This window comes from Callospermophilus lateralis, chromosome 4 (assembly GCF_048772815.1).
Source record: "Callospermophilus lateralis isolate mCalLat2 chromosome 4, mCalLat2.hap1, whole genome shotgun sequence".
NCBI classification, from domain to species: Eukaryota; Metazoa; Chordata; class Mammalia; order Rodentia; family Sciuridae; genus Callospermophilus; species Callospermophilus lateralis.
In genome coordinates this window covers 69,045,402-69,117,490 of record NC_135308.1, presented here as the reverse complement: position 1 = coordinate 69,117,490, position 72,089 = coordinate 69,045,402, and the positions used below count along the sequence as shown (strand labels likewise).

Sequence of the window (72,089 nt, the reverse complement as noted above, 5' to 3'; positions counted from 1 at the left end):
AGAAAAATGAATTTTTAGCGGCCATGTTCAAGAGGGCCAGTGGAAAAGCTTTAGCAACCACAGGATTATGGATTTAAAAAATAAATCATGGCTCTTCTTGGCCAAGATTAGGGTTTCTTAGGCAATATAGTCCCTTAAAATATAGTAGGCTTCCATCGTATTTCTTCTGGTCGGTTCTATAGCTCATGAAACATGGGTCTCCCGATTGAGGTCTTGTGCTCTACCCATCTCCCTGACCTAGTTTTAAGACCTCTGCCCCGAGGCAATCCAAATCATATTCTCAGGCAGGGAACCACCACCTCCAAGCCAGTGCTGGTCACAGCCTGTGCAGTGTCATGTAGAGACGCCTACAGGAAGGTGTTTGAGAGAGGCCTGGCCTCTAAGGTTTTCTTGGCCCGAATGTCTCCTGGAGATAAGATTCCTGCCCTCTTAGCTTTCAGTGGGGCATAAGCTTGTGTTTTTCTCTAATTCCTTTTGTATAAGACACACAGGCCACAAAAGCGTATCCCACACAACCCCAGCATCCTGAATAGTCACCATTTCCCCTAATGCTCTGCCTGGGTAGGTATGAACGGTCCCGGGGATCAGCTGAAAATGGCTGGATTCACAACCACATAACGCAGGGCCACCAGCTTCCAGTTGGAGCAGCAGGGGTCTTGACTCCCTGGCAGGCCGCCACGCCCCCTCAACTCACCCCATGCCTTATTTTAGGGCCCGGCACTGTGGCACTCTACTTCTTCATGCCGCATTCTGTTCAAATGTCCTCTCCAATTCCGAGGTTGACCTTGCACCATGAGGGAGCCCAAGTTTGAGGCCAAAGCCCGGCCTACCTGCTGGTCCCCTGACTTTGCCCTGGTGATCTACCAGCTGCGTCCTCAGGCCAGTGGGAAGATAGCTGTGGCATTTTCTGATGTCACATATGGACACAATAAGATCATTCATACGTTTTTCTTGGGAGCAAGAATTTTGCCAACGCCCCATAGCTTCTCTCAGTGCTTCACAGGGCAAAAAGTGGGCTCTGTGTCCCTTCCTAAAGCAATTACCAGCAAAGGCGGCACGATGGCCATGAGAGCGTTCAAAGTCTGGTTTGGGGCCCTCTGGAGTCTCTGACATTGTTTTCATAAAATGACTGCCGCTCCCCGCACCCCACCATTTCCTCAGAGTGAGTTTTACAGATACTACGTGATGGGTGATGACACAGTACACCGAATGAAGAAGCAGATGTGAACATCTAACAAGTCAGATATTAAAAAAGACTTGAAAAGTGTAAAATGATGCCATTCTAACTTACTAAGATTTTTTTTCTTTTTAGTTTTGGAAAATACAGTTATTTTTATAAAAAAACGTATTCACTGGTTAATACTTATTGGGCTTACTATATCTTTGTTAAATAGTTTTGACAGATGAATGGATAAAGAAATTGTGGTATACATACACAGTGGAATATTATTCAGCCATAAATAAGGATGAAACTATGGCATTTTCCAGCAAATGGATGAAACTGGAGACTATCATGCTAAGTGAAATAAGCCAATCTCAAAAAAACCAAAGGCCAAATGTTCTCTCTGATATGTGGATGCTAACACACAATAAAGGGTGAGGGAGGGAAGAATAGAAGTTCGTTGGATTAGACAAAGGGGAATGAAGGGAAGGCACGGGGGATAGAAATAAAAAAGACAGTGGAATGAACTGGACGTAACTTTCCTATGTTCATACATGAGTTCATGAGTAGTGTAACTCCACATCATGTTCAACCACAAGAATGGGGTCCTAATTAGAATAAGTTATACTCCATGTATGTGTAATATATGTTAATAATAATATACTCTATTGTCATGTATTATCTAAAAAGAACAAAAAATAGCTTAAAATGTTCTCAGTTTTACAGTCAAATGCAGAAAATATGATATAATCCACATAAACAAAATTGTTTTGAATTTCTCAATAAGTTTTAAGATTGGAAATGGGTCTGGAGACCAAAAGACCCTCACTCAGATCAATCAACACCCAGCCCCTGAGGCTGCAGCCAGCATCCCCTAGAGTTCTAAGGCTTCAAAGGAGGGTTAAATCAGGGTCCTAATGAAATTAGTAAGGGTGAAATAATTACTGAGCAGGAAACCAACGATGCTCACTATAGTACACAATAATTTTTAACTGAACTGAGAAATGAGGTGTTTTGCCCAAGGTCACACACAAGTACTGGTAAAATCAGAACCTAAAATCAGGTCTTCGGACTATTGTTCGAAATTTGTCACCCTTCTGACTGTCATACTTTCTGCAAAGCCACATTGCTTTCTTGCAAAAGGGCTGAAAGTTATTTATAATTTCTAGTAAAGTTGGAGTAAGCTGAGCATGCTCATAAAATGCTGGTCAAATTACAAATGTTACAGTCTTTCCAGAAAGCAATTTGGCAATATGCATCAGGCACTTTAAAAATGTTCGTATCCTTTAACCCAGTAATTCAATTTCTAGGAATCTACACAAAGGAAATAATCAGAAATGTGAATAGAATCTACGTATGAGGATACTCATCAAAATGTTATCTTCAATAATGAGAAATTGGAAACAACCTGAATGTCCGATAATGTGAGAATGGCTAAATGAATCCGATGAATTAAAAATTAGTCACCCTTCTGACTGGCTGTTTATAGTGGCTTGAGATGGGAGATGTGCTAAGTGTGAATGTTTTACAACAAACATATATCTTCAAAAAATAATGAAAATAAACATATAATTTTGACTTTGAAAGAACTTAATGACATGGGAAAATCTAATATGGCATTGAGTAAAAAACCATGGCACAGGGGCCTAGCACGTGCAAGGCCCTGGATTCCATCCCCAGGACCACACACACACACACACACACACACACACACACAGCCATGATAAAATACTAGGCATATAATAAAACATCACTAACATACCTGTGGGAAATCTTTCTGGAAGGAACTATTCCAAAATGTTATCATTTGCCCATTATCTTTAGGTAGGAGATTATTCGGGATTTTGCTTCCATTCCCTCCCAAATATTCCAAGGTTCTAGAACAAGCATTCTATGCCTTTGTAATTCTGGGAGGAAAGAAGGTTATTTAACGGAAAGATTGGTGAACAGGAGGGAAATGAGAATGTGGCAAAGCCCAACATTGCTGATTATCAGGCAGGGAGAGGGGAGCAGCAGCCGTGGCCCACCTGGGGCAGACACTGTTGGTTGCCTTGCTGGTGAAAGTCAGTTTTTCAAGCTCCAAGAAGTTCTAGCTCCACGAGAAACACTCCCTTAGGTTCCCTGTGCCAAGGAGACAAGAGCAGAATTTTACTCAGGGCTCTAGAAAGCAATCCCTGCCTTGTTTCCCTTTTATTCCTGACTTACAAAAGAATATGAAGGCGAGGACATGGCACACACCTGTAACCCCAGGGGGTGGGGGTGGGGGTGGGGAGGCTGAGACAGGAGGACCACAAGTTCAAAGCCAGCCTCAGCAAAAGTGAGGCGATAAGCAACTCAGAGAGATGCTGTCTCTAAATAAAATACAGAATAGGGCTGGGGATGTGGCTCAGTGGTCGAGTGCCCTGGGTTCAATCCTCAGTACCTTCACCCCCACTCCCACCACACCCGCCAAAAAAGGAATATGAAACCTGGCACAAGAGTAGCCATCTTTCAAACCTCAGGTAGAAGTCAAATAATCAGTGATGTAAACCCTGACATGACCTCATTGAGTTGATGAACCACCACCAACATTATGTGAGAAAACACCTCCCTCTGTGTTTGAGCCATTGTGGTTTGCTGCTAATTGCAACCAAATGCATTCCTGATACACCATCAAGCAGGAATGTGGAGAGGATTAAGAGAGACCATGCATATGAAAGTGGTTTGGAAATGGTAAAACATTATCACACAAGAGAGATAATGACATCCATCAAAAACAACTAGTGCAAAACAGAAAAAAATTTCTCAAGACAGTTGTTGGGAATCTGAATGAAGGGATAGATTATCTCCTTTGCGGAGGGGTAGGGGAGTTCAATCAGAGAATGAACCCAGGGTGCTTAACCACTGAGCAACATCCCCAGCACTTTTAAATAATTTATTTATTTTTAAATTTTGAGACAGGGTTTCACTAAGTTCCTTAGGGCCTCACTAAGTTGCTGAGGCTGGCCTTGAACTTGTGATCCTCCTGCCTCAACCTTCTAAGCCACTGGGATTGCAGTTGTGTGCCAGTGTACCAGGCAAATGATCTCCATTTTGTAACTGACTATTGGATATAGACATGCAGAGTCAGGGTGCACTTCTCTGAATTAAATCTACATATCTTAACCACATGGCTATAGACAAGAGACTTCTCTTTGGGCCTCAGTTTCTCCATCTGAGAATAGGATTGTTCCTCTTAGCCCTCAGATATTCCATTCCTGTTCTGGCACCCAGATTCCTGAACTGAAACAGCAGGGTAAAGGGACAGAGTTGCACCCCACAGGGACCACAGCTCGAGTTCTACATCTTCCCCAACAGTGCTATTCTCAAATAGTCTGTACCACTGTCCCAACGAGTGTGTTCATACAGTATAGATGATGTGTCTTGATGTTGTCTCAAATATTGCTGACAGAAAACACAGAAAATCTCTATAGAGAGACACTGTCTTGTGCATAACCAGAATATTGGATGTGCCCATGGTTCTATTTTAAAATGTTCCTATTGCCAGCCATGGTGGTACAGGCCTGTAATCCCAGCAACTCAGGAGGCTGAGGCAGGAGAATCAAGCTTGAGGCCAGTTTGGCAATTTAGCAAGACCCTGTCTCAACATTAAAAAAAAAAAAAAACCAGGGTTGGGGGCGATGTAGCTTAGTGGTAGAGCACTTTGGGTAAAATTCCTTGTACCACAAAAACAAAAATAAAAAATAAATAATTAAATAATTAAAATTAAAATGTTAAAAACAAAACCTTCCCCTGCTTCAGATTCTCTTTAGCATTCTGAGATGAAACTGACAGGAGGCGGGAAAAATCCTAAACATCGTGAAGCACCGCCAGGAAATGAACTCAGAAGCTGTCATGAAAATTAAGCTTGCAGAGCTCAGACTTTCGGTTCCACCTGAGCCCACTGGGCCCCGACCCTTCTCCACATCCTGCCTGAAATGGTCACACTGGGACCTCAAGAGCTGGGACTATTCGAAGTCCCCTTCCGGGGGCTCTGCCTCACAGCTAGTGTATGTCCCCATGGGCACAATGTCATCCTACAGTCCAACCTGCCACCTCCGTGGCCAAGTCCAAGAACAATCTGCTTCATCTTTCCACATGATATAAAAATGGTGAGGATTTTTAATTTTTTTTTTAATTGCAGGGGCACCAGGGATTGGACTCAGGGGTGCTTAACCATGGAGCCACATCCTCTAGGCCTTTTTATATTTTATTTTGAGACAGGACCTCGCTCAGTTGCTAAGACTGGCTTTGAACTTGCAATCCTCCAGCCTCAGGCTCCCAAAATGCTGGATTAATTTGAAGATTTTTTTTTTTTTTTAATCAAATGTGAAGAAGTGTTTTAGAACAGTCTGACTTAAAATATCATACATACTGGGGTGACTCTTTTCCTGTTACCTTAATATTCAGGGTACAAAAAGAGGGGCAGAAACCCTTACAATTGAAAGCAAATTTGGATGAGTCAGGGCCAAACACACTCAACCCCCACCACAGGCTTCAAAAAGGCAGCCAAAGCAGCCCCTCCACCAGATGCCGTGCCCTTCACCTCATCTCCCAGCAAAATGGAAGAATCAACTGGAAGAAAAGGGACCAGCCACTGGCCTTTCCTGGAAGGCAAGTTACCCAGGGAGAGGGGAGGAGGACCCAAAGGCCCTGAGGCTCAGGGAGAGCAGCTCATATCAGTGAGGTCAACCAGGAGGCCAAACCCCTTCCACTCCCAATTTCACTCCAGGCTTTTGCTGCAGAGTCCCAAGGCAGTGGAGATGGACACTACCAAGAGCCAGAGTGCTTGAGCCCTCTGGAGTCTCTAGGTCAAGGTCACTGAGCATTCTTGTTGGGGCCGAGGATTTGTTTCTAAAGTAAGCTCCTGAGGAGCTGAGCACAGAGCCACCATGGCCCTTCAGGGTCCCTAGGAAGGTACCATGTTGGGGAACAATGGGCAAGCAACCAAGCCCGAGCCTGCCAGTTTTTTTAGCATAGTCATGTTCTGGGAGAAGTGTTGAGAGTCAGGTGAAATTTGGTTTATGTTTAGGAATCATGCTATATTTTTCAAAAAGCAATTTATTAAAATGCCAGAAGGTGAACTAAGACTGATGGAGTCCTAAGAAAATTCTTATTTTCTACCTTTTCTGACTCCAGAGACAGTTATTTAACTTGTGGAGAAAAGTGGAGAACTTTATTCTGCTTACAAAATCAAGTGCCCTTTCCTGGAACACACATTAGGGGCCATAATAATGTGATGAATCAAAACACAAGCCTGAAGAATTATAGACAGGGTTTTATTCCACAAGGTTGTTCAAAAGAAAGATGGCAGAAAAGATCAGGTTGTCCAGGGGTCATTGTCTTAATTACTCTGATCATTAGCTCACCCACAAATGGCCAGTTCTCCTGGGCTCCATCACCAGCACTACCCTGATCTAGTTATCCTGGGAAGCGTCCTGTGCAAAACCCGACAGGCCTGAGCTTCAATCCCTGCTCTGCATTTACTAGCTGTGTTTGACCTCAAGTAGCTCCTCTTTCTCTCTGAACCTCGGTTAACAGTATGATTAGCAAAATCAAGAAATTGTGGGGGGCATGTGAGAAATGCTAATGACCTTATTTTTCATAGCATAACATATATTTGGTTTACATATATGTTTGCGTGTGTGCACCAATTATATATATGCAATGTTCTAACTCAACATTTTCATAATTTCATAATCTATTTTCTTTAAATGTGGATTTTATTGCAACAACGTCTCTTGTTGAAATACATTTAACGAAAGTTTACCAATTCCTTCAGTTCTATTTCCAGTCCTTTTTGATCTGTTGAATCCTAGTGAAATTTAATTAAGCATTTTTGTTTTTAAAATGTTATATGATCCCATTTAAATAAGAGTATTTTTATTAACTTGTCTACCTATTTTTCTGTCCATCAAGATATACACAGATACACCAGAATAATGTTCATTCAAGGGTAGGTATTTACAGGTAGTGAGTTGTTTATCTTTCTTTTGTGTTTTTCTTTCTTTCTTTCTACGTTGTTCTTTTCACCTTTTTCTTAAAATGTCAGTAAGCACAATTTTCACAAATAATGTTATTCAAGAAAGAAAGAGATCAGAAGGAAGTACACTAAGCTGTAATCAAAGAATTTTTATGTTCAGAGAGATCATGATTTTTTTTTTAATCCCTCTACTTTTATTTTTTAGAAGTTGTCCATTTTTCAGCTTAACCATTATTATTTCTTCCTGGTCCTTCACTGAACCCTCTGTATGGTACCCATTGCCTCACTTTCTCATGGGTCTGTATTCTACCTCTATGGTAGCATTTATTGTGACATGTGATGTTACTGATAGAGTTGTCTTTCTTCCCTGATATGTATTAACCACTTTGAGAGCAGAGGTCTTGCTCCCCCCAACTCCCTCCCTCCCCCCCACCCTTCCCTTTTTTTAATGCTAAAATACCACAAAGTAACTCTACCCAATATTTGTTAGGTCAACATACATGCTGAAGTTGTATCACAGAGCAAATACTACAGCTGCACAGCAAGTGCCTTTCTAAGTTGAATTATTATTTGAATTATTTTCTAAATTTCTAAGTTGAATCCCCTGACTTACCATACCCTTTGGACTCTAAGGTCTGTGAACAGTTTAAGGAGGAAATAATTTCTAAATTCAGAATGTAGTCCCTGGCTTTCACGTCTCTGCTTCAAGAAGACAGTCAGACATTGGCCCTATGCGTCCTTCCAAAATCCAAGTCCCATGATTTGAACGAATGAAATAACTGAGGGTTGGTAGTAATATTTCTCTAAAAATTTTCTTTTTTGTGATCTAACAAACCCAGCATTTTTCTTTTAAATTTGTTAACTAATTGGTTTGGAAAATCACCCTCTGTCTTTCTCCATCATTGTTTTCCTCACTTCAAAAGAATGCCCACATGGGGGTAGGAAGGACGGTGGAGTGAGATGGACATCATTACCCTAAGTACATGTATGAAGACACGAGTGGTGTGACTCTACTTTGTGTAAACCAGAGATATGAAAAATTGTGCTCTATATGTGGAATATGAATGGAAATGCATTCTGCTGTCATATATAACAAATTAGAATATTAAAAAAAGAATGCCCACAGTGTCTGGTTCCATTTTCTCCTTTTTCCATTTGTCTCCATTTATCCTCCACCCAATTCAGTCTCCAATCCTATTCCATTGAAGCACCTCTTTGCAAAATCATAAATGGAAGTTTGCAGATTCTTCGGTCCCATAGTCCAGATCTCCTCCCTAAAGCATTTGACATGGTTGATTGGGTCCTCTTTCTGGAATTCTTGCTTCCTACCCTCTCATTTTCCTTCCCCCCTTTATCATTGAGGATCCATTCTGATCTCTAGAGAGAGTCTAAGACTGCTCTTGGGACATGGAATCTGTGAAGGAATGGAGTCTCTTAGAGGAATGGAGTAAATAAAAAAATGGTTTCTTCCTCTGAGGGGTGTACACTAGGGTTCTGATACCAGCAGCTGGCGCTTTTTAGTAGGTAAAATAAATTATACGTGAAAACAGTTTATGGATTAAATCTTACCATGCCTTCTTCTTAGCCACCAAAATCCCTTTTAGGCATCACCTGGAGCTTGAGCAACTGCACAGGAGTGTCTAAGACAGTGGTCAACAACAAATGAAGAGGCCAGAAACCCAGAAATATATTTCATGTAGCATCCTCTCCCCAAAATGTTAAAAACCTTTAAGGCTAAAAGCAAAACCAAACCAGTCACTACTAATCTTAAGAAGATAAACTTTGTGAATGATGAAAAAGTTAATGGAATGAATGAAGCAATTGCAAATATACGAAAGTGACCTGCATGCATCTTAATAGTCCCTTCTCATGAACCTTTGCAGAAAGAGCTGGTTACTCAGCAGCATCCTGGAAGTCAACTACTTAATGTTGATGAAGATCTAAGGTCAACTGAACAGACACTTCTCAGAGGAGGACATACAATCAACAAGTACTTGAAAAAATGATCACCATCTCTAGCAGTAAGAGAAATGCAAATCAAAACCACCCTAAGATACCATCTCACTCCAGTAAGATTAGCAGCCATTATGAAGCACAACAAGTGCTAGCAAGGATGTGGGGAAAGGGGTACACTTGTACATTGCTGGTGGGACTGCAAATTGGTGCGGCCAATTTGGAAAGCAGTATGGAGATTCCTGGGAAAGCTGGGAATGGAACCACCATTTGACCCAGCTATTGCCCTTCTCGGACTATTCCCTGAAGACCTTAAAAGAGCGTACTATAGAGATACTGCTACATTGATGTTCATAGCAGCACAATTCACAATAGCTAGACTGTGGAACCAACTTAGATGCCCTTCAATAGATGAATGGATTAAAAAAATGTGGCATTTATACACAATGGAGTATTACTCAGCACTAAAAAAATGACAAAATCATGGCATTTGCAGGGAAATGGATGCCATTAGAGCAGATTATGCTAAGTGAAGCTAGCCAATCCCTAAAAGACAAATGCCAAATGTCTTCTTTGATATAAGGAGAGCAACTAAAAACAGAGCAGGGAGGAAGAGCATGAGAAAAAGATTAACATTAAACAGGGACGAGAGGTGGGAGGGAAAGGGAGAGAGAAGGGAAATTGCATGGAAATGGAAGGAGACCCTCATTGTTATACAAAATTACATACAAGAGGATGTGAGGGGAAAGGGAAAAAAAAACAAGGGAGAGAAATGAATTACAGTAGATGGGGTAGAGAGAGAAGATGGGAGGGGAGGGGAGGGGGGATAGTAGAGAATAGGAAAGGCAGCAGAATACAACAGTCACTAGTTTGGCAATATGTAAAAATGTGGATGTGTAACCGATGTGATTCTGCAATCTGTATACGGGGTAAAAATGGGAGTTCATAACCCACTTGAATCAAATGTATGAAATATGATATGTCAAGAGATCTGTAATGTTTTCAACAACCAATAATGAAAAACAGAAAAAAAGATCTAAGGTCAATACTTCAGTTGTAATACAGTGTGGATGTATCAAATTCCCCCACACCAAAGACCAATAGATTAAATGTTTTATTTTAAAAGCCCTTTTATTCCTTTCCTTCCCTCCTTGCCCAGGTAGAAGCCTACTGGGCATGAGAGTTAAATGGAGAAGGAGGTGGCTAGATGAGCTCTGCCCTTTATTTAAAAGTGTTTGTTCATCACCTCCTTTGGCAACTACGGAGGTAAGACCCCCAAGGGTCAAGACCAGGAGGAAGCATGAGGAAAGAGGCTGAGAGGAAGCTGCCCTATCAACATCCCAAGTCAATCATGGGCCTTTTGGACTCAGCACTGGCCAGGCCAGCTCACCAGTGAGTAAGCTCCAGCTCAAGGCAAAGACGGTGCAATTCCACGGGGCGTCTTCTCCACGTCTTCTCTTCTTTAGGAATCCACTATATGTAACCAAGGGAGTTAATCCAAGAGTCAGAAATCAGGTTTCTACATTTCTTGGTCTTCCTCTTCCTCCATCCTCTTCTGAAATACCAGTACTCCATATCCTGGGCCTTCCTTGTTAGTCCATTGCTCTCCCTGGATGATCCAACCTTAGGATTGCTTCAACTATCACCTTTATGCCAATAACTTCCACTTTTCTACTTGGAGGCCTGGTCTCTCTCCTGAAAGCCACACAATCGCCTATATCCTCCAAGCCCAACAAAACCAAACCCCTCATTTTTCTGACCAAATCTACTCCCTAATGTCTTCTAGGCTAGTGATGGTACCCATAGCTCCCGGAGGCACCCAGCTCAGTAACCAGGGCTCATCCTTCATTTCTTCCTGTGTTCCCTTCCCATATACTCACTCACTTCTGTGGGGTCCTTTCTGAAGATCTGTCTTAGCCCTGCATTTTTTCCTAGGTCAAATGTTCCTGCTGTACTCGACAGCCTGTTACCTTCTCTCCTTTAGAGTTTTTGAGAAAATGTTTAACTGATATCCCTGCACAGCTTTATTCCTTCTCAATTTCATTCCCAGCGTGACCACTCTGAAGTATAATCATATTAATTCCATGCTTGGAATTTCCAGGTGTCCCTATAGGCTGAAGGCTATAATTCAATTTCCTTCACATGCCATAGAAAACCACTTCAAATCCAATTCTGAACACCTTCCCCCGATTTGCCAATGCTGCTCTCCTCCTTTTATGCCTTGGCCATTTGGAAATTCTTACGGTTCTCCAAAGATGTCTTGTTCTTTGATGATTCTGTGCTTTCTACATGTCATCTCCTCTCTTGAATGCTCTCACCTGTATCACACCTTGGCTCTTACTCTGTGGTCCCCCTCTGTGAAGCCCAGCCTCACTTTCCTCGCTGGTCTAGAAGCTCTTCCTGCTGGGCTCCCAGAGTCTTTTTTTTTTTTTTTTTAATTCTAATTTGTTATATATGACAGCAGAGTGCATTTCAATTCATAGTACACGTATAGAGCACAGTTTTTCGTGTCTCTGGTTGGACATAGAGTCACACCATTCATGTCTTCATTCTTGCATGTACTTAGGGTAATGATGTCCATCTCATTCCACTGTCTTTCCTACCCCCATGCCCCCTCCCTTCCACTCCCTCCCCTCTGCCCTATCTAAAGTTCCTCCATTCCTCCCATGCTCCACCCCATCCCTCTTATTGATCAGTATCCATATCAGAGAAAACATTCCTCATTTGTTTTTTTGGGATTGGTTTACTTCACTTACCATGATATTCTCCAACTCCATCCATTTTGAGTACAGTCGCTCACAGTGGTTGTCTCCTCTGTAGGTGCTTCCTCCACCACACTTGAAGCTCTTCGAAGGCAAGAACAATGTCTTTCCACCCATGGACCCGTGAATGTATTACAGCGTCATATATGTCAGGCATTCAATGTGATAAACATTTACTTTGCCTCACCTTGAAAGACCTTTATGGGGTGGGAATGGAACTATGATATGAATGTGCACACATGTTTTTTTAGAGACTGTTGGATGCTCTAAGAAAATACAAGGAATGGCAGGAAATGTTGAGTAGGTATTATGAGCCAGATACTTTGCCTAAGAGATATTCTATCTTCATTTTATAGACATGTTTTCTAAGGTCTGAGAGACCAAGTATCTCGTCCAAGATGACAGCCAGTTCTATGGTTCAGATAAGTGTTCCCTAAAAGCCCATGGTTATAGGTTTGGTCCACAGCCTGGGGTGCTATCAGGAGATAGAAGAACTTTAAAAAGCAGGGCCTGGTGAGAGGTCTTCTAGTCACTGGAAGTGTGCCCCTGAAGGGGCTATTGGGACCCCAGCCCTTCTTCTTTCCCTCTGTTCTGCATCCTGGCTGAGAAGTAAACAATTTTACCATACACTGCCACCATGATATGCTGCCTCACCAGAGGCCCAAAAGTAATGGGGCCAGCCAACCATGGGCTAGAACCTTCAAAACTGTGAGACAAAGTAAACCTTCCTCTCTATGCATTGATTACCTCAAGTATTTGTTACAGTGATGGAAACCTGACCAGCACAGGGCAAGTAGATGAGTATGGGCAAAGAGAATTAACACATCAGACATGGAGCCAGAGCCCCCACACCATATGACCCATCAGAAGAACATTGGTCTATTCCACATCCTTCAGAATTCCCCAGCTGGAATGCACAGAAAAGCAGAGCACTGGACCCAGCTCATTGGCTACGAGACCCCCAGCCAGCCAGTAACCTGTTCCAGGTCTCCCTGCTCTGTGCATAAGTGAAGGTGAACGTACCAGTCTTGCCTCCTTACAGAGTGATGAAGTTCAAGAGTGTCTTTGAAAGACAGCAAGGGAGTGAAAGGTTCTCACCTGGTGCCAGGTGATGGTGAATGGATGAATTCCTCAAAAATATAGGGATACATCTAAAGAAAACATGTGTGCTACCAACACTCTGTTCAGGAAGCTGCATGGAGCCCTGAACACAGTAATGTGAACAGAGGTTGAACAGAACAGACCTGTTTCCTGGAGTGGGAAATGTGAAATGTGAAAGAATTGGACATAAAGAATAATCTGTCACTGGGCATTCTGACACACCTGTCACCTCAGCTCCTTGAGAGGCAGGGGCAGGAGGATTACTTGTTTGAGGCCAGCCTGAGCAACTTAGCAAGACTCTGTATCAAAATTAAAATTAAAAAAAAAAAAAAAAAGCCTGGGGATGTAGCTCAGTGGTCGAGGGCTCACCTAGCATGTGTACGATGCTGGGTTCCATCCCCAGTACCCAAAAACAGAAAAGAAAAAAAATTCATCTTGAACTGTACAGCTCCTGTTTCCATAGAAGTGTGACACCTATGCTCATTTGTCCTCATGAGCCTTCAAAGAAGACTGGGCAGAAGGGACTGTCCTTACTTGACAAACAGGCCAGTGCAGGACACTGAGAACACGAGTTCAAGTTTACTTGGCCATTCCACAACACCAGCCAAGTGGCACCGTTGGGATTTGAACCCAGGGCTTTGTTTTTGTTTTCTACATTTTTTATTGGAGCATCAAAATTGTACATAATTGTGGATTTGCTGTTACATCTTTGTGTATGCACACAATACAGCAGTATTTGGCCAACATCACTCCCCGGGCATGTCCCCCCTCCAACACCTCCTTCACCCCCACCCACACCGTCCCTTTCCTCTATTCTATTGATCTCCCTCTGGAGATCCCCACCCCCCACCTTTCTTTTCCATTTTCCTTTCTAGCTTCCACATGTGAGAGAAAAATATGACCCTTGACCTTCTGAGTTTGGCTTATTTCATTTAATATAATGGTTTCAAGTTCCATCCATTTTCCATATGCAAATTACATAATTTCACTTTTATCTATGATATTTTTGTTTTATTGCTGAGTTCAGTGTTCTTTCCATCAGATCAGACTAAGGGAAGAATTCATTCTTTCATTTACTGAATACTTTCTAGGCACCTAAAATGGATCAGGCATCAGAGATAACTCTGGAATAGCAATAACCTTGAAAGTCACTTGCAAGGAATTCATGATAGGAGGGTGAAGAAAAGAGACAACAGCAACAACAGTAATAATAATCTACTCTATACCAAGCAGCTCTATGTGACCTCTTCACATGAGATTAAGTATTCTACATGGCAGATTATTAAACTCTGCCCACAATCCAAGGAGGCTGGTACAATTTTATTATCTCCATTTTGCAGATAAGGAAACTGAGGCTCAGAGAGGTGATGTAACTTGACAAAGTTGGCCTGTGTGCTGTGAGGCACAGCTTGACCCACAGCCCACAAGGCTGTGTTAACTCTCAGGCTGCTAAAGAGAAAAGGTGCTCCCCAGGGGAAGGGCTGCGGTGGGCAGAGCACAGAGCACCGCTGGGTGCCAGGAGGCTGAGCTCTGTCTCCTGGTGGCCACCAGCTCTTCCCATGCGGCAGGAGCATCCTGTCTGTTCCCCACCCCCACATCTCAGCAACCCTGACCTCCAGCAGGCCGAGGGGGTGCCTGCCCCCGGAAGCCCCAACATCCTGCACTCTGCTGAACCCACACGTGTCAGGCCGCCCGTCCCAGCTGCAGCACACAGACGGCCTGAGCTGACAGGCTGGGGCTGAATTACCGGCCCCTCAGCTAGAAATAGCCCTCCGAGAAGTGTGTGGTGGCTACGTGTCCACAGAGAGGGGAGGAGGCAGGACAGGGGAGCCAAGGAGTCCCAGGATCCTGAGATAACATGAGTCCGGATGTGCAGCGTCCCAAACACCGTAGGCTAGCCCAGGTCAGGGCTCCGGGGAGGTGAGTGGGAACCAGGATGTGGACTGCGTGACAAGCCCCAGGCATCCTGAGAGGGTGGGCTGGGTCCTGCTGGGCAGCCTTGGAGCGCCAATCAGATTGGGCAGCCTGTGTGGGGACACACACACACACACACACACACACACACACACACACACGTGCGTGCACACAAGGTTCCTCTTAGTCCAGTTTCTATTGTTCCTTCCTTGGGCAGAATCTCAGCTTTGGAAGCATGACTGATCTCTCAGACAAAAGAACACAATGGGAGAAGAGGGGTAGGAGCAGTCCGCAGAGCCTGCAAGTACAGTAACTCAGGGCTCCGACCACTGCTCCTTCTTCCTCCACCTAAGGAAGACACATTCAGATCTCACCTGAGGAGCGCTGTTCCCAGGGCTGCGAATCCCCTGCCTCCCCCTATCATGGCCCTCTGCACAACAGGTGCCCAGCCTGGTGGCTTCAGCACTGAAGATACATTCTTGAAACAGGGACATTCACAGACCAGGTGTCCTTGATAGAGCTTGAATTCAGAGAAAGAAGACAAGGATCACACTAGGTGTGTGACCTTGGTCAAGTCACAAATTGCTCCTCAGTATCTTCATAGGAAAGATGAGGATCCTTAATATGTCGTGGGTTCTGGAGAAAAACCAAGAAGAGACTGCATCTGAGGATGTTTTACAAAGAGCATGCAGCTAGAAAGTTCTTTGTAAATGTGAGATGTGACGTAAAATGGAGATAATAAAATTGTACCAGCCTCCTTAGATTGAGACTCCACTAAGTCTCACCTACACCTTGGCTTTTCACTGAGTGGAACAAACATAACCCTGTTCTTATCACCCAAAGAGAAATTTTTGTGAAGTCATTCATGTGGCTGGGTCTCCCCTGTCTGGGGATACACATTGTTTCATCTCCCATAAGCTGCAGAGGCTGGAGAGGGATTTCAGTAAGGAGGAGGCTGTGAGCAGGAGAGGGGAGGAGGGGAGGAGCTGAGGGGAGGAAAGGAATTGAGGCTGCCGCTACTGATCAGTTGCAAGTGATCCTTCGCCCTTCACTCTCAAGCTCTTCTGTGATCTTGCTAGTGTCCCCAGTAGAAGGCATCTGAGGGTCCTCTTCTTGTCCAGGCAGAACAAACTTCTGGTTATGTAACCAAAGGCGAGTTAGCAATACCACAGATTCTGCAAAGTTACAGAACTCACTCGCATTTCATTGTGAAATGTCCGGTGGGAGTCTCTCTGTGTTTTTAGATTTACATTTGAGGAAATTTGTTGGGTTGAGACTGATATTATAGTGACTTAAAAAGTATGGAATATAATAATTATATTAAATATTAGATTAAAGAAATCTGCCTTCCTTCCATTTATCCCTCACCTGGGACAGACATTTTAAGCAAGACATGGGAGAGAAACAAGTCTCTTAGGAAATTTAAACTCTTCCAGTCACCAGCCGCATTTGATCATCAAGCAAAACAGGTGAGAAAGCAAATAATTGGAGGGGCTGCAAGACCAGCGAGCACTCTACATCCAGATAAAAGCCCCTGGAGGAACCTTAGAGATTCTCCCCTCTCCCCACCTCACACACAATTTCTCCTATTATTAACATCTTACACGAGCGTGGAGCATTTGTTATAACTGAAGAACACTATTGACACATTGTTATTAGAGCACCTCTACAGTTCAAATTAGGGCTCTACTCTCGTTTTGTACATTTCTTGGTGTTTGACTAATGCATAACATCATGGATCCAGAATAGTGTCGCTGCTCTAGAAAATCTTGTGTGCTGCAGTTGTATTTTGTGTGCCCTCTCTGCAATCAGTTCTCCTCATTGTGCAGCTAAGTCAGACACTGGACCAAGTGTATGTCACAAATGACAGCATGAAGGGATGTCAGGCACATACATCTAGCTCCAGCGTCTTGCAGAGTCATGTTCATTGTGAAAAGCATTTGCGGAGCTCTTGGCTGTATCGCTGGCATTGGCTGACTTCATGTACTCCTGGGTGATATCTGTCACCTGCATCTGCTGCTGATAAATCCTGCAAGCCCTTCAAGGCTTCTTTCTCCATTGGTATTTTCCTCCCAGTCATCCTCTTATCAGATCTCTCTTGCAAGGTTCTTTAGAATTCTTAATCTCAGCTGGGTACAGTGGTGCACATCTGTTATCCTAGCAGCTCAGGAGGCTGAGGCAGGAGGATTGCAAGTTCAAAGCCAGTCTCAGCAAGTTAGGGAGGCTCTGTCTCAAAAAAAAAAAAAAATTCTCATACTCACTCCAGCTGTTTTAAACGCTAAACCCTCAGCTATGCATGTTTAATTACACTTTCTCAAACATTTGTCATTCTTATAAAAATCTTTATGCTCTTAACTATATAGGTAGCAAAAATTTAATGTTATGCATTTGGAAAATTAAAGCTTATTTTCAAGTTAAGTACTTAGCACTCAGATGCCTGCCCATCAACTGTCAGTGTCAATATAAATTCACACATGAGGTCCCTAGAAATCACTGGAAGCTTGGGGATTCAATGGCAGGAAAGGGGGGAGTGAAAATCATTCACTGTGGAGGATCGTGGAGGAGCACCTTAACATTTTATGTGGTTTTGAACCTGTTTTGGGGCCCAATCTCCCACTTCACTTGAGTTCTTGGCTCCCTTGCCCAGATGTCTTAGAAGCAGACCTTCCTCTCTCGGGCCCTTATTTTGGAAAGGCTGCTATGATGAAAACAAACGGAAAAATTTGTCTTGGGGAGGAGAAGCTGGAACATACCAATAGGAAAGATAGAAGGGAAGTGAGGGAGATTGACTCCATGGGACATATTGGTTCTTGAGTAAGTGATGGTAAGTTCTTGAAGTAGTAGAGAACAGTGGTGACCCCAGCCAGGGCCAGGGCCACCCCTGCAGGGCCATTACTATGCATGTATTCAGGTATGTGTATACGTATATTTGAATATGTGGGTGCGTGTGTAGTCATGCATGTATCTTATAAAGTCCTGTGGCCTTGAGAATCACCCTCAAATCTCTGGGGCAGAGCTTGGAAGGGAGGAAATGAGGCTTTCAGAAGAGCTGACCCTCTTAACGAGATAGGGAGTAGAATGGAATTCTTAAGATGAATTCTAGATAGGGAAGAGGAATGGGAAGGAAAGAGAGGGGGCAGGGGATTAGCAAGAATGGTGGAATGTGATGGACATCATTATCCAAAGTACATGTATGAAGACTCGAATTGGTTATCAATATACTTTATATATAAGCAGAGATTTGAAAAATTGTAGTATATATGTGTAATAAGAATTGTGATGCAAAAAAACCCACAAAGTACATGAATAAAGGCATGAATTGGCATGAACATACTCTATATACAAAGATATGAAAATTGTGCTCTATATGTGTAATAAGAATTGTAACGCATTCTGCTGTCGTGTATTTAAAAAATAAAATCAATATAAATAAATAAATAAATTGTGTATATCATCCTGATTCAAAAAAAAAGAGGGAGAGACATACGTACTGACCTGGAAAGATGGTCAAATAGACTTTAGCATGGACAGAATGTGCTTATGCTAAATTGTATGCCCTCAATGTTGACTTTTTAAAAGAACATCTATCTATTACATGAATTAATATATGAATTATATGTGTGTGTATAATTATCCCCCAAGCTACAAATATTATTTTACCTTTGGTAACATCTTATCTCCACAGGGCAGAGCCTATATAGGAGATATTCACCTTCTATTTCATATATTCTTCATTGATTAATTTTTTAAATCAACAGACTGAAAATAATGTGTTTTTTTCCTTTTTTATTTTTCCTTTTTTATTTTTCCTTTCTTATTTTCCTTTAAATCCCGACAACACAGAATGTGTATATCAGGATCTAGGATTCTCTTGGGAAAGTCACCCCAAACACCTTCCAGCATATCTCACAGGGCTGTTTTGAGCACCAATGGACAACAGATGTTGTGAGCATCTATTGTAGGTATGAAGTGCTGGACAAATGCAAAATCCATTCTGTTCAGTAAACTGCAGGTTCCCTGAAGATCACGGCTGAATTTTTTCATTCTTATGCTTCCTTGAAGATTTTCTACAAGATATTACCATGTAATAGGCTTTGGCTAAATAGTGTTGTGTTCATTGAATAGGTAGTACATTAAAGCAAGAGAATCTGCTTGGATATAAATAAGTGTATTTTTGTTTTGTTTTTATTTGTTACCTTGCTGGAAAAGGAATCCAGGGCCTCACTGGCTCTATCACTATGCTACACCCACACCCCCAAAAGCATGTTTTAACTGACAGGATGACAAGACACATAGAATGACATTTTCTGGAAGGTTACAGCACCTCCCCAGAGAACTTCAGAAAACAAGGAACAACCGTTTGTTCTGGACTTAGATAACCATCTGTCTGCATGCAGAGGTCACCCCTATGACAGTGAGGTACCGGTGAACCCTTTCTAACCTGATGGAGATAGATCATGAGAAGGAGAGGCACAGGGCACAGAAGTCTGACAAGGTCTCTCATTGGTGACAAGACAGAGTCTCAAGAGAAGACTTTGAGCCACACTAGACTACCTCCCCTCCTACCTGTCTTCTTTCATCTTGATTCCTCAATATTTTTCACCATAGCTAATGATGGTCAAGCCAATGTTACTTTTTGTAAATTGTTGTCAAGTCTTTTCATTGAGAAAATATGATCTGGTAGAGATAATATTCCTCAATACCTTCTCAGAGTGGATTCTGAGAAAAAAGAAGACAAGAGATGAAGGAAATGGGTGAACTTGAAGGATTAGAGACCCCTACCATCCCCAATTCATCTTTAGAGCTGGGTCCTCTGAGTGGAAGTGCAGGGCCTGGACCAGAGGCCTCCACACAGGGGGATTCTCCTGAGGTCAGAGCAGGGGCTCCCAAGGCAGGCGGATAAGCACGTTTGCACACCTGCCCTGAGACCAGCCTTTCTGTTGCATCTGGCAGTCACTGGGAACTGAGGATGGGGACATCCCGAAGTGCAAATCAGCAGCCTCCTCCATGAGCTTCCTGTTCACATCTGCCATCTGTTTCACTTTGGGTTCCTAAGGTCGCAGTAGTTCCCAGATCCTGAACCGTGGCCAAGGTGGCCTCTAGATTCAGAGACAAGGAACCCACACACCGGTGTCTTTCCCCTCGTACTCTGGAGCTTCAGAAACCACACCACAGGCTCCAGTTAAAGGCTGTTTGTGGGCACAGAGCACTGACCAACCTGGCATGCACTACTCAGATTTCATAGAAAGGTCCATCTTAATCTGCACGCAGGCTGGAAACTCTGGAAGGGAATGGGACAGTGAGCAGCCCAGTGACGGGGCCTTGGTTTCTGTGTACTAATTCCAGTGTGTGGTTGAGACTCAGAGCCTGTTCACTGATAAGTACTTAAGTATCAGACACTCCCAGGTGGCTCTGCAAGGAAAGGCACAAATAGCTGTCCTTCACCCCTGTAGATTTAAGATTAGCCCTGGGATGTTTGGGGTTTTAAAGTTCCCCGGGTGATTCTAATGGGAAACCAGGTCTGGAGCCCTTTGGTAGGGAGTTTCAGCCAGGGAGGTGGAAGTTCTGCCTCTCTGCATGCAACTGGGTAACTCTCATCTTTGCTCTCAAATGTTCTATATTACAAATGCAAAGAATTATTCTGACAGTCTTGCATTTCCCTTTACTCTCTCCAAGTGGGAACTGTCTCATCACCACCCCTCCCTCCCCGGACCCCTTAGAAATAAACCTACTCCCAGGAAATAAACCCACTCCCCAGGCCACACTCTGCCTTCACAACCAGCTGCTGTGAATTCACGGCTTTTCCTTGGAGGAAATTCTTTGGAAATGTAGTGATGGCACAATTCTCTTTCCTAATAGCAGGAGTTCAACTGGTCAGGGACATGTCCCCCATCCACAGTCACCCCAGGAACTCCTTTCTGGACACCTGCACACCCTCCCCTCTGTGCCTTGGGTGCTGGTCAACACCCTGCCCCTTGTACAAAGCTGACTCTCTCCTTCCCCAAAGCACCTTGAGTCCAGCATTCACCCCCAAAATCTCTCCCTTGTGAATACCTGTGGCATTTCTTCACATCCTAGTAATTTAGCTCTTACATAGAACATGGCCATGAGCAAAGTTTTTCTCAGCTTAACCTTATTGTCAACCTCAGAAGATAAATCTGGTCTACTTTTTATTCCTGTAACTCCCTCTCTCCCGTCTCTCAGAGAAGTTTCTCAGTAGCTGCTGATTGCTTCACAGGTACTTCCCATCCCTCTACCATTTGCACCGAGAAGAGGAAATGCAGGGTTATCAATTGGCAAATGTTTCTGAATGATGTGCATTTCAATTCTGAAAGCTAGCTGTTTCTTCATTTAGCTAAACTATGATGCTGTATTTATAAACCATTCTGTGACTTCTATGAAGGAAGTCTGTTTTAGATATAAGCACTTAAATGTTATCCATCTTCCATTTAAACCCTAGAGACAAGCACATATATGCTAGAGACATACCCTGGGTAAAATTGTTGATTTACTAGAGAAAAGCACTCTGTCTCATTGCTACTTGTACTTACCAAGTGTCATAGCTCTGGCTGTAACATACTGGGTGGGCTTGCACATCTTGCAAAGAGCTAAGCAGAGCTGAAGTCAGACCTGGATTCAGAGCCATCCTTTTCCATGAATTAGTTGTGTATTTGTGCAAGTTACTTAAGCCATGTGCTCCAGTTCCCTCATCTCTATAAAGGGAATAATAGTACCTCCTTAAAGGGTTATTCTAAAGATTAAGTAAATTACTACAAGCACTAAAAAGGAAGTGGAAGGATAAGTTCTTGAGCATTTGCTGCCCTTGTGATTCTTACTAGAGAAGCAGCACAGGGAATCAAAAGATCCTGTCCTTCCTCTACCAGTTATTTGCTCAACCGACATCTTCATCTCTTCACAAATAACATTAAAATAGTAACAATACCTGAAGTACCTCTCTCATAGTTTTCAGTGAAGTTAAAATGAGCTAGCTGATTTGAAAATACTTTGCAAACTATAAAAACCTGTACCCCCGTGGGGTTACAAAGGCCATTTCTGCTTGCCCGAGTCTGTCTGATGGTGCATGCTTTGTATGATGGTTACTTAATTTTATCTGCCTCCTCCATTAGATTGAGACAGGATCATATTTCATTCTCTTTTAATTAACAACAATGTCTAGCTTTATGCTTTATTCTTATCTGTAGTATATGCTCAGTAAAATGAGAAACTGAAAGAATGGCAGTCTTCCTGGGGCATGATTTCTGGTATGTGTTCCTGTAATTTGCCTCTCGTTGGACTGTATGTGCTAAGACCACCACCGCCACCACCACCACCACCCCACGGCCACAACCCTGGGTCAGACGCATAGTTCCACAGGACATTCCTGGGAGCATCCTCTGCAAGAAGGCACCAGTCATAGAGCTAGACACCCCGTGTGAACACTCTGCTGAGGGAGCTTCCAGCACTCTGCCCGCCTTTGCTCAGCCAGCAGCCCTGCTGATCCCCATGAGCCTCTGATTTCATCTCCTGCCTATTGGAGAGACCAAGATTACCAGTTCAGTTACCCTAAATCTCCCGACTAGGGAAACTGAGAAATCGGACCTTGGTATTTTCAGTAACCTCAAAGCCTTGTTTTCCTTTGCCCACTTTGAAATCTTTCCAAATGGCAACTTTGGGTTTTGTGTCCCCGATCCCAGCTCGAATATCTTTCCTGAGGTGGGAGTCTCAGCGGATGCCACTTGCCTGATGGCGTCACATATCTCTATATGGATCAAGACACCCACCTGATGCTGCACACACAGAAAGCACCAGGTACATACATGGCAATTGGAGTTAAAAGGACTGAGGAAACCAAAATGAGTAGACTGGGTGAGAGATGACCAGCCGAGGAGGCGGGATACTACATGACTGGAGCTGGATTTTTTGGGACCGCTGGCTGCCTTCACATTTCCTGGTGGAAGTGGGACAGGTCATCAGATGACCCAGTGTCATAGATAACTTTTGCCCACACATCACTCACTTTTGGGAGCACTGGTCTGAAATTGAGGGGTGTGTGTACGTGTGTGTGTGTGTGTGTGTGTGTGTAACTGACGTGCCTTCCGTGAGCCTCAGAAGTCTCTGCGCTTTCTTTGAATGGCTGATTACAACACAGAGGATGTGGACAGTGGAGTTTTTCCTGTTTGATGTCACGCTGCTACCCTTTAAAAGTCTGAGGGGGGAAAGGAGGGAATCCAGCCTAGGATCCTCACTCTGCTATTTGCCAGAACGGAGAAGACAGGGCTTGGCCTGGGGAGTCAAGGAGGGAGTGTCAGGTTTCAAACTCAGTACTAGCCATTCAGAAAGCAGCGATGTTGGGGACCCGCCTCAGGCTCCTGGTCTGGGCTCTGTGCGGTGTCTGCAGCACACGCATCATCAGAGCCTATCCCAACACCTCTCCACTGTTGGCCTCCACCTGGGGCGGCCTGACTCACCTGTACACCGCCACGGCCAGGAACAGCTACCACCTGCAGATCCACAGGGACGGCCAAGTGGATGGCACACCCCATCAGACCATCTACAGTGAGTAGGGGCTTCAGGCTGGGAAGTTGGGAAATGGAGGAACTCTCCTTTGTCTACCTGGGGAGGAAACCTTGGGGTAGACCAGAGGGCTAACCCAGCCTGGTAGCCTCTTTGCCTTGAACCACTTAATGGTATCTGTAGGCTTTTTGTAAAACCTTAGGGGCGGGGGCAAGATGGTATTGTGGCACATGCCTGGTGGCTCCAGAGGCTGAGACAGGAGGATCTTGAGTTCAAAGCCAGCCTCAGCAATTTAGCCAGGCTCTAAGCAACTCAGCAAGGCCCTGTCTCCAAATAAAATATAAAAAAAAGGGTTGGGGATGTGGCTCAGAGGTTAAGTAAGCACGCCAGGGCTTAATCCTCGGTACCAAAAAAAGAAAGAAAGAAAGAAAGGTATGCCACCTCCCTAATTAGTATTTACTAATTTCTTTCAACACGAATAATTTAATAATTTGTCTTGACTAAAATACTCTTCCCATAATAGAAACCACTTGCACTTTGCCTTATCCCAAGATTAAAAAAAAAAAAAATGTACAGAAAGACAGACAAGGTGTCTAAAAGGAAAAGAAGCCAGATAGATGATCAATAGACACTAAGTTTTAGCTCATGAACTTTGAACAGGGCTAACTAGGGATGTTATGAAGATTCCTGTATCATTCCAAGGATTGGAATAGATGAACTCAGAGGTTCTTTCCAACTCTGAGCTTCTAGTATTCGGATTTTGTTAAAATTATTAAGAAGAAATGTATTAAAGGCAGATTGCCCAGATACATTGTCTTGGTGAGTCTGACCAGGTATACAATCTATTTGTCCACTCATCTGTCCATCCAGGCATCCATACATCCATGTATCCATCCAACAGGTTTATGAGGTGCTTCAGTGGTGCCCCATATATTTCTCAGTTCTGGTCAGTAGAGCTGAAAGGTGTCTAATCAGTAACAAATTGAGCTATCTGCAAACTCATTGACAACATGAGACAACCAGAATGTTTTTAAAGATTGGGTTTGATGAAAGTTGGATAACAGTCCACAATAGTCTGTCAAGTAGCTGTGATTCAAATGACCGTACTTTGCTGTGTGCCTAGGTAAGAGACAAAGGAATTAGAAGGGAGATGGGTATGAAGAAGGGGTTCTATTTTTGGAGAACATGTTAAAATTACTCTAAGAATTCAGAAAAATACAAGATGATCCAATGTAGCTCAAGCAGAAGAAATAAAAGAGCAATCAAATCTCTATTTCAACAATGGAGGTGTCTCATGCCTATGACCTTGGAAGGGCATGGGATTTGGGATTCAGTTGTCCTTTAGGTTATTTACTACCTGTGTGGCCCTGAACCAGTTACATTGGAGAATGAACTCAACACTAGATGCATTAAAATGACTAAGAAGCAAAATGGACTGAATGGACTTCAGATTTCTGTTTGCGTGCGCGCACGCGCGCGCACACACACACACAATTCTGTTTAGGTTTGTTTTGTCTGACATACAAGCCATCCAAGTATTGTTTTTTTCGGGGGGAAGATGAACACACTAGCTTGGGGTGGGTAACTCAGAGTCAGGGCTACAGGAGAGGCACCTACTTTCCCTAATTTATATGTAAGCTTTGGTGATGTTCCATCAGTTATCAGGTGTATTTTAAAAAAAAGGAAAAAAGTGTGCATTAAGATTAAGTTATCAAGAGAGGAAAGAAGAAACACTAATGCATGTAGATAAGTCTGGTAAAAGATTTTGGATAACATCATTGATAAACATAAAGCAGTGCTCTCCACACTGATGGAAAAGAATGTTATTTTCCCTTCCCAAATAATGATACATTTCCAGTGAAATCTGATTCCTTTTACTATTGTGTTTTAGTAGATCACTGATTAAGGTTGAGTGTTCAACCCCTCTTGGGGTCACTGATCTTAATAAAATGAAAGTATCTATGAGATTCTACCAGAGCCCCTGGGGTTCACTGAGCTGAAGTCAGGGGGCTTCCCCAGTACCTACACACTTGTTCCACTGTGAACAAGTCCACCCTCCTATTCTCCATTAACCTAACTCTGTAGAAACAACAGGAAATAGATGCTCATTACTATTAATTAATATCCCATTCTTTTTTATTCTCCCTGAGGTGTTGGGGATCTCACGTATACTAAGCAAGAGTTCAACCACTGAGCTGTACCCCCTGCCCACGCTTAGTTAATATCAATTCCTCGATCCTAATATTTTTGCTTCCTCCATTCTCCAATTCTTCTGTACTCGAAGCTGAACTACTCAGGGTCTTTAAGCGTTCTTCATAGTTTATCTTTTGAGGCGCTCAAAACCCTTTACATTTGCAATCTTATTTATCACATACTGGCTATGAAAGTAGAAATAAGCAGATAATGTTCTACTTTTTAGCAGAAATTGAAATGAAACAGTAATAGTAACAATTACTTTCTAAATTGCATTTAGAAAGCTCTTTAAATGGGTGAAAACTCATCTCATTACATCCTCAGCAGGACTAGAGGTGGTTTAAACACCTCCATTTCAGACATGAAAAACAGAAGTTAAAGAATGTAGCTGGTTCAGGGCCACACAGGTAGTAAATAACCTAGAGGACATCTGGATCCCAAATCCCATGCCCTTCCAAGGTCAGAGGCATGGGACACCTCCATTGTTGAAATAATGTTCCTTAAGCCTGCCAGGTGCCAACGGGGAGAGCAGGTGACTTCCACGACCAGAGTGCTTTTTTGCTTCTTTCTGCTGAAATTTCCCTTGGATGTGTGCAGACTGAGAAAACATGCCTCCTAAAAACACAAAGGGAGAAAATCCATCTAAATTACATTTTCTAAACTTTCACACTGGCTTACATTGGTTTGATTCAAGAGCCTGTGTACCCCACCCCACTCCACCCCAACCCACAGTAGCTGCAGGTTGTTTTCTACTGGGATTGGCCCTGGACCAGGAGCATATGTCCAGTGCTGGCCCCAAGCATCAGACCAGCATGATGATCGCATGTGGGTTTGGCACAAACAGCAGGTCAGCTGCACCATGATGCCCAATACTGTCAAGGCCCTTGGCAACCATTAACCCATTCAATCCTTGTGATAACTTACAATGTGGGCAGGACGGCTGTATTTTTGTTCATTTCACAGGTGAGGAAACCCAGGCTAAAGCAAAGTTACCGGAGCCCACAAGTTCTTAAGTGGTAGAATTAATACCAGAGTCCAAGTCCTGGGCTCAGTGCCTCTTCCCTGCACCCCAGGGGCACTGAAACTTGGACCTACAGCATGTATTTTGCATTTTTGTCTTCTCATACTTGTGATGAATCCTGCTTTATCATTTAAGTTGGGATGCTTCTACTACTACTAAAATAATATTATTAACAGCAATACAACAGCTATTTTGAGAATTGAAAATGTGAAAAACACTTAGACTGCAACCACTCCAAAATCATTAGTAAGTGTAATTTTTTTTTCTCGATAGGACTGAAAAGCCATAGGGTGGAAACTACCTCTTATATATTCCTTATGTTTTTCCTCAGAGTTTAACCACAAAATTGACCATACATTTGAGACACATAGACAGTCACCAATTTGGAGGAATTTAAATATCTTCTGTACCTCCCACACCTCACCACACTTTCCAGAAGCTTCCCTGGAGGCTAACCTTCAGTCAAATAAATTAACTGCTCTTCTTGGTTCTCTTCTGTTCCCCTCCTTCTGGGTTTGCTTCCACCCTCCATCCCTGTGTCCCTCGTCATTCCAACTTCAGTCCACATCAGGCTCAGTCTAATCATTGCCCAGCCACTCTCCCCAGAGGTCTTTGTATTGAGCTCTCACAGGGTAGGAGAGGAGCCCCGGACTTCAAGTCACCCCAAGACTCCCCCAGAGGCTCCACCACTTGCTAGGCACAGATGATGGGCATTTACAACCTCTCCAGGGGGTGTTTGCAGAGAACAGATTCTAATTCCTGGCTGAGCAACCCCCCTTAACCACCACCATGGGGTGGGGTGGGGGGGCTGTCAAATGAAGTCAAATGAGATGCACACAGAAATCCCCTGGTAGGCAAAAGGAAAGGTTTGGGGTTTTGTATGTTTGTTTGTTTGTTGATAGGAAATGTGAGACTCTCTAAACAAGCTAGATCCCTGAAAGACATCTTAGCATAGAAATAAAAAATAACAAAAGCAGAAAACTTGGGAGGACATGTCCACTACCACAGACATTAAGAGGTATTCGCCAGGCAAGGGGAGAAATAAAGTTCAGGTAGAGAGAGAGAAATGTGTGTCGGGCACAGGAAAAAGAAAGTGGTGAGGGGCTGGGGCTGGGGCTCAGCAGTAGCGCACTTGCCGGGCGTATGAGAGGCACTGGGTTCGATTCTCAGCAGCGCATATAAATACATGAACAAAATAAAGGTCCATCAACAGCTAAAAAAAATATTAAAAAAAAAAAAAAGAAGAAAGTGGTGAGCTCCATTGGTCCCCATACAGGTAAGAAGATGAAGTGGGAGGTGAATGAGCAGGGAAAGGGGCCACAGGAAATGAGGGGGAACAAGCAGGAAGGGAGTTATGTGAAGTCTTCCCCACAAGGAGGTTTCATGAGTCTGTGACCTGAATAATTTTCTCCACAGGTGCCCTGCTGATCAGATCAGAGGATGCTGGCTTTGTGGTGATCACAGGTGTGATGAGTAGGAGATTCCTCTGTATGGATTTCAGAGGCAACATTTTTGGATCAGTGAGTTTCTTTTTATGTTGGTCACCATTTGCAATTATTTCTTAGGCAGAGGATAGACTTTCTAGTTTAAAGGCTCTACTTGCAGTGTCCCTGGGTGATCTGTTTTCACTTAGTACTTTATTCAGACTAAGTATCAAATGTGCAGCTGTATGGGGTGGGGGTTACAGCCTGGTTCTGCGGCCCAGGCTTCCTCCAGTCTGTTCTGCCTACTATTTCCTACTTTTGCATCTAGTGTGGCCCCCTGAATGTATTTGTAGGTTCTTAGGTTGTGTGAATTCATGCTTCAACATAGTTTAGAAAACGTTGAAAGGCCAGTGGTGTCTTCTGTAATCTGGTACCAACTGTGACCTTCGGCAAGTCCTCTCACTTCTCCGGTCTCTTCCCTTGGAAAAAGTGAAGTGGAATGGACCACATGATCTGTGATGCTCCCTCCCATTAAAGATCTCTTAATTAACTACCTGTGCGCTAGTGGGGATCTCTGGTCCTTAAGACTGGTAAGCACAGGGTTTCCCAAGTAAAGCTTGCTGTGTAGTCCAGAGGATTCTGAGATGGTCAAGGAGGATTGTTTACCCCAGGATTCTATTACCAACCAGCATACCCACTAGGAATTTCTTGAGAGTGAGGATTTTATTTTGTTCACTGCTGTGTCCCAGGACCAAGATCTATCTGGTCAGAGTGGATAAACACCGGCTGAGCCCATACAGGCATATAGATCATCCTCATCTGTACAAATATTTAGTGGAGTTTGAGGATTAAGTGGAATAGTATATAAAGGCCCTCATAGGAACTCAATAAAACCTAGTACTAGTAGTAGAATGAGGATTTAAACCCAATTCATATATTAGCAAGTTCATGTCCCTAATCCCCCAAGGACATTCTCTCTCCATTGTCAGTATCCTCATTCATGTTTGACCCAACACTACATCCCATCTTCTCCTTTCTCCAGGCAAGGAGACAAACACAAGCCAACTTTCAGCCAGAACAGCTCTAAAAGGTGGAAACTTGGGGTGGAGGGGATTGTTAGCCTTCCCTCCAGAAACTAGGCACAAGGAGTGTCCCCGTTCCTCTCTGGGCCCAGCCCCAGCGAGCCAAGTGCCAGGACTGTCAGGTCTCAGGCACTGAGTTGTAAAGACCCAGAGCTCAGGTATTCTAAAGACTGGAACCATATTCAGCTCCTGGACAGCTTGGAGTGCATTAGTGGAAATCCATTGTTTTCCAAGAAAGGAGCCAAGGGAAAGCTGCCCAAGCTTCGGGCAGGGTACACAGCGCCTGAGCCCTTGGGGGCCTGGGGTCAGGCCCTCACCCAGCCAGCCTTCACCCCCTTCCCTCTCGCCCCTCCAGCATTACTTCAACCCGGACAACTGCAGGTTCAGGCACCAGACGCTGGAGAACGGCTATGACATCTACCACTCCCCGCAGCACCACTTCCTGGTCAGCTTGGGCCGGGCCAAGAGGGCCTTCCTGCCAGGCATGAACCCGCCGCCCTACTCCCAGTTCCTGTCCCGGAGGAACCTCGTCCCGCTGATCCACTTCAACACCCCGACGCCGCGCCGGCGGCACACCCGGAGCGCAGAGGACGACTCGGAGAGGGACCCGCTGAACGTGCTCAAGCCCCGGCCCCGCATGACCCCGGCGCCGGCCTCCTGCTCCCAGGAGCTCCCGAGTGCCGAAGACAACAGCGTGGTGGCCAGCGACCCCCTGGGCGTGCTCCGAGGCAGTAGGGTCAACACGCACGCAGGGGGGATGGGCGTGGAAAGGTGCCACCCGTTCCCCAAGTTCATCTAGGGAAACGGGAAAGATCCTCCTTAACCAACCTTTCAGCCCACTCAGCTCTCTCTAAAGGACCCAGCCCCCCTCACACTCCAAGGTCAAGGTGGAGGTGATGCGTGCAATCCCTGCTTCCCTCCATTCCCTTTCCCGCAGGTCCCCTGAGAATCAGCCTTTGCCGCCCGAGTACTGGGGTTTCATTTCCCCCACCCTACACCCCGGCTTCTTGGTATAAGAAACCCCAACAGGTAAATGTCCCATTAAAGGGAAGAAAAGGGATTCCCAACCACCCCCACTTCCCTTCCCTATGCCTCTCCTCTACATCAGTCTAGCATTTAGAAAAAGCAGAGGCATGTTGGGTTTTCATGGTGTGGGGAAGGCGCCATCTAGCAGCTTCTCCAGCGCTCTGTGTTACTTATCTGGATCCTACTGGCATTTGAGTTTGCACACCTTGACATTAAGAGCTGAACCAGGCGAGTTGATGAGAACACTAATTTCAAGTTTTGGTTCTGCCTGGAGTATCTCTGGGGGAGAGGCTATCAAAGGAGACTGAGGCGGGCTGGTGGAAACAACATGGAGAATGCTCCTGGAACTGAAGCAGAAATCTCCACCCCTTTGCAGAGTGGCTGCGCTCTGCCTCCCTCTCTCCTTTTACACAACCAGAGCCAGAGGACCAAGAGTGTTTCTGCACTAGTTCCCAAGTGCCTGATAATTTTGCCTCATTCCTTGGCCCCATTTTTGGCTTTAATGAATTAGGCCGAAAGAATAAGATTAGTTTTTGGTTCATGAAAATCTACCCCACCTGCCAGGATTTTGCAAAAGGGAAACACATTCGCTCTCTCCTAAGAGGCATTTAATTATGCCTCTACTTGCAGGTTGAGTAATACCTTTGACATGAATTTCAAAAATGTGTCGGGGAAGGGGCCTAGAGATACTGCAACTGCTTTGGGTTGGACTTTCCATGGACTAAAAAAATATAATTTTCTTGTAAGTGAAGTGAAATCAAGGACTCAGGGCAAGAAGTCTAATAACCAGGTTATAGAAGAGGCAGAGGTGGCTACAGGATTAGTTACAGCACTCCTAGGCTGATGGCAGGCTCTCCATCCACTTGGAAGTTCCTGGGGCATTATGTGAAGAGAGCTTTTAGTCCTAGGAGCCCCAGTGCTGTGCTGAGGAAAAATCAGCCAGACTTTGAGAAAGCTGAGGTGTGCCGGATGGGGGCTAATGCTCAGCCCTCATCTTAGTCTTTCCCAGTGACTTAGACTCTTCCTGCAGGGTCCCTCTTTTCCTACCTCTATTTAAAATGACCACCTAAAGTGCAGAATATTAACAAACTAGATTCCAACTTCTTCCCACCTTTTATTTTTCCTGCCACCTTCATGTACCCAGACTAGAGATTGATCCATTCTTTTTCCTGATCAGAGAAACACTGGACGACGACTTTGACCTGATGATTTTGAAGGACTAGTTCCTATACTCAAACTGTGTAGAGCAGCATATACAGTGGGGCGTGGTGAATAATTTCTTTCATGGTTTTCATTTCCTGTTGGGGACATTGTCTTGTACAGTACCTATAGATGCTCTCCCCTTCCTGATAATTAGATGGGAAATCCCAAAAGGACTTTGGTAGAAAACTGATTGTAATCTCAGAAACCCAGGACCGCCATTGGGGGTCTTCTTTTTGGCAGAGCCAAGGTAGCCCCTACAGTTCTTTGTGTCCCTTAGCATATGGCCATATTTATTTATTTATTTGGAAGATTTTGACTATCACTCTGTATTTATAGATATTTATAAAAATGTAATCCCACCTTTTCCTTCCTTCCATTTAAAAGAAAAATAAAATTTCTCTCAGCTTCTGTTACTTTTCTCTGCATTACTACATAAAAGCATGTTGGGATGTGAGAATTAAAGGGTTTATGGGAGGGGAGCATTCAGAAAATCTGGAGTAAGGACAATCAAAAAAGGTTATCAGAATTTTTAAATATTCAAAAGTGTTTTTTTCCATTCATAAGCACACTTAATTTTGATTCATCTTAATCATTGAAAACAATAAAATTTTATCAATACTGGATTTCAGAGCACTCTAGCCCTAAAGTAGCCCCTTAAAGGAGAGAAAATTTCTAATTTGAAAATGCACACTGACACAACCACATCAATACCTCAGTAAACCAGGTGTTTTGCTGTGTTATTCAGCTTTCCACCACTATGACAAATCCTGAGATAAAAGATTTAATGTGAGTCATAGTTGGGGAGGTTCCAGTCCATGATCCAGAGGACACCTTGCTTTTAGCTCTCTGGTTGGGGGGCAGCACATCAGGGCATGATGCAAAAGCACTCACCTCATGGCCAGGAAGCAAGAGAGGAAGAGGCATCCCTTCAAAGGCACACCCCCAATGACCTACGACCTCCCACTATGCCCCACTTCTGAAATGTTCCACCACCTCCCCAAGAGTACCACAGGCTGGGGACTGAACCTTCAACACATGGGGCTTTGGGGACATGCAAGATCCAAACTATAGCAAATGCACTTAACACAGTGTTACAGTCCTGTGAGATGTGATAGCAGCCAGCAAGGTAGAGTCTACTTTCTCTTTCTGTAGTTAGTGTTCTCAACATTCCTTCTTTAACCTGCGTCCAGCTCTAAAAACCAGGAAGCAAAGATGCTTATTACACATCTGAATCTCTCCGTTCAAGTTCACATGGGCTCAAGCCTAGTTGTTACCTAACTTTAGCCTGCTTCTCGCTTTTAATAATGACTGTGGAAGAACTCAGCATAGGGGCCACCATTTTGATTGGCATTCAAATGACTTCTGACAAAGTCTACACACAGAATTTTGCTCTGATTATGTCCCTTTTAAGAGTCTGGGTGCCAGAGTCTTCCATATTACAGAGTAGAGCAAGGGAGAGTCACTAGATAGATATAGGAGCATAGGGAACAGGTTTTATTTCTTTAGTCACACAAAACAGACTTATCAAAGGCAGGTTATTACTGTTTCAAAAGCACTTTTTTCCCCCCGGACGTTTTATAAAAACGAATGACTTGGCCTCGGCTTGTAGGTTTTACCCCTCCATGGTATTTCAGAAATAAAAGGGATGGGGCAGGTGTTTCTTAACTTTGCTCCTGGATCACGCCACCTGAATACCTACAAAAGTAGGTAGAGCAGCACTAAAATGATCCTTTGGGAATAATCAGACTTTTGCTCCCTCATTGAAGAAGAGAAAAAAACCAAACTGAATATTTCCCACCCACAGACTACAAGAGTTCCTTTCTTTTCCCATAAACTTCTCCCTTACATAAAGAAAGAAAAGAACAGCTGAAGTTTAACTGAAAACAATTGGTGGGGTGAAGATAGGAGAGACTAAGGGAAGAAAAAAGTGAATATATCGTGTGTGTGTGTGTGTGTGTGTACATGTGTGTGTGTACATGTGCATACTCTTGTGTGTGGTGTGTAGTCAGTTTTATGATACATAAAAGTCTGCGTGATTACCAATCCTTGCTGAATAAAGATATCACTGTAATATAGGTGTTTGCTTAGAGACTTATTGTTTATACAGAACTTTTTTTTAATATCTTAACTCATTTAACATTGAATATCACATAGCTTTTCATTTCTAGGATAACTGACTCTCCCTCTTGCCAAAATTTATAAATAGAATAAAATACGAGGCAGTCCTTTCAAGCATGGAGTAGCACAGGACTATGATCCTTGGGAGAAAGGAGACTCACAAGTTGAATCCCATGTTTCCTAGCTTTCTACTTAGGAATACTTGAGAGCCTCAAAATAGGGAGCTGGGTCCCAGGCAGAGTGGTGATCGTTCTTACTGAGCTGAGAAAGCAGATGGATTTGTGGGGTAGGGTAGCTGGAAAGAGGGAGCTATGAAAAGGGGAGGTTGCAGAAGTGGTCATGAGCATTCACTGCAGGTCTTTAGCCAAAAACCGAGCAGCACATACACAGGTGGGGCATCCTAAGAAAGATCAGTGGCTATAGCACTAGGAGATGGACAGCAAGCCATGCCAGAGACCATACAACACTGAAAAACATGGAAGATTCACCAAGCCAGGTTAAAAGAACTTACTGAGTGCATCGACATTCAAAAACCTGTCTTAGTCTAAGGACTAAGATCTAGAGAAAGGAAATATACCCTAAAATTAAATTCAAAACTGAATAGACTTCCTCTAATAGGATTGTAATAAGAATAATACTAACAAAACTATAAGGATTGGGCAATAATTTATCTGACTGCCAGAACAAACTCAATACCCTTTAAAGGAAGATGTCATGATCCAGATTCAATACATGATGTCATCTATATCAATAACAGCAACGAAACTGTACATGAGAAGACATAGGGCAAACTAACCCACAGTCAAGAGAAAACAGTCACTAGAAACCAATCTAGATGTTAGAATCAGCAGGTAAGAACTTTAAAGCAGCTAGTGAAAATATGCTTGAGGATATTAAGAGAAGTCACGATCATAATAAATAAATAGATTGGGAATCTCTATAGAGAAAGAAAAAAGAACCAAATAAAAAAATTCTAGAATTCAAAAACAAACTATCTGAAATGAAAATTTTACTGAATGAGCTTAACATTAGATTGAAGATAAGAGAAGAATAGGTCATTTAAGATAAAGAATGTTAATATAAACTATCTTATGTAAAGAACATTAATATAAAATTGTCTTATCTGAAGAACAGACAAAAAAATAAATTTAAAATCGCAAACAGATCCTCAATAATCTGTAAGACATCACCAAGTTGCACAACAAATGTGTAAGCTGAGCCCCAGAAAGAGAAAAGAACAAAATGTCAGGAAATTAGAAATATTTGAAAACAAGATGATTGAAAAGTTCCCCAAATTGGTTTAACATAAATGTTCTGGTATAAGTAGATCAGAAAACTCCAAGCAAGAAAAATACAAAGATCATACTTGGATTGACCATATTCAAACTTCTGAAGACAAAAGAAAACACTGAAAGCTGGTGCTAAAAAAAATGATACTTCAATATCAGGGAACAACTATAGAGTAATGAAGAAATAATTCTAGATCAATTTTCAAAGACCATGAAAATCAGAAGACAATGGCATGACACATTGACAAGGTTGAAAGAAAAGATATCTATTCAAAATTATATAGGCAGGAAAAATACACTTCAAAATGAAGGCGTAATAAAAACTAAGGTAAATTGTTACTAGGCTGAAAATAAATTATACCAGATGAAAATTTAGAATTAAAGAAAGCCTACTAGAAAATTGTAAATTTAAATAATTTAATACATTATGTACTTTCTTCCCCTGATTTCTTTAAAAGACTGCTTAAGGCAAAAACTATGATACTATGGGTTTTATAACATATGTAGATATAAATATATGGAAAGGGCAAGTGAAATGATTTGTGCACATGATTATAACTATATGTGAAAGTAAGACCAGTCTCTAAATGGACTGATAAGTTATAATCCCTATGATGGCCACTAAAATAATAATTTAAAAAGAGGTATGAGTAACAAGCCAACAGAAATATTAGAATACAAAAATATTCAATTATTCCAAAATAAGGAAAGAAAGGAGGAACTGCAGAACTAAAATCAAATGGGACAAATAGAAGGTTGGTAGACTAAATCAGATCAATTCAATAATGACATTAAATATAAATAAACCGAACACTGCAACTAAAGGCAGAAATGATCACACTGGCTTAGAAAAAATATCCAACTATCTGCCTATAAAAGAGGCACTTGAAAGAATGAAAAGATCTCCAGCATAAACAGTGAGCATAAAAAATAGAAACTTACTACACTAATGTCATACAAAATAGGCTTCAAGTTAAGGAATACTGCTATAGAGAAACACTTTGTAATTATAAAAGGTCCAGTTCATCAGGAAGACGTTAAAGTCATAATGCTTATGTCCCTAAAAACAAAGAAACAAAATATAGAAAGTGAAACTGACAAAACTGAAAGGAGAAACAGACAAGTCCAAACCTTAGCTGGAAATATATACACCCCTCTCCCAGTAATTGATTAAGCAGGTAACAAAAAAACAGTAAGGATATAAGTGTCTGAACAACCTTGTTAACTAACTTCACTGAGTTGACATTTATAGACCACTAAATGCAATAACTACAGAATACATTCTCTTTCCAAGTACAAATCAATGTCCATCAAGATAGGTCATGTGCCAGGCCAATAAATAAGTCCCTATTGACTTAAAATTCAGAAGCTCTCCTGCCATTTGATTAGAGATCAATAACTGGCAGACACTTGGAAAATCCTCAAATATGTTAAATGAAAAATAGCACATTTATAACTAATACATAAATCAAAGAACAAAACTAAAATTAGGGAGAGAAATGAAGTACAGTAGATGGGGTAGAGAGAGAAGATGGGAGGGGAAGGGAGGGGAGGGGGATAGTAGAGGATAGGAAAGACAGCAGAATACAACAGACACTAGTATGGCAGTATGTAAAAATGTGGATGTGTAACCGATGTGATTCTGCAATCTGTATACGGGGTAAAAAATGGGAGTTCATAACCCACTTGAATCAAATATATGAAATATGATATTTCAAGAGCTATGTAATGTTTTTAACAACTAATAAAAAAATAGAAAATATTTCTAATAAATGATAATGAAAACAATACATCAGAATTTATGATATGGAGCTAACAGCGGTGCTTAGAAGAAACTCTATATTTTAAAAGCTTATATTAAAAAAAAAAGGAAGATCAAAGTCATCCTAAATTTCTTGGTAAGAAACTTGGAAGGGAAAAAAAAGGAAATTAGGTCCCAAAAAAGTAGATGGAAATAAATAATATAAACAGAAGAAATCAATAAATTAGAAAACAAATGAAAGGTTGCTTTTTTTAAAAAAACTAATACAACTGAAAAATCTTTAGCAAGGAATATTAAGAAAATATGAAATTCCAGTATGAATAATAGAAGAGAGGAAATCACCACATATCCTTCATAAATTAAAAAGATAATGCGTGAACTTCAAAAATAAATTTATGTTAAGAAATTTGACTTCAAGGAAAGGGATAAATTGTTTAAAAAGTGTGAACTTACCAAAACTGACACAAGAGGACAAAATGGCCCTATATCTATTTAAAAAGTTAAAATAATTACCAAAACAAAAATCCCACAAAAAAAACCTCCAGATTCAGATATCTCATTAGTGAATTCTAGTAAACATTTCAAATAACACCAGTCCTACCCAAATGTTCCAGAGGAGTAGTGCCTCCCAGCTTACTTTATAATGACAGAATGAACTTGATTCCAAAATTTGACAAAGAAATTACAAAAAAAAAAAATACAACTATATTGGGCTGGGGATGTGGCTCAAGTGGTAGCACACTTGCCTGGCATGCGTGCGGCCCGGGTTCGATCCTCAGCACCACATACAAACAAAGATGTTGTGTCTGCTGAAAACTGGAAAATAAATATTAAAAAATTCTCTCTCTCTCTCTCTCTCTCTCTCTCTCTCTCTCTCTCTCTTTCTCAAAAAAAATACAACTATAAATCATCCTTACAAATAAAGATACAAAATCCCTAACAAAATAGAGAAAACCAAATCCAACAATATATTAAAATGATAACAATACATCAGGACCAAGTAGGATTTATTCCAAGCATGAAAGGTTAACGTTTGAAAGCCAGTATCATTCACATTCACGTTTTCTCCCAATGTAACAAAACAAAGGAGAAACATCACCATCATCAGTCCATAGATGCAGGAAAAAGTTACACAGAATTTTATATTCATTTGTGACAAAACTCTCAGCAAACTAGGGATGTAAGAGAATTTCATCCACCAATAAAGTGCACCTATGAAAAACCTGCAGCTGACATATCTGAACATAGCTTAACATCCTGATCTTAATTTTAGGAACACGGCAAGAAAGCTTTCTTTCACTGCACCTGTTTTGCAGGTCCTAGGCAATGCAAAGGCAAGGAACAAATGGAATACAAATATTAAAATCTCTCTATTTTCAGATGACACCTTGTCAGTGTATAAAACCCTAAGGAGTCTACAAAGCAACCCTCAGAACTAAATTAAAACTAAAAATAATATGCAATGTGAGCAAATTCACTACACATAAAAAATAGGCAGGTGTAGCTCAATGGCAGTGTGTGCTTAGCATGTGTGAGGCTCTCGTTCAGAACCCAGCACCAAAATAAGTACGTAAGTAAATAGGCTGTTAAAAAGCAGCATGAACAATTGGAAAGTAAAAGTTTAATGTGAGTATTCCATCCATAACAAGGTCACATACTCAAGCACAAACAAAAACATAAAATAATTATGGGCAGATTTAACAAAATAAGTATTATGAAGCATCATGGAGAGAAATTAAAGTCATCAATACTTGGGGAGATCCATGATCTTCCTGATTTGGAAGATTCAACATTGCTAGGTCAGAGTCTCCACAGGCAGGCAATTAAATGGACAAGCTGATTTACAATGCACATCAAACAAGAGGACCTAGTTAGTTGATAGAACTGGCTACATACAGAAATACTTACAGATCTGTATCTGTACATGGTGTTTTAGTCCGCCTTTTCATCCCTGTGACCAAAGACCTGACAAGAACAATTTTAGAGGAGGAAAAGTTTATTTGGGGCTCCCAGTTTTGTAAGTCTCAGTCCACGGATGGCCAACTCCAGCGCTCTTGACTCAAAGGTGAAGCAGAACTTCACGTCAGAAGTGTGTAAAGGAGGAAAACAGTTCAGGACACAGCAGAAAGGAAGCAGACAGTGAGCTCCACTGACCAGGGACAAAATATATAGCCCAAAGTCATGTCTCCAGGGACCCACCTCACATCCTGACTGCCTAAAGGTACTCTCAGTTAATTCCTATTAGTGGGTTAATGTTCTGATTAGGTTTAGGCTCTCACAACTCAATTGATTTACCTCTGAACGCCTTCTCATTGTCTCTACATGAGTTTTGGAGGGAGACCTCATAGTTAAACCATAACACAAGGTTAACAGACACACATATTTTCTTGCTCAGTCAGCTGAGAAGAAGGCTTCAAAGAAATAACACTCAACAGAGTAATGAGCACACCTGACACCCAGACCTTGGTTTTAATGCCATTCTCTAATAAAAGGAACCATAGCTTTTTGAAGAAATGGCTGATTCAAGGACTGGGACACAAAATAAAGCAAGATGATCCTGGAGCGTCTTGTACTGATGGGAAGTATGGAAGTGCTAAAAACAAAAAACCAGCCTGAGATGATGGAGGTAGAGGCCAACTGAAAGAGTTCCCAATGGCTAAAGTGGAACAATATGAGCAACAACAATAATAGTATTATGGAATTTTAGCCCAGTATAAAACACCATTCACAAGTCCAGCTGATTCCAATGACTGAAAGAATACGTAAATTGACAGAAAGAGAGGCAAACCTTCCTTTCAAGGAATTCTGGGTAATTTCAGTTGTCCTGTGTCCTCAGGCTCCTCTAGACTTAAGCGTTTCCATTCTCTAAGTCCTCGCTCCTTGAGTGCACACATCTACTTCCTTCCAAGGAATGTTGTTGAAAAAGAGGGAAAAATAATCAATCCTGCTTCAGGGGAACCTGGCAGACATAACCTTACCCCCATAACTGAGGCCAACACCAACAATCAAATGAAACAAGTTATGTTTATAGTGGGCCCCTGATATGATGCAATGAAAATGATCTTTCTTCCAAAAACTCAGAATTACAGTCTTAATTCTGGGGAAAACACCAGACAAATTCCAACAGAGACAGCCAACAAAATATCTGGCCAGAATTCTTCAAAACTTCCAGGATCATGAAACAAATAAAACACAAAGAAAATATGAGACACTGTTAAGTCAGTTTTTCTGATTTGATGTTTATTCCCACATACATAAAATTGTGTATGTGTCTGGTGCTAAAGAGTGAGCTCAAAAGTTATACTTACAGGCACCCACAGAAAGATGGGGGAATAGTTAAGGAATAATATAGAACCCTGTTATAATTTGGCTCTGAAATGTCACCTGAAGACTCATGTGTTAAGGCCTGGTCCCCAGGGTGGTACTATTGAAAGGTGGTGGGACAGTTAAGAGGTGGGGCCTACAAGGAGGTTTTAGACCCTTGGGAATACACCCTCCATTGGGGGCATGTCCTCAAAGGAGAGTGTGGAAACTGCCCTCTTCTCTCTTTTGCTTCTTGGCTATGAGGTGAGGGCTTTCTTCCTCCACAAGTTCCTGCCATGATGTGTCACCTCAACTTAGGCCCAAAACAATGAGGCCAACCATGAACTGAAACTTCTAAAATTGTGAGCCAAAACAAACTTCTTTTTCTTTATAAGTTCATTATCTTAGGTATTTTCTTACAATAACAGAAAGATGACTAAAACAAGTCCCATTCAATTTCCAGGCTGGTGAGTGCCACCTGCCCTTATGGAGCTGATGATTACGCCTGAGTGTATTCATCTAGAAGATCTGGATAAAATTGTAATTTTTTCCTTAACAGAATGGAGATACATAATAGAAACATTTAACTTACAAATCCAACTATGTGTAAATGCAAAAATTCCTAAACATGCAAGTATACATAATATAAAAACCTTTATTCTAAATGGTATACCCAAACATTGCATCTCCTGCCCAAGTCAGCCATGAGATGAGCCTGATTAAAGACCCTGCTGTATCCTCAATATATTTTACCTTATGTGCTTCCCCTAATGAAAGCCTATAATGTGCTTGGTAGGACACTAAGAAATTTTAGATAGTTGCTATAGTTGTTTGAATATGGAATGTTCCCCAAGGATGCATGTATTGAAGGCTAAGTCCTCAGCTTGTGGTGATATTGGGAAGTAATATATCATTTAGGAGGAGGGCCCTAACGGAAGGAAAGTAGTTCACTGTGGAATTCCTTGAAGGGAATATTGGGAGCCTAGCTGCTCCCTCTCTTTCTTGCTCACACTCTTTCTCTGCTTCCTGGCCACCACAAGATGACCAATTTCCTCCACCACGCACTACCACCACGATGTGTTGCCTCACCACTGGCCCAAAAACAACAAAGTCAACCAACTGTGGACTAAAACCTCTAAAACTGTAAGCCAAAATAAACTTTTCCTCCTTTTAAGTTGTTTTTCTCAGGTATTTTGTTACAATTATGGGAAGCTAACACAATAGTAAAAATAAAGATGCCAGGTAAAATAGGCTTTTCATGGGAAAATAGTTCAGTTAAAAAGCATTAAAGAGGAAGCTGTGTAGGAAATTGAAGTTGAGGGAGTGTCCCTTCCCCTTGCCAGGCCTAGGACTAAACCCAACAGCCAGGGAAGACAAGAGAGGGTGAATACACAGAGCACAGAGAATGTTTAGGGCACTGAAAATGTTCTGTATGACACTATAATGGTGGATACATGTCACACATTTGTCCAAACCCACAGAATGTACACCAAGTGAACCCTAATGTAAACTGAACTTTTAGGTAACCATCATATATCAGTGACTTGTCATTGTTATAAATGGTACCACTCTGGTAAGGCATGTGGATGTTGGGGAAGCTGCACATGGGTGAGGCAGGGGATATACAGAAATTCTCTGTAAACTTCCTCCCAATCTTGCCATAAACGTAAAACTACTCTAAGGAAAAAAAAAAAATGCAGGCAAAACATTACAAACAACATGACAAAACCTTATTGGGTAAAAAACCCAGAAAAAATGATCTATGATGTTCACAGATGGGAAGAGGACAGTTCTTCTCCAAGTTAATCTAGGAACCCAGTGTCCAGGTTTGTCTATCACTGGGGACTCTGACCTGCTAATGTCCCTGGCTGTTTTTTCAAGTGGCACAGCTGCCTGCTTTGGCTGCCTCCAGCATTATGTTCTTATAGTGCCCCCTACAGTCTGTTGTCCACACAGCAACCAGGGTAAGGCTACTGAATAAATCTGATCCTGTCACTCTGCTCAAAACTTCCCAGCCTTCCTAACCTGCTTGGGTAAGAGCCCAAGACCTTAGCACAGGCCCCTAGTTGGGAGGCCCACAGGAGCTTTCCACTCCCATCCCATTCCCTTTTCCAGTCAAACCTCCCAAGCATGGTTCCTCCTGGGGCCTTTGTGCTGTCTGTGGGAAGGTCCTTCCAGAGATCATTAGAGCTCACTCCCCTGCCTGTATATGCTGGTGCCACCTCAGTCCTTCCTGTTCATCCTGAACAAAGCTTCACATCTCCCTCCAGTCTCCATTCCCCAGCTTTCTTCTTTTTCTTCATAGCACTCACTGATGTCTTCCTTAACTCTAAATTCCACAAAGATGAGGACTGCATTTTGAGCTTCTTGCTTCATATTCACAGTTCTTATAATAGCTCTAGAGTTTTTATGCTATCCTAGGATGTACATGCCATACTCAAGAAATATTTACTGAATGACTAGATAAGAAATGCATGTGATTAAAAAAATTGCAACTGAAATTTTCTGAAAATCAATTGGTTCTAAAATTTATATGAACAAAGGTATACAGATAACACAAAGACGACCATAAAAATGAAGAAGAGGAAGTACTAATGTGAGACATTCAGTTGCAAAACCACAGTAAGACACTGATGTGGAAATACAGAGCGCTAAGACAGAGGAGTCCACAGAGAGGCACAGATTTGAGATGAGGTCTTGCTATGTTGCCCACAGTCTTGAATTCCTGGGCTCAAGTGTTCCTCCCACCTCAGCCTCCTGAGTACTGGGGACTATAGGTGCACCACCATGCCTGGCTAGGAACAGACTTGCAAAAATGCACTGGGGTGGGCTGGGGTTGTGGCTCAGCGGTAGAGTGCCTGCCTAGCAAGTGCAAGGCCCTAGGTTCAATCCTCACCACCCCATAAAAATAAATAAAGTTTTGTGCCCAACTACAACTAAAAAATAAATATTAAAAAAAAATGTGCTGGGGTAACTGTTTCACCCACATGGAAAACAACATAAAACTGAATCTATACTTTATATTTAAAAAATAAATAAAATCCAGGTAATTTTAAAATTTGACATTCAAAAATCCTCTAAAACTATAAGGGAAAAGAAAGAAGATTATTCTACGATTTCATCATGGAAAAGGCTTCTTCAAGATCCAAGTGCACACACACATAAAAGGACAAGGTATACTGGTTTGACTTGAACAAGCCAATAGAAAACCAGGCAAAGAACATAAACCAGTGAATCAGCAATCTAAGGAGACCGGAACTGTCATTCATTTGGAAAAAAAAAAAAAATGCCCAGGCTCATTAACAATCACAGAAAAACTTAATAAAATAGAGAGATAATGTTTTCACTCATCAGATTAACAAAAACCAGTTATATGGTACTGAGTATTGACAAGATATGGAAGGGAGGCATTCTTGGTACTGCCAGTGGCATTGACAAGTAGCACAGCCATCATGAAGAGACATCTGGCACAATTTCCACTCTGCACAAGGAGCCAGACTAAAGATTCTTCCTTGTGACAGTGTTTCAATGGAGAAATACTGAAGAGACCTAAAGGTCCACTCCTAGAATAATAAACCAAATGTGCTATATTTATTCATGAGAGTACAGTGGTTATAATTAACTAGGTCTATATATATCAACATAGAGAGTGCCCCAACACAGAATAGGTAAAAATAAAGAACACAGACAGCTCGATGATATTTATGTACATTTCTAAAGCACCAAACAATACTGCTGCCTTGCAGACACAGGGTGAACACGAGAAGAAGAGATGAACACAGACACTCACTCACTGCAGTGGTCGCCTCTGCAAGGGAACAGCACTGTGAGAATTAATTAAAGGAAACTCTTCTTACATCTCAATGTTTTATTTCTTTGGAGGAAAAAAAGAGAAAGGAATTACTTTGGGACGGTGAGAATGAGGATATTATTTGTTCTTTTAGGTTATCATTTCAAGTACTTATTTCTAGTGTACTTCCTCCAGTGCTCAAATTCACGCCCTGTTTCCAATACTGGCAGAAAACATGGTAGTTGTGGACACACCAAGAATGCTGAAATATACAACTTTACAAAAGATTTAAATGATATTCAAAGGAGATATCAACCAAAGGTGATTTTAGCCTTAACTGACAGGTTTAGCATTCATCCTCTTGTAAGATGGAATTTATGGCACTCAGTAACATGATTACTTAAAAGCAAACCACATGTAAGACACTGCCTTCATTTAGACAAGGACTTTTGAAGGACCAAGCTGATGTCCAAATTAGGTTAGTCAAAATTCCTTTCCTCCAGCGCCTTCTAGTGGAAAGCAGAGGTAACTTCATTTGTACCTTCCACCAAAAACCACAGTTGCCCCATGCTTTTCAATGAAGCTCCCTCTAGGTTCTGAGGTTCCCACATAGTTGATAGTTCCCTTTCTCTGGAGCCTTCCCCAAACTGGAAATTCTTCAGCCTACAGGTTAAAGAAGAAGCAAGTGGATAGTGGTCTTTACTCTCTGAGTCAAACTTCTTTTGGGGACTTTCTTGGCTTCCACTGACTTTGTGTTTTGCAAGATAGAAGAGCACACTGCTCTTTTACCTTTTGCCCAGAGCTTCCATGTGTGATGTGTTTTAGTCAAATGATGTCTCAACCTCCTCCCCCAGGTTGCTCTGCACTCATAATCTGCATTCATCTACATTTCAAGCCCTCTTGAACAACAACAAAAAATCCAACAGCTTGTTTCTAAGTAAAAGATTTTAGTGTCATTTTATCATTTTTATATATAGACTTATAATGGTATGAATTTTCCATTTAAAGAACTTTTCTTTCAAAATAACAGTAACTATAAATATGCAATGGGAAATATAAATAGTTCTTTCAAGACTTGGATGTGATAGTAAAAAATATACATTATCTTACCAAGAATCAATCAATGAAATAGGCTAATTTTTTCATTAAAGAACAAACACAAAAACAAACATTTTTTAAAAGGGGAAAAAAATTTCTATAACAAGGATGTGAATCCCCCAACTTGCAACACTGAGTTCCTTCCATTCATCACTCAGAGATGGGATCAAGCAGGGTGGAAAACGCAGGCTGCACTCAAGACAACATAAGTCAATTCTACATGGCTTTCCACTACTGTGTGATGTGGCTGACATTCCAGAAGAGTTTATAATATGATTTTTAACTATTTCCAAATTAGCACTAGCAAAGGACGGAAATAAAGTAAGCCAAAGGCACTCTCTTCAGAAGCTCAAAACTGTTAGAATTTTGACGCAGATCTAAACTGAGAGTGTTTTGGTCACTTCATTTAGATGATCCTGTAGGTTCATACAAACACACTTCGGTGTAGGTTCTTTTCCTTTCTCAAAGCTTATGATGAAGAGACTGATCCCAGTATTGGGACTGACTGACGAAAGTTCAAATTTTCTCAGAGATGCTGGTAAGGAACACTTAAGGTCAGTCAGAAAATAACCAAACAGGCTTCTCATGTAAGCACCATGACTCACGACTAAGACACTGGCCACTAATCCTGGAGCGCCACTGTCAGAATTAACCTCAGAGCTGTAGTTTGTTTCTAAAGGAAATATCTCTGCCAAAGAAGTTTCCAGATTGTTGCTTGGAGCTCCTGGAGAAAACTGTTGCTTTTGATCTGCTTCTTTCAGGATTAGCTGACACAGAAATTCAAAAAACTGTTTTCCACGCATTTCCACCTTATAAGGAAAGAAAGAAAATGTGAAATAAACGGACATTAATGATCTCCTGAAAACATAAACATGACATAACTGCCTGATTTTCTAATGAGTCAATGTAAGGACACCTAAGTAGATGAATCTCAATCTATATTTCTGATCATTCAATTGGAAATTTCACAGGTACAAGAAAGTGCCTACCACATTTCTGGAGGCAAACCAGGGATACAGATGAGTAGGATATTGTTCTAATTTCTGACTTCAGAGCACTAGGTTAAGGAAATCTACAAGTGAACAGAAAGCCATAAAATCATGTTCTCCAAGAAACTATGTGGCACTTCAATTCAGCTGGAACAACAACAAATCTTTTTCTTACTAAGGTAATAGAGTTTATCAGAAAATTACAAAGATAAAGAATAGAGGGAAAATTATCAATAACACAATTCAAAGATGATGACTTAGTAGAAGCATGAGCACTGTAAGGATGTCACTCAAGAGCTGCTGGGCAGCAGTGGCCAGAGTTCATGTTCAGAGTGACCTGACCCTTGAGTGATTTACTTATTCCCCCTGAACACCACTGCTGCTCGCTACTGCTTCAGAAACAATTTTTTCTTAGATGTACCATAAAAGAATAGATCTCCTTAAATTCATGATCAGTAATGGCTGCTAACTTAGCAGCAAATGAGAAAGAGAGGATGCCTTAAAAAGGAAAAGAGAAGTAACATCATGCAGAGTTGTGTTATAAACAAAGCAACTTTCGAATTGCTTGGCTATAATTCACAAACGTCTAATTTACAAGTGAGTCAGATTCAGCCACTCCGACAATGTTAAGTCCCCCAACGTGGCAACTCGGGTCAGTGGTACGTACATACCTGGTCTAACGTCTCTCCTCCGGGAGGTGTAAAGAAAGGGCATTCTTCCCCAGCTTCTTTGGCCATGTTCCTCAGGTCACTTAGCGGCTTGCCTTCCGCAGCCCCATATTTCTGTCATGGTTCAACAGACAAAGGTGCCTCAGGTGAATTTGCAAGACAACAATTCAGTTCAGATTTCTGGCCAATTTAGATGGCTCCAGGAATAAGCTTAGTTTCCTGTATTTATTTTAGTATCCGCTCTCTTCCTGATAATAGGAACGTATTCAGTATCAGTAGGAGGCCATGAAGCCTTAGAAAATACAACAGAAACCTGAGTGGTACACTATGTCCAAAGAGGGTTGTATGGAAGAAGTCACTGAAGCTAAGTCGACGGCGAGGCTTTACTGAATAAATACAAGCTCGGGCTCAGACTCCTAGGCTAGAGAACACATGCAAGGCACCATGCTGGCCACCTCCCATCCACACACTCTCTCACTTAATAACAGAATTCTGAAGCAAGCATAGAAGTATCCCTCCACATTTATAAGGGATGAAGCCGAGTTTCAAGAAGGTTAAACAAATAGCCTCACTTTCACAGACAACAGCAAAGTTAAAATTTAAGTCCAGATTGCTAGCTTCCTAGGCACAGGAAGACTGAGCCCAAGCACAGGACATACAAGTCACAAATGAAATCAAAGGGCCAAGAAACATGGGGAAACTACCTCATTAGGAATCCCAAGAATGTAAAAATTAAATGGCACCATTTTTCAGCCATTGCATTGTAAAATTAAAGAAACTGACAACATCAAGTGTGGCTTGGAAATACTTTCTCCTAGAGCACTCATGGGAATATAAGTTGGTGTGGCTTTTTTGAAACGCCATTTAAATTAGGCAATTTAGAGTTAATATAAGAAAAAGTACACACTCAGCAATGTCCATTTCTAGAAGTATGTTAGATGGGTGTACCAAGAATTAACTGCAAAAATATTTATTTTAACATTATTTACATCAGCAGAAAATCTAGTCACAACCTGGATGCTAATTAGTAGTTGCTGGGTTATATAAATTACATAATATCCATTAAGTCACTAATTAGGTGATTACATCAAGGTACATTTACAGGCACTGAAAAGCAGTCAGTACACAATAAATGAGAAATGCTAGTTTAAAAGCAATACAAAGAATTCCATTTAGAAAAATGCACAAGCAGGGGGGAAAAATCAGGAACACACATATCCAAAATGTTCACAGTGTTTATCTGGGGGTGATATAGATTTTAACTGTATTTCTCCCCAAGTCACTTTTAATTCCTTATACGGATAATGGGTTGCTTGCATAATAATGAATTTAAAGAAAAAAAAACTGTTATAGTTTGCACAAATGATGCCAAAAGATCCTCATATCATCAGATAGAAATCCATGAGTAAAATACCATTTTATAAGAATATATGCATGTTTTGCTATGAAGTCAGCCATTCTTGCAATCCTCAATGCCAAATTTGTGTCTCCAGGTATATACAAAGCAATCTCTATTACAAAAGGGATCAGTAAGAATTATCACTTGCTTTGATTTCAGAGGAATGGAAACTTTCCTTTAATGAAGTATCCTGAGTGCCACCATGAAGCAAACTGGGCACTGAGGCCACAGGGCTGAGCCCACCTGTGCAGAGACCAGTGTGGTGAGCTGCTGACCAAGGAGCACAATGGAGAAAACGAAGGACACAGGCACACCTGTGGAGATCACTCCTACGGATGGGGGAATCACAGAGGGCCAAAGCCTGACAGGTGAGTAGAAACTGGCAGATCGAGGAGCAGAGTGGAGCACAGGCCAGAAGTTCATGAGGCTGGCTCTTTTGCCAGAAGCATTTGGGTGATTCAGAGAAGAGCCTGAGAGGCCCATGATCAGCATTCCAGAGTATGGACTATAGGGCTGGGTGGCTATGTGATCGGGGGCATAGACTTGACTTCTGTGTGCTTTGATGTCTGCCATCTATAAAATGTGAATTAAAACGTGAGGTTTTTCAGTCTTCACACAGTAGGTTATGAAGCTGAATGAATTTGCAGTGCTTGGAAATAATGCTAGCAGGTAGCAAACACCATGCCAACGCCCAACCAGTACTCTGAGACTACAACATGAAGTACCAGGGAGGAAGAGAAGGCAAGGAGGTGACAGATGAGTTTACACAGTACCTTGGGACCCAGGTTTAAGAGAATTAGTGAACCGTTCTGCAAAGGATTATTCAGGCTGCAGTTGGAGATTAGGTTTGAAAAGAGAATGCAAGACAGGAAAGAAGAGAACGACTATCACAGGGACTGAGGTAGGAGACGACACAGCTGCTCCAGGACGGCAGCAGGGGTTTGCAGAGAACACATGTAGGACTGCCTGTGGTAGGTGGTGGGGCATAAGAGTCAAAGAGCCAAAAATCAATGGCTCAACCAATAGGGTAAAGAGGAGCAGCCTAGGGTACAGGCAGAACACCCACTGAGCAGAAAACAGATGCGGAGTGTACAAACCGGAAACCCACAGTAGGCAGTCTGATAGTGAACATGCAACTCGGGTAAGAGATCTCAGCTAATCACAGATTTGGAAATCACTGGGATTTCACCAAGTAAAACCATAGGAGATGAAATCACTCCAGGAACAGAGCACAGAGTGAGAAAGGTGGCCACGCCCACTGATGATGCTTTCTCCTACTGTATGATGACAGGTGTGCTCAGGGTTCAGAAGTCAGAACATCTTGAAGAGTCTGAGCCCTGGTTCTCAGGCACAGACTGAGCCCTTTGTGCAGCCTTGACGATGTAGCTCTAAGATGCATTCTTAACAATAACAGAGAACACATGCAAGTTATGGGAAGCCATTCTTTAAAAATGCCCTCCATATTCTGTTACATTTCTGCCCAGGTAAAGAAGAGATTCATGAGGTGGCAGGGATGCTAATGGGCTTACAGGTTAGTATTAGAGAGCACAATAAAAATCAAGACTGCTCTAGGAGACTCGGATTCAAATCTAATGATTTGACTGTATGACTTTGCTGTGTGACTTTGCTAAGTCAGCCTCAGGAAGACCCATTTCTGGCATACAAAATGGGCAGGAGAAAAATCTATTCATACCTGTAAGGGAGGAGTAGGACTGAGAGGTGAGAACTTTTCACCTTTTACTCTAAACTCTTGTATATTGTTTCAAGTTCTTACAAGTATCTCCTTTTATGATTCAAGAGGCTTATCCCATCTTATCTCATACAATTTTAGTAATTTAAAAGGTGCTACATACAGGCTGGGTGTGTGGCTCAGTGGTAGAGCATTTGCCTTATATGTGCAAGGCCTGGGTTTGACACCCAGCCACCCACACACACACACACACACACACACACACACACGTACTATGAGAATATGTAAAAGAATATGTGACTCATTTAGTAGACCCCAGTAGAACTACACTTAATTTTTAGCCACATTATAAAATGAGGTGGCTAGCTGAAATTTTATGATAAAGCACGATGTATAAATACTGCGGTTTGGATCTGGCATGTCCCCCCAGTGCTCATTAGTTTAAGAACTGATAACCAGTGCCAATGTTCAAGAAGTGGGGCTTGGGGGAGTGACTGGCTCATGAGGACTCTGACCTCTTTGGTGGATTGATCCACGGATAACTGAATGGGAGGTTGTGGACGCTAGGCAGGTAGGCCTGTGTGGAGGAAGTAAGTCACTGGGGACTATATTTTTCCCTTGGGAACTATATTTTGTTCCTGGCCTCTTCCTCTCTCTATCCCTCCCTCCCCCACCCTCTCTCTCCATCTTGGCTACCATGAGGTGAGCAGCTTTCCTCCGTATGATGTTCTCACTCATCTCAGTTCCAAAGCAATGGAACCAGCCAACTATGGACTGGCACTTCTGAAAAAATAAGCCAAAATAAATCTTTCTTCTATGTTGTTTTTCTCAGGTATTTGTCACAGCAATGAAAATCTGGCATACACGATAAATAAGTCACTTACCCTTTCTCGAAGTCTTGAATCATACTGTACTGTCATATCTTTGCAAAACAGGTTATGCTTCAAAATCCCATGCATGGTCTGCAAAGCAAAACACAACTGTTTCTTATACAAATGTTAATCACTATGAAACATCAACACAATACATGACACTTTCGTTAATTAAAAACTATAATAATATAATAATAAGACCAAAGAACAAGCAATAAATTTCCTGTGTAAATGCTGCCTCTTGGGCTGGGGATGTCCCTAGTGGTACAGAACTTGCCTGGCATGCACAGGGTTCCTTCCCTAGCAACACAAAAACCAACCAACAATAACAAATGGTCCCCCTTCTGTTCTGCTCCTCCTTTTGTCTCTCCATGCCTGACTCTGGTATTTTCTGCTAAACTATCTCTTAGTTCACATGTTAGCAAACTGTAGCCCACAAGCCAAATCCAACTGTCAGCTGCTTTGTAAATAAAGTTTTATTGGAACACAGACACAAGTTCCACATAGGTATTGTCTCTGGCTGCTTTCACACTCCATCAGTGGGGGTGAACAGTTGTGACAGAGCTCAGAGCCCACGAGATCTAAAGTATGTATCACGTGGCTTCTTATAGAAAAGGTTGGCTAACCTGTTCCATTGCCTAAATCTCCACTCAAGTGTCTAAACTGCTATTTAACATCCATTAACCTCAACTGCAGTGCTATTTTTGGTTCTAGAATTTGAACTTTTGTTTAAAATTTACTGTTTACAGTTCTCTGCTGAGATTCTGGGTCATCGCTCACCTGTATGTAACATGGGTGTGTTACTCCTGTGACTGTTTATCTTTTAATTTTGCTCATTTGTGTCCATGTTTCCTTCTTTCAGTTTATCTGGCTACTTTTAGTGGACATAAAACACTGTATTTGCAAAACTATAGAAATTGTTTAAGTCCACATCTACCTTGCATTTTCACCCCCTCCTCGTAAGTTAGACATTATCATTACTGTCATATGCATGTTGTATTTCTTTGTATTTATCTATGCTTTGTGTACCTTTGCCAATTTCTTTGCTCACTGATCTTTTTCTGAAACTCAGATATTCCTTTTAGAATTATTTTCAATATTTTTTTGAAAATGCCTTGAGGGTCTGTTTGTCTGAATGTTCTTCACCTCTTTTCTAGAAAAAGGTTTAAAACCCTAGGTGAATCCTTGCCCTCTCTCAGCATGCTGAAGAGGTTGTTACTGACATTGACAGACCTGTAGACAGCCTAACTGCTTGACTAGTGAATGATATTTGTCTTCCTTATTCTTTGGAATCTTGGCTTGGCTACGATGAATACAGAGGTGGATTTCTTTTGTATTTACCAATTGGGACTGGTTACACTTTCTGGCTCTGAGATCCACTGTCTTTTAATGATTCTGTAAGACCAGCTATGACCTCTTTGAATATTGCCTCATCCTCACTCTCTGATGTCTCCTCTTGAAAGACATTACTACTTCCCATCATGTTCCTCACGTCTTAAATCAGTCATGTATGTCACCCTTAGGTTTACTGTCTTAACAATCATGTCAGCTGTGTATAATCTGTAACTCAATATGTTCACTGAGGTTTTGGCTAACTTATTCCATGCATTAAATTGACTTTATTGATACATAATTTACAACAGTGAAATACACTTATTTTAAGTCTACAGTTCATTTGAATTTTGACAAACGTATACACCCACCTAAGTGCTAAAAATTAAAATACAGAAGAATTTCATCACCCCAAAATATATCTTCATACCCATGCCAGTAAATCCTTCTCACCCCTGGCCCAAGCAATCACTGAATTGCTTTATATAACTGTACATCAGTCTTTTTCCAGAGTTTCATATAAACAAAATCATGCTTATGTTCTCTTTAGTGCCTGGTTTCCTTTGTTTAGCATGTTTTTGAGAGACTCATCCACGTTGATGCCTGTCTAGTGTTCCATCTTCAGTGCTGAGTTGTATTCCACTGTATGAACACACCATAGTTCATTTACCTCCTGATAAACACAGAGTCTATTATATGGCTGTTACAAACAAAAGTCCTACTGAACAATGGTGCACAAGTCTTTATGCAGACATACGTTCTTATTTCTCTTGGATAAGTCTCTGGGACTAAAACTGCTGGGTAACAATAAGCATATGTTAAATTATTTTCCAAAGTAGTTGGTTTCTTTTACATTCTCACCTGCAGTGTGTGACTTTTAGATACTCTACAATCTCTTCACGTTTTAGTCATTCAAATGTTATGTACAGTGGTATCTCAACTGTGGTTGTAATTTGCATTTATGTGACGATTGAGGATGCCGAACATCTTTTCATTTGTATCATTTTTATTGTCCTTGCATGTATCTTCTTTTATGAAGTTCCTGTTCTAATTAAAATCTTTTGCCCCTTTTAAAGTTTGTCTAATTATTGAGGAGAAAGAATTCATACGCACACAGTGTCATATATATATGTACATATGATGTATACATTATATACATATAATACACTTATTTATACTTTCCTTCCAATCTGTGGCTTGCATTTTCATTTTACAAATGGTACTTGCAAAGAACAGACAACTTTTACTCGAATAAAATCCAGTTTATATAATCAATTTCAAACTAGTTTTTGTGTGTGGTGCAAGGTAAGGGTTGATATTCATGTTTGTTGTGTCAGCACCATTATTGAAAAGACTATCCTTATCTAATAAATTACTATAGGACCTTTGTCAAAATCCTACTGACCAAAAACACAAAACCAATAATTGACTATATAAGTGTGGCTCTGTTTTTGGCTTCTCCAATTTTGCTTGAAAAAAAAAAAAAAAAGTCTTCTTTTTAGTTTTCAAAGTATTTTTAATCTTTACGTCTTCAGAATATATTTCTAAAAATTCCTGTAGAATTCCTACTCTTGCCTCCTCTTCCCCATTTTCCTCTCAGGACTCCCAACCAACATGTGTGTTGGATTGTCTGACACTGTTCCATACTTGGCTGAGACTGTTTATCTTCCTATTTCAGTCTTTCTTTCTTTCTGCTCCATAGTAAATTCAGAATGTTCTGTTGCTAAGTCTTCATGTTCAATGACCTCTTCTACAGTGCCTACCCTGTTAGTCCCATCTTGTGACATTTTTATTTCAGGACATCATATTTTTCATCTCTAGATCAATCTGATTCTTTTTTTAAATTCTAATTTGCTCTATACGACAGCAGAACGCGTTACACTTCATATTACACATGGAGCTCAACCTGGTTCCTTTTTAAGATTTTTGGTTTTTATCGTCTATTTCTCTTATTATTCTTCCTTATTCACTGCTAGGAAGTATTCATTCTGGAATCACTACTGTGTGCCCTGTGTATTCCACAAAATCCCTGCACGCTGACTGGTGGGGACTCCCCTGCTTCCCCATCCTCTGTGAGCTCTAGCAATCGCTCCACTTTTCCCTCCCCAGGAACCAGTCTCTCCTCTGCAGCTGTGACTTGCTTGTTCTCATGCGGTGTCATTCCACCCACATGCAAATAACATTCTCCCTAAGAGTTTCTTTTTGGTTGAATTTTTAAAAATTTGTCATTTCAGTTATCCATGACAGAAGAACGTATTTTGACATATTTAAGCAGACTGCTATGTATACTTCTAGAGTTCTTTCTCTGTCTAGCTCTTCTACTTCTCTGAACCTCAAATTTTAGTCACCTCAATATCCCCAAACTCCACGCTTTCCCTCCTCAAATCACGGGACCACCGAGCTCTATTTTGTGCCCCCTACCAGAGTCTGGAAATGGCTTTGGACAATCCTGGGGCTCAGCTTATTGTTCCACCTCATCTAGGCATCACAGAGCCATGATGCCCGGAGTCCAAGGTCTCACTTACTGGATTTTATTCGAGTAAAAGTTGTCTGTTCTTTGCAAGTACCATTTGTAAAATGAAAAGGCAAACCACAGATTGGAAGAAAATTATAAATTAAGTGTAATATATATATATAAAATAACATACTTTTTTTAGTTGTAGATGGACACAATACCTCTATTTATTTATTTATATGTAGTACTGAGGATCAGACTCAGTGCCGCACATGTGCTAGTCTTCCACTGAGCCACAACCCCAGCCCCGCTGAGATTTTGCACTTATTCTTGAGTTTTCTAGTTATTTACACAGGGAGGTAAATTCCAATCCTATTATTCCCTCATGGTTAGTCACAAAAGTCTCCTTTCATTGAGTTTTAACAAGTTGATTTGGTTCTTTTTAATAAAATCTGGGTGTCATTTTTATAAAAATCTGTTCTCTAAAGACATTTACATCATGTCACATATTTCTTTACGGAATCAGAATGTTTTTTTACTCTGTCTGGCCTTTCTATTATCTGATGTGACTGTGGGTTGATCTCCTACCTGTCATTTCTCCTGGCTTTTTCCTGATACCTTATTTTTATTTTTTGTTAAGCATTTTTTCCAAAGCTACTCTAACTTAAAAACTAAAACAAAAAAAAAAAAAAACCAAACAAAAAAACTCAGTTCAATAAGAAGAAAAGGAAAGAGTTCACGTGAAGATGAGAGAGTGGGGAGGAGGTGCTGTCTATGTGATTTAATTCCCTGCAGGCTCTGGTGGCAGATCTTTCAAGCTTATACTCTTGTTGAGACTTGGGACCTCTTAGCCTAAACCTTCACCCTATACTCACCTGCTTTGCCCGCGTGAGGTCGCTGGAGAAAGCATGAGTAAACCTCACTTTACTCATAAATCTACCAGCAGCAGTCGCTTGTTTAAATCCAGTCTCTGAAAGAGGTTCATCTATTCCTTGTCCTGTGGTGAAACAAAGCATTCAAAAACATAACTGAGGGGTACAGATAAAGCCACATATAAGAGAACAGAAACTGTGCCTATCTCTATTTTAACGAAAGGTTTCCTCGAGCACTTTTCCACATGACTTTTCAGAGAGCCGACAGTACCTACTGTGAAGTTAAGCTGATTCTATCAAGGCTCAGATTCAAATGTTTTCCAAAGAGTTGTTTACCTGCTGGGAATAAGGTGATGCTAAGAACATCTCAGTTTTAGCTCTTCCCTCTTTTGTGTTTGCCCATGTCCTCATTAGTTGCATTTTATAAATGGTGGCTCTGACCCTACATGTGCTGCTATCATTACCTAAGAGTTTTGCCTACAATATCTCCATTGTCCAAATGTTCAATATTATAATGATGGTACTTCTCTCCTGCCCCTTTCCCTTTCTTTTTCGTTAAAAAAAAAAAAAAAAAAAAAAAAAAAAAAAAAAAAAAACTATGAAACCTACTTTCTTCCAGGAGAAAAAGCAGATTGGACACTGTGAAGGGACTTATTATTACAGAATAATTAAGTGATGTATGCTTGGCGTGAGTGAGTTCACAGACTGCAAGGAAATCCCCAAGGGACAAAGCCAAGCCATCAAAGACCCCTGGGCTGAAATGTGAAAAGTGATATGGAAATTTGGAGTTGCTGCAACATCAGCTCAGGCTGGAAGGGTTTCTGGAGGAGGCCTGCTCATGGGACAGCAAGGTGGGAGGACCAAACTACACTGAAGCAAGGGGTCCCGGAAGGAGGTTACTGTCATCTCAGACCAGTGGCCAAATGCAAATCCTGCTCAGAACAAACCACTCACAACAGAGGATAACAAGCTCTCCACTAATTTTAGAGCAAATAATAGTTCAGCCAAAGATTCAACACATACACAAGAAAATAATCCATAATGAATGAATGAGAGTCATAATAATGAATGAGAGTCAGCAGAAAAAAAGAACAGTGAAACTAAGAGTTCACACACTGAAATCAGCAAAGAGAAGCTATGAAATTAATTATGAATAAGATATAAATGTTATAGGTAGAATATTCCTGGTCATACCAGAAAGATTTCAGATGTGTTGCTCAGAGTAACAGGCATGAATTTATTACAAGGGATAGGAAAAGGGAGAGAGCGGGTCCTCTCAGGAGAAGGATGGCATGCCTCTCCTACCCTCTGATTATATTGGGGGTCCCAGAGAAGTTTCCAGAAAGACCCACCCAGGTCCACCTCTTGACTTTTGACTGACAGACAGCAGGATGACAGCAGACTTTCAAGTTTTCTCTGCACATGGGAACTCTAGGTTGGTTTGTCCTGTGCTGAGTGGTTCTAACTGGACCTTGGTCTTAGAGATGTTATGGTTAGGGGAATTATCCTTACCTTCCAGAGTTCTGGGATTGGTCTGTGGAAGGGTCACAAAATTCCCCCCCCCCCCCTTATAGGGTAACCAATGTTTTTATTGGCATTTTAGGCCTGCATTTCTCCTACAGACAACAGGTTGTTATGCTAGGCAGGGCTGCAAGCAAATTGCTTTTTTAAAAAAGAAACCACATGAGAGTCAGCACAGGGGACTCATTTTATAGAATTATTCCCTTAACCTCATGTTTTCACTGCTCACATCTGTCTGTTCCCTATCATAAAGACAGATTCAGAAAGATAAGCAATTAACAGAAAGCATAAAAACAACCAGATGGCTTTCTAAAAGATAAAATAAATCTTTTAATAATGAAAAACAGAATGCTAAGAAAAGAAAAAAAAATCCCTCAGTGGATTGAGCGATGTGATTGAGGGGAGGTATAATGAACTCCAAGACAAAGTTGCACATACTACCCAGAATGCAGCCCAGATACAAGGAGAAGGAATGTGGATATACTGGTGATGAACAGGAAAGAATGAGAATTCCCCACAGGCATTGTTTTAGTTCAGGCTACTGTAACAAAATACCATAGATTAGATGGCTATAAACAACAAACATTCATGTCTCACAGTGCTGGAGGCTGGAAGTTCACGATCAGGGTGTCAGCATGGCTGGGTTCTGGTGAGGCCTCTTCCAGGGTACAGAGTGCTGACTTCTCCCCTCATGTGCTCAAATGGTAGAAAGAAGGTGTAAGAGCTCTTCTGGGCCCCTTTTAATAATCCTGCCCACAAGGGCTGCACCCTCACGATCTAATCACCTCCCAAAGATTCCATCTTTCAGAGATGAAATCTTTGGAGGTAGAAAATGGAGAAAATAAACATGTAAAATGGAAAATAGAGAAAATAAACATAAAGAGATAATAGCTGAGTTTTCAAAAAATGAGGGAAGACACCCATGTACAGATAAAGGAAACACAATGCATATCAAATAGGATAATTAAAAAAAAAACCCTCCTAGATAAACCAAAGGGAAGATTTTCAGAACAGTTATAGAGAAAGATGTAAATGTGGAACACCACTTGACGGGGCCAGCACTTCCTCACAGGAACAATGAAAGCCCAAATAAGAATAGATTAACATCTTCCAAGTGTTGAAAAACTGTCCAACCAAAACTGTATGCACTAAGATCACCTTTACCATCAGCCTAGCCACACACACCAGAGAACCTTTCAGAAAACATAATTCTGGAAAGAAGGTCTGAGATGCAAAAGAAGCGATGAGCAGCAAAGCTGGCAAACACTGCCTGAATGACAAGTGGAGGCAATAATGTCCACATCAAGTGGTTTAAAAAAAAAAAGACTAAGATGACAGACAATGTAAGTTCCTGTATTTTTTGAGAGGGGACATTAACGACGTTATTCTTCATTAGGTGTTGTTAGGGTGAATATCCATGTCTCCCTAAAATTGGTATTTTGGGGAGGTGGGCCTGTGGGAGATGATTAGATTTTAGGGTCAATCCCTCATGAATGACCCAAGAGAAGGGACAGCTCTTAGCTGGGCCTGGTGGCATACACCTGTAATCTAGTGATTCAGGAGGCTGAGGCAGGAGGATCACAAGGTGGAGACCTGCCTCAGCAACCTTACAAGATGCCATCTCAAAATAAAAAGGGCTGGGAATAAACTCAGTGGTAGAATGCCCTAGTACAGAGGAAAAAAGAGAAAACAAAAGCATGCTCGGGCACAAGAGCTCTTACTATCTGTTCTTAGTTGTGGGAGGATGCAACCAAAAGACAGCAGTCTGCAAACCAGGAAGCAGACTGGGAAGACCTTGATCTTAGACTTGGCCTCCACATCTGTGAGGAAATAAACGTGTGGTTTCACCTGCCCAGTCCATCGTCATAAACTGACTAAAACGGGTATGAATGGGAGAATCTAAAGGCAACCATTAAAAGACAAGAAATGGTGGAACTACTAGGGAAGGTAAGACAAGCCTGAGAAATAAGGACTTAAGATATAAAAGACAGTAAGAATAAAGAGGAAGACTACAAAAAGAAGGAGGAAAAGAACAACAAAGGAAAGAAATTCAAACATATCAGTAACCAGAATAAAGGCAAATAGACTATTACCAGCTAAAAAGATTGTGTATATTTTTTAAAGAACTAAGCATCCAACTAAGTTGGGAGAAGAATTTAAAAAAAAAAGAATAAACTAAAAAATGAATGTAAACACAAAAGACTTTTATTCACATTCCAGGGTCAGCTTCTAATGAAGTAAGACAAAGGAGCAGTACTAAAGGACAAGGTGGTGGCAACCGATCAAAGCCAGAGAATAACTTGGATCAAGTGCAAGTCATTCAAAAGCAGGTTCATTTAAGTGTCAGACAAGTTAGTCTCCAGAAAAGGGAGTTAAGCACCCTGGGAATGAAAATCAGTTTATATTAACCCCAGGTCACTACCTCTCAAACAAAACTAAATGCTTTTATAATCACACCACAGAAATAGCAGTTCTACCTGAAAGTTCACTCAGGATATTCTTTAAAAAGCTGAGCTAGATCACAGGACAACTAAAAACTTGGGGTCCATACTAACAGAACTCAAGAGGAAGAATCAGTTCAGAATAAAATAGTGAGCACACATGAGAATTAAAGCTCTTGGTTACTACTAAAACTAAAATATCTGAGCTGGAAAATACCATTAACACCAGCCAGAAAAACGTCACATTTCCAAATAGGAACCATTTTACATCTAGACAGCTATATTTTAAGGCATCTAGAACCAATATAACTTTCTAATCAGCTGACTAGGCCTCTTAGAAGCTGAATGTAAAGAGCAATTTGGAGAAGTGGTTTCTGGGTTTTTTTGTTGTTGGTGGTGGTGATGCTAAGGTTTGAACTCAGGGGTACTTTACCACTGAGCTGTCCCCAGCCCTTTTTATTTTTTGAGACAGGGTCTCACTAAGTTGCTCAGGGCCTCACTAAATTGCTGAGGGTACCCTTGAACTTACGATCCTCCTGCCTCAGCCTCCCAAATCACTGGGATTACAGGCCTGCATCACTACGCCCAGCTGAAGAGCTGTTGTGTCCATTTAGTTCAGTCAAGAGATTTATTCCTCTTGGTTACCAGTTGCTCTGATCATATTCTGTGGCTGTTATATACTTTATTTCTGAAATCTCAATCTAAGCCAATCCCAGTACAGTGCTGCCCCCAGGCTACCCTACCCACTGGATCTGATTAATTTGCATATCACTTTAACACTAATGCAGAGATTTAGAATAACAACCAGATTATACCAACCTTGAAGTACTTTCTCTTTGTTCAATCTTGTTTCCCCACTAAAATAGAAAGAGGAAAAAACTTTAATATCAAGTTATATCATTTTTAAAAAGAAGAAAACTAGCTATGAAAGGTAAAGATATTCATAAAGATCATCTGAATCATAACACACTTCATAATTGAACCTATAAAAATGCAATTCATTCTATAGCTCTAGTGATGAGCTCAAAATTTCAAACCACCCCAAATTAAAATGTATAGATTAGGAATCAATCTTAAATAAACTGCAAGAGTATAATGCTATTTTTAAAATATTTATATATGTGCATACATTATTTTTGTTAAATAATCTTGTCAAAATAAACATATTACTCAAAATTACTTTCAAAGGCAGAACCAAAACATGAAGATCAGTCCTTATATTGCTGACCTTGAACTGAGCAAGGGAAAGGGCATTGGAATGGAATGGGAAAGAAGGAATATTTTGTAGTACTGAACACTATCCTGCAGACCACAGCACACTGAACTGAGGCTTGGACACTACAATTTTAGGAGTTAAAAAACAAAACAAATTCAAACAGCCTTGAAAAATGAGAAGGGTGAGAGGACTAGAAAAATTGGTCACCAGGTAACTGGGGAAATGGAGGTTGGGAAGGAAAGAGGAGAGGGGAGTACATGGGCAAGACCAGATGACAGGGTAGACCAATAAAAGCAATCCTCAAATAAGTAAAAAGTAGAATCAAGGAGAATTCAGTTAAAACTCTTGTGCTTTAATCAAATGTCTCTTGAGCCATGACTAGGAATACAGACCAAGCCTCTGCGTAGACTCCTGACCATTGTGATCAATGGCTGTCTGGAGCAATGGATCTCAAACTTGAGCCTCATCAGAATTAACTGGCAGGCTTATTAAACCACAGCCCTGTTGCTAGGAATACCTGCATTCACTCATATTAAAATTATTTCTAATAGAAAAGATTGTAAATATTCCATTGACAGGAAGTTGGTTTCCCTAACCATAGCTCAAATAACCATTTATTAATGGTTTCATTAACAAATAAATAGTGATATACCTACCTAATGGAATAATGTGTAGCAAGCAGTGTCTTTAAGAGAGAGACTTACGTAAAGATACTAATTAAATAGAAAAATCATAGTATAGAATAAAATAAAAAGAACAACACCTTTTTAGGAAGGAGGGAAATAATATTTGGATCTGCAGAAGAAACACTGGAAGGATACATAATGAAACTAAGAAACAGTCATCTATGGGTGGGGAAAGAACAACAGGGAGAATTGTTTTGATTTCTAAAAATGTTTATTTATTAGCTTACAAATAAAAGTATGATAAACGAAATTACTATACATAGAACTATTTACGCCTTGGCAAAACAAATAGTACTAATTCATCATTATTATCCAGAATTCATTTGGAATCCTAATGGACACAAAAGAGAAAATTAACCTCTACCCTGCAGATGGACCAGAAGCATCCAGGGCAAGTTTGAGGAACTCTGTCATCTCTCACCTAGAAAATGGTGTTATGCATTAGATTCACTTTGTATCTCAACCTCATAATCTTGCTGAGATGAAGAATAAAGAACTGCTGCTAAAGTTACCAAAAAATGAAACACCAGTAATTTGATAGTTTTGTAAAGGCACTTCCCACTATCTAATAATTTTGGCAAAAGGAGAAAAATAGCTGTGATGTAATGCGGGACTTCTTTTAGCTATTTGTCAATAAAACTGCTACAAAACTAACTGTTTATTATAATCACTGGCTTTTGCTTTTAACTTGTGTTGGGTATTTTTGCCTTCAAACCATTTTATAAATATTACACAGTAGGAATCCAAAAGTTGCATTTTCCCTAAAACTTTTATTAAAATTTTAGAGCTTTTATTAGCTTTACCAAGATTACATAAATCCTTGAAGCAAGTGTTTAAAATTAGTTTGCGGAGTGGAAACTAGATGGATAAAATAGTTTTAACTATTAATCCATTTTCCTTAACCAAAGCTTGGCTTATGACAGAGGCAGAGAAGAGGCGGCAGCTGAAAGGTCAGAGGGATATATTTTGAAGGAGTCAAGAATAACACCACTCATTTTCAAAACTGCAGTGTGATCCACTTCCAAAATACAACACCCAACTCTGTAGGAATCTAAAGACTTATGCCAAGAAGTGAAGTCTTATGACGAGCCATTTATAGGCCCACAAATATGCATCATTCATTTTGTAGTTTTTCATACTGTTTTTCACTTAAAAGTTTTTTTTTTTTAGTCCAGATTTATATTCTGTGGAATTTCTTTAGAAATCATATAAAGCTTAATTTCCCCATTATGTCCTCTTGAGGGATTCAAATCCAACAGACAATACTCAGTTTGTCATACCAGAGAGACAAATCATGGGAAATTAGTATATACTCATTAGTATACATTTTCAGAATAAATATGCTTTATTGTACATGGAAATATAAAACCTTCTGATATTTACTCATGAATACAGCTTAATTCTAATTCCTTTACAATTATTTCATTTGCAAACAGAAGATTTCAAAGGTTAGTAATATAGGGACTTTCACTAGACGGTTTGAGTGGAAAAACACTCATAAGGCTGGGCACAGTGGTGCATGCCTTTAGTATCAGCAACTTGGACAGTTGAGGCAGGGTGATCATTAGTTCAAAGCCAGTATCAGCAACTTAGCAAGACCCTAAGCAACTTAGCAAGGTCCTTAGCAACTTAGCAAGATCCTGTCTCAAAATAAAATATAAAAAGGGCTGGGGATGTGGTTCAAAGGTTAAGCACCCCGGGTTTCAATTTCCGATACAAAAAAAAAAAAAAAAAACACTTGTAAAATAGCCAACTTGTGATACATTTTTTGTTTATATATAGAGCATCCTGGTTGTAAAGGCTCCCCTCAGTTGACCACCCCAATACCTAGGAACTACTATCACAGTAATATAGCAATTACATATATCTTTATAAAAATATTAAATTGCAGATAATTTAATACTGCTTTGCTTTTTTAATGTCTAAAACAATGACTAACATTTAACAAAAAGTAACTGCTGACAGAAGTAGAATAAGAAAGGACAGTTTGGTTATGCACAGCTTTTCTAACTGATCATCTTTAAGTCATCAAATGTAAATTAAATATACTTTATAAAAAAAAAGTTTTATAAGTCAGTAGGAAGTGAAATGATGGCTTGCAAGTGATTGACTGCAAACAGTAACAAAAAAATAGTTCAAGGAACCAGGGCCTTCAACAGCCTTGTGTCGGGTGTTCCAGAGCAAGGGCAAACTGCAGGGATGAGGCAGCCACAGCCCTCTTCTCTCACTGGTTCTTGTGATCATGCCAGAAACATATCAGAATGTTGCTAAGAGAAACAGGTAGGAGTTTATTAGAAAGAACAGGAAAAGGGGACACTCTCAAGGTAGGAAGTGGGTCCTCTCAGAGAGGGAAGGACAGCATGCTCCTTCTGCCCTCCAATTTTACTGGGGGTCCCAGGGAAATTTCCTGAGTCCTGCCCAAAGTCCATCCACCTCTTGACTTTTAGTTGATATCACATTTGCATCAGATTTCCACTGCACAGGATAAAGAATCAAGGCAACTCTGATTACTTTGACCCTTGCTGACTAGTTCTAATTGGAATTTGTTCTTACTGATTTTGTGGTTAGGGGGAATTCCAGTTTTGGAATCTAGTCTGTATAAGGGTCACACAACCCCCACCCCTTTTCAGGGTAACTTGTGTTCTTTTTGGCATTTTGGGCCCATCCTTCTGCATATAACAGATTGTTGGCTGAGGAACATAACATATTCTGTTGACTTAAACCAGGCAGGATTGCAGGTAAATTGCCTTTAAAAACAAAAAAAAAAACACATGAACTGGGTGAGGTGGTGTGTGACTTAATCCCAATGGCTCAGGAGGCTGAGGCAGGAGGATCATGAGTTCAAAACTAGCCTCAGCAAAGCCCTGTCTCAAGACCCTGGGGATATGACTCGGTGGTTAAGCACATCTGAGTTCAATCTCCAGTACAAAAAACAAAACAAAACAAAACATGTAGGGGTCAGGGAAAGCATAATGGATCCAGTTTATAGAATTATCCCACTATCCTCATGTACCGCATTTCCCACCACTCAACTGTTTGTCACCTATCAGGAGATGATAATGTCAACCTACATCTGTTGAGAGTTTTCAACAATGCTGTGCTGTCATGAAAAATTACAGTTTGATAATAATGGTAGATTCAAAGTTGGGAATCTTGAGCATTCTCTTCCAAAAATGATACACACTGGTCCTTTCACTTCAAAGTATGATGAAGAAAGATAAACACACATATAATAATAAAACAAAATTCATGGTGGATTTAATTGCTTTAAAATTTCCTTGCATTATAAAAATTATATAGTTATATATTATACATCATGAAGTTCCATAAAATTATTCAACTCTTTAACATTTCATTATATTTTACTATGTTGATTATCAAATTTAAAATAATTTCTTTTCCTGAAAGAACCACCAGTTGGTTTTGTGTTTTGGTTTATTTTTTACCTTGTGTTTTGTTTTTTTTTTTTTTTTTGCTCTAAGAACTCTCAAGGCAAGAAAAGGGATGGAGGGGCTGGGATTGTGGCTCAGTGCAAAGTACTCGCCTAGCATGCATGAGGCACTGGGTTTGATCCTCAGCACCACATAAAAACAAAATAGATATTGTGTCCACCTATAACTGAAAAATAAGTATTAAAAAAAAAGAAAAGGGACAGAATGACTCTGATAATAAAACAGTTAATCACAGCCCTCCTGATCATTCCAACACCTTTTTTTTTTTTTCCATTTTCCTAAGTTTAAAATAGATCAAAATTTATTCTCATCACAACTATCTTATGGACAGGGGAAGAGACTCAAACATGGCCAGTGATACTCAAGTAATCTTCAAATACTAGGATTTGACATAATAATTAAAAAAAAAAAAAAGGCAGAACACAATGGGCAAGTTGTTTTGGTTTGAATCCTACCTACCCAACTTGCCACATGAATTTAAGCAAGTTACATGGCCTCTCTGCCTCATTTTTCTCACCTGCAAATTGAGGATGTCAGACCTCAAGACTGTCAGATTCTAATTACACCTTTGCTTGGCAGCTAATAATTTATTAAGAGATGGTTTTTAAATGATTTCCTATGAAGGCCTTTTTAATGAAGCCCTTTTTAAGCAGAAGGAAGGGAATGAAATTCACATTCATAAAACTTTGTCTATTAAAAATCTAAACAGGGATCACCTTACTTTTCAAGGGGTGCCTTAACTCAGACTTCCTAACTTCTAAATTTTCAATCATTTGATTGACACTGTACTGGCTGGATCCAGAAAGCACTCCTATGTTGGGAAAACAAACAAAAAGTGGTGTTAGTAATCAGGGATCTAGTTCCAGTTTTGCTAACCAATTTAGTTGTATGACCTCAAGAAAGTCAAGAATCCTCCCAAAGCTTTCTAAAATGGGGGGGTGGGGGTGGGGTGATAGGGAAACATTAAAATTTTATGAGTCCTCAAAGGAGAACTTCAGATGATTCCCAAGATTATCTTCCTATAAGGGAAGAACGTGAGAGAAAAGACCTCAGTTAAAGTAGGGTTGACAAGATTAAATCCTATAAGAGTTCTTTCTTTATGACCTCCATGAAGGCAGAAACAGTATCTTATTATCCCTGTATTTCCCTCCACTGGCACATAGATAGACTATACATGTACTGTTGAGAACCAATTGCACTTTGTTGGAGTTGTCCTTATACAACTTATTTAATTCTTAAGATGTTTTCTTCCCCTTCCTTATGCCATACACTTTACCTTTCCCCATTTAATCCTCACAATAACCCACTGCAATAGGTACTATCATTATTCCCATTTTGCATATCAGGAAACTGGTCAGAAAGACTAAGCTGGTTATCAGAGGCTCAGGCTTCAGGGCTCTGTCCTGGAGGCAGATTCCAACCTAACTATTTTACTTGAAAATTTTCTGCTCTTGAACCGCACTGAATTACGTCCCATGAACACTCAATAGGTGCTGAGAAGGAAAAAAAGAGACAATAACAGATTTAGCTCCATGCAATCTGTTATGATAAAAATATTTATTCTGGGTGATGGCGGTCTGCCAAGAGGCTAAGGCCCTCTTTTTTTTTTTTTTTTCTCAGAACTGTAATCTCTGGAGAGGAAGGAAATAAATCAGAAATACATGCCCGTGGAGCTGACTGCTCTGGTAAACCAAGAGGATCAGCAGAGTGGGAGAAAGGCAGTAACCGAAGGCAGAGAGCATTAAAAATATCAGCCACGGAAGGGCAATTCTGCAAACTCTTTAAAATCTGCTGAGGAGCAGCAAAAACTGCACAGAAGCCAAGAGACAGGATTGTCTTTCTTCAGTTTTAGTTCTGCCACTAAGTTAAAGAGAACCGTAATCGTTTACTCAGCTACAACTGCTTTCTCACGTGAAACACCGGAGTGATGATATTTAAGATCTGCCTTCAGCACTCGGATGGTTGTGATCAGAGGGGATGACCCAGACGAAAGAGCCTTGAAACATTCCCTTCCAAGTCATCCCTCCAAGGGCTGAGCCGGCGGGGTCAAGAGATGACAGATCCATGCTCCTACCACCCACTCCAAAATACTCGATGGGAAAGGAAAGAAAGGCCCCCTGCAAGAGCAGTACTCACTGCCGGACAACCGTCAGGGCGAAGCGCGTCATCCTCACGTGGTCGGGGGAAGGTGAAGCAGTGGCCTCAGCTCTGCGTCCCAGCCCCGCGCGGCTCCTGCACTGTGGGATCACCTCGCTCACACCACTTCCGCCACTCGACCTGCAGCCGGCTCCGCAACCATAGGCGGAGGCGGCCTCTTGCGTCATCCCCAGAAAGCCAATCAGAGCGGCAGGAGACCTACAGGTCTGAGGAGACTGGGGAGTGGTGAGGCCCCGCCCACGGCTGTGGCGCTTGCGCTCCTGCGCGCGGGTCTGTGATTGGCGCGCAGCAGGTGCGTGAGGGCCCCGCCCTCAGATAAGGCTGTGGGATTCTTGGTTTGCTTGCCGCCTGCAGACTCAGGACAGAGATATGGAAGGCTGTGATTTTTGGTTGATCTGATTGGAGGCTGGGATGCAACCAGTAATCTTACGGCTGGGCGATGTGGTGAATACCTCACGACGTACAGAGCCAAATTGCATCCTCTGAGGTTTAAGCTGTTCATCCCTAATATTGAGGTAGGAAGGTCAGCAAAGTATGCAGATTTAAACGCACTCAGTTTCATTCCTAATTCTTCCTTGACCAGTCTTGGCCCTCTTTCTGAGTTCAATTCCTGCCGAGCCCTGTTTTACCAAAGAATCCTGCTAAGCCAGTTTTTCAGAGTCCCCTTACCCTTGATATTCAATCAAGTTCCTCTTTCTGCTCACCCTTCATTACCTTACTAAGTTCCTCTTTAATGGTTTTCCATCTCCTCCCCCATCCCTTACATCCTGCCCTGGCTGTAAATCTCATCTGTTGTTTTCAGACTTGAAGTCAGTTTCTCTCCTCTATTGTAAGAGTCTTGATCTTTTTTACAGTGGTCTTGTATAAGTCTTTCTTGCCTTTGTAATAAGTATCAGGTGAATAATTTCTAATGTTCAGGGTCTTGATGAATTACTGAATCTCACTAGCCCTCAGCCATATGATAGGTAAACTGGGATAACAGTACCTGGCCATGACACAGGTAAAACTTAATGTTAGCTAGTTTACATTGTCTTTCATGCATTTTTACCTGAATACACATATTTGGTAATGCATTTATCTCAAATCCTCAATTATATTTGAGAACATGCGATTAAAAAGAACATGGGAGTAGAGGAGTTAAGTGATACATCAGACAGATTCACAGGCGCACATTTCAAAACAGTTTCACAATGTATTATATTGGGACTTAAAATTCTGTGGTAGATGGAATAGGTGGACTGCATTATCTTTGCTTAATAAATGAGAAATCTGGGCTGCAGAGAAACTAAAGCAATTTATCTAGGCTCATGCAGCTAGTCAGTTGTAAGTCCTCAAACCTACCTGTCAGAATTATCTACTGGCCTTTTGAATACCAGGCTGAACTCCAGAAAAACTACATCTGAACCTCTGGGGGGAAACCCAGGCATCAATATTTTTTAGTCCCCAGCTGTTTCCTGTCTGAAGAGCTAGCAGTTTTCAAGCAGTGCTCCTCAAACTTGAATGTGCATACAAATCATCTGGGGATCATGTTAAATGCAGATTCTGACGTTAGGCAGTGTGACTGGAGGCTAAATTCAGCATTATCTAACAGCCCTCAAGTAAACAGGAGGCATCTTCAGGATGATGTTAGAGGTTAGAGGGACAATTTTGAGTGGGCCCCAGAATGCCGGCTCATTTCCTGTATATAGTAGATTTTCCATGTATGTGTTTTGAATACCTCAAAAAATGACTCAATTCAACAGATTCTTCTGAAAATTTTTTCAGTGAAAAATGAAATTAGTTATTTTGAGGGCTGATGCAGGAAATGATCATAGAGAGAAACCACAAAACAGAGGGCTAAGAGGGGGCATGTAGACTGAAGTTATAAAGAAACAAACCATAAATAAGACATGTCTGAGAACAGATTTAGAGAAAAAAGGGTAAGAACAAGCAACGGTAATGGAAGAACAATGTAGACACACAGAGCCACAGACACAGGAAGGCAAAGAGTCTCTGGTCACTAGTACCTTGAGCCACCATAGTACCAGATACCTTGTAGGAAAGAGCATTTTCTCTTAAAGATGGCCTAAGTAAATTTCTGAAACCTGAATAAAAACATTTCAGGTCTCGTTTAATACAATAACTCTGCAAGGTAGAAGTTGTCATTTCCATTTTACAAGTGAAGAATTATGGCACATAAAGGTTAAACTCATTTCCATCTCTCAAGATCCCATCTCTTTGGTATCTTTGATATCTGGTATCTCTGATACCAGTAATGAATGTTCCAGGTGGTATCAAAACTATAAGCCATAAGGATATGTACTGGCTCCATTTCCTTAGTTCTTTTGTTCCTAACAAAGTATTCGGAACATAATAGGAACTCTATTAAAAAATTGTCCAATGAGGGCTGGGGTTGTGGCTCAGTGATAAAGAGCTTGTCCAGCACATGTGAGGCACTGGGTTCAATTCTCAGCACCACATATAAATAAATAAATAAAATAAAGGTCCATCAACTATATGTGTGTGTGTGTGTGTGTGTGTGTGTGTGTGTGTGTGTGAATCTGTCCAATGAATGAATGAGAAATATCCACTAGGATTAGTTTGTGGAATGAGTTATATATCAGAAAAGAAAGCTGAGCCAGGTACTGTGGCACATGTCAGTAATCTCAGCAATATGGGGGGCTGAGGCAGGAGGGTCACAAGTTCAAGGTCAACCCCAGCAGCTTGGTGAGATCCTGGGGATGGGGATGTAGCTCAGTGGTAAAGCAGTCATGAGTTCAATCTTCCACATAGAAAGAAAAGAAAAGAGAGAGGAAGGAAGGAGAGACATAATGGAAGAGGATTCTTTTAGGAGAAAATTATACAGCATCAACTGATATTTAATTTTAAAAATTTTCCAAGAAATACACTTTTTAAAGTCTTCATAAACTTTAAGAATCAGGAAAAAGGACTGGAAGTGTAGCTCAGTGGTAGAACACTTAACTAGCATGTGTGAGGCCCTGGGTTTAATCCCCAGAATTGGCGGTGGTGGGGGGGAAGTACCAGGAAAAAAAAAACAAATTGAGAAATGAAGCATTTTCAAAATAATGGCCATTATCTTGACATTATTTTCAACAATTCAGGAGCTGAACATGGAGTTCAGCTAAACTTTACATAGAAGCTAGAAACAGCCACTGATATACTTTTGTTGACAACCTATCAAACCACATGTACCTTTTTTATTTTTTAAATGAACAAGGTGCTTCATTGAGGCACATAGTATCACAATATGATGGAATTCTGAATTAAACAGAATAGACAAAGTTATGCTGAGCTAACAGATTAGTCCTGATTTTTTTGTGGCTAAACACATACAAATATTTATTTCTTTTTCATGCTCTATATCTGACTTGGATCATAGAGGAGCTTTGCAGCACATAGATATATTCAGGGACTCGGGTTGACAGACACATTCGCTTTTTTATCCCACATTTTTTATTGGTGCCTTGTAGTTATACATGTAGATGGGATTTGTTGTTACATATTCATACATGCATATGATATAGTAATATAATTTGACCAATATCACTCCCAGTGCTTCCTCTCTTCTCTCCTTAAGATAAACACTTATACAGAGGAAAGCTTTTCTTCATCCATTCAGAGGTTTCAGTCCATGGTTACTGGCCCTGTTGCTTTGGGCCTATAGCAATATAGTACATCATGGTGGGAACATGTTTCAGAGGAGGCCTGTTCACCCCCTGGCAGCCAGGAAGCAAAGAGAGACAGGAAGGGGTCAGGGTTTTAATATTCCCTTTACGGGCAATATAACCCCAATAACCTAACTTCCTCCCACTATGTCGCATCTCCTAAAGGTTTCACCACATTCCAGCATCAAAGACGGCCTGAAAACCAAGCTTTGAACACATGGACCTTTGGGGGACATTCAAGATGCAGACTATAGCAATAGTGTGAGATTAACTACATCGTGACCAAATGCTTGTCTGTTGGTTACTCACAGTATGTGTGACGTTGATATTCATCTTGTTTATCAGTTTTTAAAGCTGAAAGTTTTTTTCCCCCATAGATATTGTTCTGATGGTAAGACTGAGAGTTCTAAGCCCAAATCTCTAGAACTTTAGATTTTTAAAGTGTGCATCTTTGACGTGTTAGGAGATTTGCTTTGTGAACTACTAGTCCATCATCATTGTGCATAAATGTTTCATGTGTATTTGTGAGGAATGTGGTTCACATATTATTTGGTGCAGAGTTCTATAGATGTACTTCTGAATCAATTTTATTATATGGTCCAAAATTTCAATAATATTTCATAAATAATAAAACCTATCTACCCAAAACTTTAAAAAAAACACCAAGTTTCATGAACTCCATCACCACCTCCATCCTGAATCCACCAGTTCTTGCGACCTGCTATGATTTGAACACAGCTTCTCCCCTCAGAAACTCATGTTGACATTAGATTGTGTCACTGGCCTTTAAGAGTGGGTTAAGACATTGAGAGAGATTGATGCTGATCTCGTGGACTGTACTGGTTACCATGAGAGCAGTGTTATGGTTTGTATCTTATGTGTCCCCAAAGGCCCACATGCTGAAAGCTTGGTCACAGCCTTGGTTGCAGTGCTGTTGGGTGGCTGTGGTAGGTCATGAAACCTTTAGGAGGTGGAGCCAGTGGAAGGATGTTAGGTCATTGGGAGCATGTCCTTGAAGGAGATATTGGCACCCTGGGCCCTCCTCTCCCTCTCTTTTAAAATTTTATTTATTTATTTATTGGTTTCCCAGCTGCCATGAGCTGAGCAGCATGCTCCACCACAAACTCCCCACCATGATGTTCTGCCTCACCACAGATCCAAAAGCAATGGGCCAATGGATCATGGACCAAAACCTCTGTGTGCCAAAAGAAACCTTTTCTCCTTTAAGTTGATTTTCTCAGATATTTTGTCACAGTAATGGAATGCTAACACAAGCAAGTTGTTATAAAGTGGGTCAGTCCCCATGTTTTGTCTCTTTCACACATACCTACTTGCCTTTCCATTTTCCACCATGAGTTGAGGCAGCATCAGATCTTCATGAGAAAGCTGAGATAGATGGTGGCACCATGCTCTTGAAATCCCCAGCTTCCATACCTGTAAGCCCTGTGTTATGGTTTGTATTTTACATGTAACTTCTACGTCTTATAAATCACCCTGTCTCCGATATTCTGTTATAGCAAGTGAAATCAAAGACATAACCTTTCTACATCATAGGCTCAGCCCCTGTATTAGTCTGACTGTTTATTGCTATGACCAAAATAACTGACAAGAACCATTCAGAGGAGGAAAAGTTTATTTGGGGCTCATGTTTCAGAGGTCTCAGTCCATGGGTCCAAGGCAGAAACATCATGATAGACGTGTGTAGCAGAGGAAAGTTGCTCAGCTCATGGCAGCTGGGAAACAGAGAGAGAGGAGCCAGGGAGAAGATACAGTCCAAGGCCATGGTCAAAGTGACCTGCTTCCTCCAGCTACTCTCTACCTGGCCACAGTTACCACCCGTAGTCCATTCAAATTATTCATCCATCAAATGGATTAATTCACTGATGGGGTTACAGCTCTCATCATCCAATATTTTCCTAAAAGCCCTACCTCTGAACCTTTCTGCACTGGGGACAATG

The 72,089-nt window shown here is 41.1% G+C and overlaps 2 protein-coding genes across 2 annotated transcripts; one reads left to right on the top strand and one right to left on the bottom strand.

Annotated features, from left to right (window-relative positions):
- Positions 1-23,238: 23,238 nt before the first annotated feature.
- Fgf23 (fibroblast growth factor 23) lies at positions 23,239-29,926 on the top strand. The gene is made up of 3 exons (XM_076852555.1): positions 23,239-23,449; positions 28,038-28,141; positions 29,483-29,926. Exons 1-3 carry the CDS (start codon positions 23,239-23,241, stop codon positions 29,924-29,926), a joined length of 759 nt encoding a protein of 252 aa, XP_076708670.1.
- Positions 29,927-44,644: 14,718 nt separating this feature from the next.
- On the bottom strand, positions 44,645-66,607 carry Tigar (TP53 induced glycolysis regulatory phosphatase). The gene is made up of 6 exons (XM_076852554.1): positions 66,446-66,607; positions 59,775-59,812; positions 54,997-55,118; positions 50,347-50,424; positions 46,377-46,487; positions 44,645-45,525 (listed from the first exon to the last, which is right to left on the bottom strand). The coding sequence occupies exons 1-6, from the start codon at positions 66,475-66,477 to the stop codon at positions 45,094-45,096; spliced, it is 813 nt and encodes a 270-aa protein (XP_076708669.1). The 5' UTR covers positions 66,478-66,607; the 3' UTR covers positions 44,645-45,093.
- Between the last annotated feature and the right edge of the window lie 5,482 nt (positions 66,608-72,089).

Excerpts from the sequence above, each read along its gene's own strand:
- Fgf23 (XM_076852555.1), top strand. The coding sequence starts at position 23,239 with ATGTTGGGGACCCGCCTCAGGCTCCTGGTCTGGGCTCTGTGCGGTGTC. Across the intron at positions 23,450-28,037 it reads ACCCCATCAGACCATCTACA|GTGCCCTGCTGATCAGATCA; the intron begins GTGAGTAGGGGC and ends TTTTCTCCACAG. Across the intron at positions 28,142-29,482 it reads GAGGCAACATTTTTGGATCA|CATTACTTCAACCCGGACAA; the intron begins GTGAGTTTCTTT and ends TCGCCCCTCCAG.
- Tigar (XM_076852554.1), bottom strand. The coding sequence starts at position 66,477 with ATGACGCGCTTCGCCCTGACGGTTGTCCGGCA. Across the intron at positions 55,119-59,774 it reads CAAAGAGAAAGTACTTCAAG|GACAAGGAATAGATGAACCT; the intron begins GTTGGTATAATC and ends GTTTCACCACAG. Across the intron at positions 46,488-50,346 it reads ATTCAAGACTTCGAGAAAGG|AAATATGGGGCTGCGGAAGG; the intron begins GTAAGTGACTTA and ends GAACCATGACAG.